At 46.0% G+C, this 54,055-nt stretch overlaps 2 protein-coding genes across 2 annotated transcripts; both read right to left on the bottom strand.

The window, feature by feature from the left end:
• Nucleotides 1-8,759: 8,759 nt before the first annotated feature.
• LOC144167499 (uncharacterized) lies at nt 8,760-19,705 on the bottom strand. The gene is made up of 4 exons (XM_077696751.1): nt 19,655-19,705; nt 15,370-15,432; nt 12,909-13,060; nt 8,760-9,167 (listed from the first exon to the last, which is right to left on the bottom strand). Exons 2-4 carry the CDS (start codon nt 15,419-15,421, stop codon nt 8,847-8,849), a joined length of 525 nt encoding a protein of 174 aa, XP_077552877.1. The 5' UTR covers nt 15,422-15,432; nt 19,655-19,705; the 3' UTR covers nt 8,760-8,846.
• A 25,489-nt stretch (nt 19,706-45,194) lies between these two features.
• On the bottom strand, nt 45,195-49,321 carry LOC144167498 (uncharacterized). Its single transcript, XM_077696750.1, has 3 exons — nt 49,263-49,321; nt 47,079-47,230; nt 45,195-45,789 (listed from the first exon to the last, which is right to left on the bottom strand). The coding sequence occupies exons 1-3, from the start codon at nt 49,312-49,314 to the stop codon at nt 45,436-45,438; spliced, it is 558 nt and encodes a 185-aa protein (XP_077552876.1). The 5' UTR covers nt 49,315-49,321; the 3' UTR covers nt 45,195-45,435.
• Between the last annotated feature and the right edge of the window lie 4,734 nt (nt 49,322-54,055).

The following is a 54,055-nucleotide window of genomic DNA, read 5'->3' as shown; positions in this document are numbered from 1 at the left end:
TGAGGACTGGATGCGTCTACTGAGACTTTTCGAATTTCTGGTGTTCATAATACACTGCTGCTGCTGCTGCTGGGAGCGATATGATTGTATTCACGACGTACTAGTCTACCGTTAATGCCTGCTTTCTTCTGAACTTTAGTGTCCTTTTAAAGCAACGTGTAATATACGCGTTCATAGTGAAAACAACGAGAACACGACAGCGCTCACTGCTGCGCCAGGCATTAAGCACATCCAAGAGGTGATGGGCTGACTGGACAAATAGAAGAGCAAGCTCTGAGTGCTTCAAATGGTATGCTTCGGCAATAAAGCAGCCGAAGTCATCCGCCCCAACATTCCAGCGATTGAGCAGTATAAGTGGGCTGTCCTGGAAGACCTCCTTAAATTAGCTTATCATGCACTTATACAACATAAAAACTCTATCTATGCCTTCGTAAAATTCCTCGGAAAAGGAAGTGCACAGGTTCGCACCTCAGAAAATAAGTACTGACGAACGTTGCACGTACTGGGAATATTTCCCCTGATAAGCCCAAAAATACGCACAAGGTGGGGAACCCAATCACCATTTACATAGCACTTGAGTGCAGATACGGTACAAAGAATTGTTTTATCTGAGTAAGCGATACACACGCAATTGGGGGTAAGTGCTGTGATTTTAGTCCCCGTGCAGCAGTACTTGCAAGTCAGCTACTTGAGCTGTTTCAGTCGCAGTATAACAGCTTTAAGCTAAGGCTTCACCCGGATTTTCTGGGTTAAGAAAGAGAGGATCCGAGCAGGTGCATTCTAGTCAGAAGCATTTTAATTATGCTGGAGTAACTCAGGCCGCAAGCATCACGTCGACTCACTTCCGTCGACTTGTAGCACTCCAGGGAACGTGAAACGAAGAAAACTTCTCGCTTAACAGCGATTTTTTTCAGTGGAGCTGTACATGCCTCCGTTTCCACGTATAGTGGGCACGGGCAAATCTTCTTAGAACAGAAAATTTTAAAACACAAGAGCTATATGTTTAGTGTTCCCTTCTTCAAATGCTCCTGGTGTAACGTTTTGACCGACGTTTTCCCGTACAGCCCGAAGGGCTTCAGGAGCGACATTTTGGCCGTTGCGTCTTTCGCGCCCAAGCCCAGTCACATCACTAGTCGCTCTTTATGCGTGCGCGGGTGGGAGAGGGTGGAGGGGACGAGTGCACACGCAGCCAGGCTTCATGCGCTCAGTGAAGGCATGTTCGCTGTGCTGGTGGGAGAATTCAACCTGGTCGTCTCACTGTTGGATGCGACCTGACGGCCGTCTTTCATAGTCTAGCGGTTTAGGTTGGTTTGTTACACAGATAGTAACATGCCTACGACGCGGGATGGAAACGGAGAGCCCACGCTGTCCGCTAAAATAAAACTCTAGTCTTTGCAAGTTTCGGTCAGCTGATTGTCTACGTAGCATGCTCCACCACAAAACAAATTTGGTTCACACGAAACAAAAGAAATGTGTTTTGTTTCGTGAATTTCTTGGGCTTTACCCAGCTCTTCTGGTCATCCTTCTTGACTTAGTGACAGAGCACGGCATTTTTAGTACAGTTTTGTGTCTACAAACACTTTTGGGCTAGCCAGTTCACACGCGCTACCTGTAATAAAAATGATTAGCTTCGTTGTGTACTTTATTATGACAATCAAGCAAGAACCGCAGGCATTCCTGTGTTTCGCTTAGCTTTAAAGGAGCCATGAAGAGAAAATGCAACTTCGTTTAATTTGAAGGAACTAGGATTCAGTATCTCACTCAGCTCCATTACAGCCACAAAAGATGTTTTTTAACGAAGAAAAAGCAAGAAGTATTTAAAAACCTTCAAATTTTGCGCCAGAGTGAGGCCCCATTACAGACGTCCAGTCATGTGTCGTCGCTACAGGTCAGTTAGGCGGCCGCCAATCGCACAAACAAGGTTCCGTGACGTCATAGAAAAGGTGCGGGAAATTGGCTAGGGGGTCGCACCTGCTTCGCACGTTTTCTTTATTATCTCCGTTATTTGTTCGAAGATTGCGATGATATTGGTATCATTGTTATCGGGACTAAGCAGTCTTTCTATGAAATCCAACTTGTATTTTGTCTTCATGGCTCCGTTAATTGACGTCGCTGATGTAAATCTTTGCTTCGGTGCGTTGGAGTGCCCATTAATGCCCTTTGGTTCAGCCAAAAGTGAAATGAAGTAACAGAAATGTACAAACAACAGACTTTGCCTGCCTGCTAGAATAGAGGCTAAGAACATAAAACATACCAAGTATAAAAACACGGCAAATTGGAGAACGGCAACCGAATGGTAGAATGAACTGTATTCTCTGGCAGCGCAAGTTATGTGGGTCATCAGCCGGGTTACTTTGGAAGGCGCATCATGGTGACAAAATACCCTGCCCCACCCCATTTGAACACGGCAAAGGGGGCACGTCCGTTTTCTGTTTTTCGACACCCTTTAATTTGCGCATTTTATTGCGGAAGCATAGAATGGTTCATTGAGGAAAAAGTCCAGCGTTTGGCGTCCGGTGTCCGGCATCCGTAGCAGCTAAACGACTCCACAATTTCCGATGGGATGCGACACGTTTGAGATATCGAAAAAGGGTAGTGGCCACAGCTTGCGAAAGCAGTGACAGGCCCCTTTGAGTGAAAAAGCAATCCTCTAGAGTAGGTCGTGTGTCGCTGCGAAACGACTCCCAAACATACAGAGAGACCAATATTTTTATCGGGGATGTTGCGGTCACGTCGGTTTTGCAGTTGAAGCATCGGACTCGTCTGCGTAACGCGAATGCAGAACCACCGTTGGGGAGGGTGCCATCGTGAGATGTCGGTTGGTGCGGGTAATTTCATTGTCGAGCAACCACGTCGTCTGTGTAAGCGTGCTCCGGCCGCGCCCACAGTTGCGGAAAACCTGAGCAACGTGGGGTACAATATAGGGGGTGTCGGGTCGTCGCATGGTGGAATGGTAGTTGATAATTCCTGCCTCCGTTGATTACGTCGATGGTGGCGCTCTACATCGGCATCAGTGGGGAGCGTAATTGGTCTCACAGGGATCACGAACTGAGAGCGGTGTAATGAAGTCTCGCTCGTCATTCCATGAGCCTTCTCGTTTCCTGGGTGTCCCTGATGTCCAGGAATCCAGCATACCGTTACCAGTGCCCCAGAGTCCGCACTGAGTGTCTCGCATGTCTGTTTCATAGTGTGGGCGGTGTTTTTGCGCCTCAGTAGAACAATGAGACATTTGAGTGCCTCATAACAGTCAGTCAACATGTGCTCTTGATCGTAGCCCCGTCCAGGATGACAGTATATATGCGCTTGGTCATAGCCGCATTCAGGGTGACAGGAGACAACCTGGCGTGCAAAGTGAAGACTTTCCTTTGTAGCACAAAGTTCAAGTTCTGTACAATGGGGGTAGCCGCCCAGAGAAAGAAGTTGAATGCTCTGGTGGTCGTCTGAATTGGGCACTGCAGCCAGTACCTCTATACAGGACTCGACCCACGAGATCGCGGCCACAGAATTCTCAAGTGTTGAATTTTGCCATGAAGTAGCACTGGTTGCAACCAGTGAGGTCCGTTGTTGGTGCGTGCCTCCAAAGCTGAGTTTTAGAGGCTGCCGGTTGTTGCGGCGTAATAAGCGTGTCCTCCCATGGTGGTATGGGCTTCTGTATAAGCGGCGCGTCCGGCGGTAGAATGTGGCCATCAGCGGTTACTAGTCGGCACCCTTACGGTGTGAATTCGTGGCGATGGGGGACCTCTCTGGGTCCTGCAAGGACTGTTTCTACAAGGGTGGGAAGCCCAGCACAGCGGTACAGCTCAGTGACCTTCGTGTGTCTTGGAAGCCCGTGAGAACACGAAGAGCTGCCCTGTAGAGCGCTCTAGCTGTTCCGTCTCACGAAACGTGAGACAGGAGCATAGGGCCCCGTAGTAGGCTTTGCTCAACAGGATGGCTTGAAATAGTCGGAATGTGATGATTTGGAACACTCCACCGAAGGTATTAAAAATACTGCGTATTGGGCTTATCAGAGGAGTCCATTTCGCTTTATCATGAACCTCGTTTTGGCCCGTTTGGAGGTCGTGCATCCTACTAGCCACGTGCTAGGGGTCAACTACGCAGTTATACCCCTACCAACGACTACCATTTATTTCCAGGTCTGCCCCGCGGACTCCCGGTTGTTACCGGGGCGGCGCTGACCGAAGACATTCTTTACAAGCAGCGATTTTCATTCCAAAGAAAGGGCGCCCAGTCATTCCAATTACCGGAAATACCACTAATAATTCATCTCCGACTGCAATGACACCCCTTCACCCCACGCGCGTGAACTGCTCTACAGGAACCACACCAAACATTCACCCTCTACTCTGTACGTGCATGGTACTGCACGCAGAGCGTACCTCTTACAAGGCAAGCTGCGTCACGTCTTTGCACGATGGACTCTACCCACCCGCAGCCACAGGATAGCAACTGTTCACCTCATTGTGGGACTTCGCTCCAGCCACCCGCGTCCATTTGCCCATGTAATTGTTTCGACTTCTTTGACAACACCCCATACCACCCGCACACACTTAGGCCGGGTCGCCATCCTTGCGTTAACAAAGTTCCTTCCTTAAATATTTAATATTGCAGCTAGTTATATCACCTTTTTAGCCTAAAGAGACACTGCAACACTTTCGATGAGCGCTTTCACTCTTTACTTCGCGTCTGAAACCGCTGCGAAAGCTATAGGCATCCCCAGCACGGAGCGGCACTGCGTGGTTTGCTCGTCGCACCTGATACGCCTTCCATTTCTGCTTTGTTTTTGTGGCTTTTTTTTTCAGCTGCTATCGAAAAGCGTTCATTGCTTCAGCTGTAGGAAAACCTGCCAACAGTCACTACACGGCCTTAGTGACATAATTCGATCCGCCGAAGAACATCAAAGCCGGGAAAGAGAGAAAAATCTTTTGAGAGAGTGTACAAGTTATCTGATGGGCACAGAGCAGTAATTTTTGGGTGAGGTACTTTGCGACCCCCTAATCTAAGTAGCGGGTGTGTTAAGTGAATACGTTTTGCACGCATTTAAGATTTCAAAAAAAGTTTTGAGGAGTGTTGCAGGTCCCTTTAATTCTTTTTAATGTATTCTTACTTTTCTAGTTTTTTTTCCTTTTTTTACGTTTTCTTTACATTTCTCATTTGTTTGCGCTCACGAGCGCGTGCCCACGTGACCCCCTGCTCTTTGGCCGAACGCATTACCCGTGCCCTGATAACGTGATAACCTGATAACCTGATAACGTGATCACGCAGCCGAACGCTTGCGCGCGCGTACGCTACTGTATTACGGGCGCTTTTAGAATTAACACGAGTTTCACGTTCCTCACATCAAATCGATCACTTATTTTCTCGCAGTGTACGCGGGATACCGGTCGCGCTTGACATTTTCAAATGTTTACCGTTTAGAGTATTATAATTACCTGCTGATAACTGACAAGTAAATATGAGCTGATACTCCCTGCTCCGATTTACTGTTAGGAAGGGAAGTACAGCAGTTTAATGTCGAAGTTCGTTTGTGATTCCACTGCTGGCACCCCCGGTACCTTTGACGCCCTCTGAGGTACCACACCAGACTTTTTCTTTCATTTTGGGGATAGAGGGTTTCAAGGTTTCAAGCATGCCATGAATCTGAAACTTTCATTCCTGGTGATGTACATTTTAGAACAGAGGTGCATACTATGACTGGGAGATTCATACTTGGTGCACGCGTGTAGAAGAAAGGTGATGAACAATAAACGGCGAAAAACCGCTTTGAACAAGAAGAGCAGCAGGAGCCGTTATGTACAATATACACAACATAAATATGAATAGTTTCGGGAGTGGATAGCTCTTCCAGGCTTTCCTCGAGTCGTACATTTTCGTTTCCCGAACCGTCATCTTAGCAAGCTGCTTTTGACACTGTTCGAGTCGTCGATTTGTGCCGCAAGCTGTGCCCTCAGCTCCTGCAACTGAGAAAACGTACACACTGCTCTTTCCATGTGACAAGATGTATCGCTGGCTGCTACATGTGGAAATAAACCTACAACTCTGTTCAAGGGCACCTAACTCACGGCAGCCGCTATAACACAATACCACTAAAGAACAAATTGACGCCGCAAACCAAATCGGCGCAAGAACTTGCCATCACTAGACGCTCCAGATGTGCCAGTATAATCACACTCTGGCCTTCTAATAGTCCTCATCCAAGTGACAATTCGCACGGACGCTTCGCTGGTTGCCTATAAATCACTGACCCGAAGCGCATACGCCGGGAGGCCTCCGAAAACCCTCGGAATGACACCGATCCTGGGAATCGCTCTCTCTCGCTGTAGCGGTAGAACGTCTCCGTTCCCAACATCATTTAAGTTCTGATAATGTCGATAAAAATGCTATTCGCTAGTACGCATATTCTCAAAGTCAAAGCCAAATCAGCCCGCTTAAAACGGCGGTGTAATCTTTTTCACTTCTTTCGAAGCTCGACGCTGTTGGGGAAACAAAAGAGCCGCACTATTTCTCGAGCGGCAGCCAGTCATACAGCACTTCTAAGGCAAAGTTCACCTCAAGTTTCATGTCGTCGGCCTTGTACAGGGTGTACATCGAGTAAATAGAGCTTTCAATAGCCCCCCAGTACCACCGTAGTACAACCGGTTATACCGAATGGCAACAGTACAAAAACGGGCCAACCGGCAAAGAGAATTTTGTTCACCCAAAGGTGGACAGAAATTAACGGCAAAAGCTACCTTGCGACCCACCGCCAGGGGGACGGGCCTGGGGGGACCCTCTCTTGACCCCTAGGAAGAAGCCGGATGAGGTGGGTTGCTGGGAACGGGAACTTGGGCATCGGGATGGGTTACGGGAAAAAGGATGTGTACACTGATTCATGAAGTTTTCGTCACATTGGCGATAGAAACTTGCGCGAAATGACACGCGCAGCCTTTACACAGTACCTCGGGCTCCCGCCACGCTGCGGCTGGCCCGGAGGCAGTGACGGCCCCCTTAGCAGCGCCCGCGTAGCGTAGCGCCCGATCTTGCAGCACACCAAGTTCTCCCATAGGGAAATGCAGACGTTTTGTGACCAGAACAGAATTGGAAGACCCATGTAAAGTTTTGATTTAATAGCTTCGTGTTAGGAGTTAGCAGTTCCGTTGAAACGGTTCGGCGCTGTAGGTGGGTAGTGCGGCACGCGAGTGCGGCCAGCGGGGAAACTACCGGTTGCACGATGGTGCCGCAGCCTGACATACTGCAGTCCCGGCCAGGTCACCGTCAGATGCAGCACGTTGGCGTCTTGTACAGCTGATTCGCGAAATGGTTGGGTGGAGCTGCATGGGCCTCGGTACTTTGATGATTAGGTATCAGTCCGCCGCGTATGACTACACTGGCAACATCGTGCAGCCGAGATGCAGATTCGCCATTAAATCTACATGTAATTTGGCACATCCGAGTTCCTTAAAAACTACCTCAGTAGTGTAAAATATTACTTCACCTCTGGGTTTTTTTTCTGAACACTGTTCGCTAGTGTCAGATATACCACTCGTCTTAGTAGTCTTGGGAAAGACGAGGAAAAACGAGGTGGGAAAAAATGAGGAGGGAAAGAACGGGGAATAAGAGGTGACCTGCTATCTTGAAGTATGTTCATGGCGTCTCACACTGGTTAAAAAAAAAGTCGCCGGGAAACATGACATCCCTGTAGTTTTTACGGCAGCATTAAAACTTGGTGTCACGTGTAGGGCTGTCGACCCAAAAACAGAAAGCGGTGCGTCCAAAACAACATTAAAGTCAGACACACGCGCAAATATGTCAGTTGTGTGCGAGATGTCGTCTATAAGATCTTGCTATATTGCAGTCGTTATTACATCGGCCAAACAGGCCGATGTATCGAAGAAAGACCAAGAGAACACAGGTATGCGTGCCAGCTGCAGGTAGCTGCCGCAGGGAATTCGGCCGCGCACTGTGCGAGGTGCAAATGCGAAGCCCAGTTCGATAAAACCGCCATTTTGTTAAGATCAAAAAATGCCCTCAGACGAGAGATCTTCGAGGTGTTTGCAGTGTTGTCCGGGCCCGAGGGACCATGTGTCAGCTCCCCTTCTATTACAGTTACCAAGCCTGAAATGATATTTTGGGAGCAAACATTGTGAACCCGCACGTGCCACCGCTAAATGTTTATTCCTACTCATCGTCACTTCCCCTCCCTTCTTTGGCATCTCGTAAGTTTTTTCCATTACATTTTGTTTGATTTTCTTGTATATAAGTGTTGCATTTCAATTTCAATAAACAGTTATCAGTGCTCAGTCTATAAGTAAACTGTATGTCCTTTTTAGTCCATCGTGTGTTTTAACCAGCGCAGTCGAACCAACGATGTATAAGCAACTAGCCCGCCACCAGACGTTACTCAAGCTTAGTCTCGAAAGTTGTTGCCAATGCGTACTTCTTGTTCATCGTATTTTGAAACGCCAAAAAAACCTTTCTAAGACGCTACACGGTCCTCAAGAGATTACAAAGGCTTCGAAAAGCGACGCTAGATCGAAGAACAATTTCATAATAGTGACGTCTCATAAGCAACGCCGCAACGTTGATGCCCAAAATCCCCAAGATCGCAGGTACAAAGACAAGCAGATTTATTTTCTTTCCCACAGATACAGTCAATATTGCGATTGTACATTCAACGCCCAGTAACAGTAGCGATTGTATAGAAATAACAAATATTATATCGCACTAATTGCAATGTGTGAACAAAAAGTACGGCGTAATGCCACTAATGGCAATCCTTTGACGACACCCTAATGCTGTCGTGTTGCTAAAGCTGAGCATACGTGATTTCTGCTATTCGACCCAGCGGGGAACCTCATTGGCTGGCATCATGGCCAAACACTATTTATGTACGCTGTTCGATATTTAGTGCATAGGCGTTTCAGAAGCTCAGGGTTAGCTTCGGAGTCTTCCGGAACAGAGCTGGACTTGGCATCACCCATAATTTTGGAGAGAACTTTAAACGCTTTTTTAGTCAGCCTCCTCTGAGCCTCTCTGCCAAGCACAGCAGAAAGCTTCTTGGCGGTCACCTTGATGACGTGTTTGGTTTTCTTTGCGTATTTCTTGACCACTTTTTTTGCCTTCCCACCTATTTTTTGGGCGACCTTCTTGGCGTTCTTCCATAACCCACCTATGAAGTATTCGTCCGTCTGAAAAAAAAAATGGGGGGGTTGAAAAAGAACCCCAGGCCATCTCCCCTACGTGAAACCTGGGAAGGGGCGAAGCATGCAATGTATAAGTCTATTCAAAGATTGTAAGTCTCTCTTTTGCCACAGGCGAGCGTTAATTGGGCGCCGGAGAAGCGCTTGTGGGAGGAGAAATTGCGCACTTGCTGAGGCTGTGGCGCCCTCTCTTTACGCTGAACCTGATTTAAACAATTAAATGAGAAGCAGACTGGCCGCAAGTTGTCTTCGTGTCACACGCCGCAGCATGCGTTCTAGCGCGAGGTGTTGGAGAACGAGTGTCACTGCAAGTTCTTTTAGTACGCGTTTTTGCCCATGGAGATGAAATGTTAAGCGCGAGGCTTGGGAAAACGAGTGTCCCTGTGTTGCAGTACGGGACTACATAAGACGACAAGAGACGCCGACATCCCGAGCCCTTAAGGTGCTTCGCCCCTAAAAGGAACCAATCTGAGCGAGAACTCAGTCCGTTACTGCCAAATGTTTCAGTTCAGTCTTCTACTTAATTTTTTTACTGTGCGCTTATGTAATGTGTTCTTTTTATGATTGATTGATTGATTGATTGATTGATTGATTGATTGATTGATTGATTGATTGATTGATTGATTGATTGATTGATTGATTGATTGATTGATTGATTGATCGATTGATTGATTGATTGATTGATTGATTGATTGATTGATTGATTGATTGATTGATTGATTGTAAGGATTAACTCGCCGACGCAACGCAGACGATGAGGCGCACCGTAGTGGAGGGCTACGGATTAGTTTTGACCACCTAGGAATCTTTAACATGCGCCAAAATTTCGAACACACAGGCGTTTTTGCTTTTCGCCTTCCTCAGTAAAGCGGCCACCGCGGCAGGGAATCCAACCCGCGTCCTCGTGCTTAGCAGCACAACGCCCTAGCCAGTGGGCCACAACAGCGGGTGTGTTCTTTTTATGAAGCGAAATTAAACTACGCGGTGTTTTACGAAGGAACTGATTTTGTATTAAAGTAGACGGGGTCCGCTGGCTCATTTAATTTGGTTTTCAAATGCAATGCCGCTTTCTTTGAAGGCTTGGCTGTATACAGGCGCGTATCTAACCCCTTTATTTACATCCAGGCGCCAGTGGGGTCGAACAGGTTTCAAATAAATTCTACGAGTAAATGGCAACAGCCGAAGCCCACGGAGAAGTCAAAACCCCAATACCAAAAGATGGGCGGTATGCGCGAAAAATGGAACAAGCATTACGCGGGTTACAGTAAGCGATCAGTCCTGAGATGTATGATACCCGGTGTCAACGTTTTGCAAACCATGGTTAACCCTCGGAAGCTTCTGCAGCTTTTCAATGGGTATCATACGGTGCCTAGCCGCCGGAAATGAGTAAAGATATGCCATCGTGGGAATCGACTATGAGGATTTTTGTAGCCAGCCATGGCTTTGAGGACCAACATAGCTCTAACTTCACGAACATTCAATTTGTTCCGCACCCGTCGAACATTTTAAAAGCGCGACGACAAGGCATCTCAGAAGCCTGGGCTCTGCCCACCTTATTTCTGCCCCCGACTGGACTGCACAACAAAAAACACAGCTTACTTAAGCTCTGTGCTTCTAGTACTGTATACAGGGTGTTGGATTGATAAATGAACGTCATTAAAGTTTTTTTCCCGGTTGAACCGCTGCTCCGTTCACGCTCACGATTCACACCAAGGTCGCATTTCGAGGTAAATTTTGTTTCACACCGGGAACAGTGACGGTGTTTACTTGTTTATTCAAAAAAGAAACAAAAGCGATTGTTGCCCACGGGGAAACGGCGGCTAATCGGACATGCAAGCTAATCTTGAAACGAGCGCCACCTGAGGAGTGCAGAACGAAACGGGCGATGGTGGTTCACGGTAGAAATGAGCCAAATGAGGCCGCAGACGATCAGAAAACCTTATTTGTCACTAGTTTATGATGACGACAAGTAGGTGCATAAGAGGTCATACAAATCATAATAAATATTCCAAGGGTTTATCGTTCTCAATACCAACAAGCGTTGGATTTTTTTTATCGGCTTGCGCATCGTCTTTCGCCTGCTGTGCCAGATTACCCAGCTTTCAGGTATCGGGCTCACGGCTCTTAAATTGCTCTCTTCTTATCTTTTGTGTACGTCTGTGTCTGTGCTCATGACGTGCCTAAATGAGATTGCCCGCTGCAGACGGAAAGGCAGCCCATTCATCTGCAATGAATGACCGCAGAACGGCACATCCCGAACACAGGCACGCACGCACAGAATAATAAATGTAAAAAGAGAACAAACCAGCAAACGTGGACAAAGAATCGTAAGCCCAATTTCGGAACGCTGGATAATCTGGCACAGCAGATGACAGACGATCCTAACGCCGATGAAAAAAAAACAAAAAAACCCTGTTTATTGGTATTGGCAACGATGAACCATGGGATTTCTTATTATGATTCGTATAAATTCTTACGCATCTATTGCACATCATCGAAAGCTAGGAATGAAAATGGTTTTATGATCATCTACGGCCTCATTTGGCTCTTTCCTACCCATAAGCGCCATTACGCGTTTCGTTCTGCACACTCTAGGTGGCGGCGTCGTTCCAAGACATCCCAATTTGCAGACAATTTTGTATAGCCAAAAATCGCTTTTATTTATTTTACGCAGGTCTTATCGCGAACAAAACACATCACAAAATGAGACCTTCGTTTGAAGTTTGAGCGTGTACTGAGCAGGGGTTCGCTCAGAAAACAATTTTAAAGACCTTCATTTATCGATGTAACACCCTGTAACACCCTGTTCACGTTTGTCTCGTCTACTCTGTTTATTCGTCCGTGGTTTTTTGTTGCACTTCAAATCATGGCAACAATTCACCAACTAACCCAGCAAGAAGTTCTTTTCAGCTACAACCTGCATATGTTCCGCCGACATTTGGCTTGCCACATTTGTTCCTCTGCATGCAATACACTTCAGTGATCGACACATTTTCAAAGTTTTTATGTGTACAACCTCTGATAACGGGCTTTTCGTATGAGGCTCGAAGATAGTTTGTAGCATCCTTGCTTTGTTAATATTAGCTGCTTCTGAAGTTAATGTGCATAGCTATGTGGCTTTATAAACCCTAAAACAGGGAAATACGGTGCGCACCATACAGTTCATGGTTTTTTTCTGCCAGTTTAAACGCATGTTCTGCAGGAGAGGTGTGCATTCAAGTCAACGACGCTGGCCTGTTTGGCGATGTATGCTTTGACGAAACACTCCCAGGTATTTATGGCGACGTCTGATGTATGATGAGCACTTAGCCGACACATGCTGTTCTTCAACAAATAATATGCACTATGTGTATTTAGCTAAAATAAATAAACGACGTTATTAATATTATAGCATCAACCTACATCGAACACCAGTGGGGCGTCATTTACGTTGCACAGGGAGGAGGTTCCGTTTTTTAAACAATCGAGTTCCTTAATTCATCCAAACACGCTACTCCCTCGCTCACTTACTCCCTCCCTCCCTCACTCACTCACTCACTCACTCACTAACTCACTCACTCACTCACTCACTCACTCACTCACTCACTCACTCACTCACTCACTCACTCACTCACTCACTCACTCACTCACTCACTCACTCACTCACTCACTCACTCACTCACTCACTCACTCACTCACTCACTCCCCTACTCACTAACAGCTGCTATCGGCATTTTCCTGATTTCTTACCTTGCTTCTTCGCTCATCGTCTAAATCAAGGTCGTCTGCTGCTTCGCACAAGATCTTCACCAATTGAAGTGCCTCCTCATCAGAGAGTTTGTCATTCACTCCAACTTCCTCGTCATTATTTCTCAGCAGATCAGGAAGGCCGTACGCCGAAGCTGAAATTAATCAGTAATAGTGAAATGCAAACTTTATTCGTGTCATGGCAAGCGAGGCGAAAATCCGGCATGCCAGTAATGACGTGAAAGTGATTTTATTTGCCAGTATCCAGTGCGACGATATGCAGGCCACAGACGAAAACATTTTAAGAAGATAACTGCTTATAATGACATGTGGACGCGATCCATAATTAATGCCATGATCCCTGACGATCGTGATGAAGATGCACCTCACCAGAGAGTTGTTCTTTAATATGGGTGGTCATCGGTCTTCAATGTAGATTGGTCAATATTGCCAGTGCGTCAGTGTAATAAGCATGGCAATGGCACGGAACACCAGGTTGGGAATGAATGTTAAGGCCTGCGTCGTGATAGCGCAATTATACTGGTGGCTCTGCCGGCATCGCGGTAACTCCCAGTACCACTCTCGTTACAAGATGGGAGGCAGGGGGGGGGGGGTGGCTCTCGCAGACTGGACACCGTAGGGGTTTAGCTTTAATGATCGAGCTTAACGCGGGCAAACAAAATTGTGTTTCAATATCGAGTCACCTTCCCAAAATACTAGCGGACGTAACGGTATTCTACGGCTGAGGAATCTGCGTCAGAGTCACTCTCCCTCGACTGCACTGGCCCAACCTCTATTAAGGCATAGTTGATCCCTCTCATTACTAAAAAGGCACAAGGATAACCTAAATATTATTGTACTAATATGGACGCCAGGTCCCGCAGGGCTCGACGGAAACGAGCGAGCGCACGCTACAGCCCGAGCAAGCAGCCTCCGGGCACCGCACCAGTAGCTCCGTCACCCAGAGCCTACCCACCAGCAGTACCGTGCACTTCCGCAACACCACCGCCTTGCCAGATGTGCCTACCCACCCCCGTACCAGAAGCTCACCCCTGAGGAGGCTGTAGCCTGGCGGCAACTGCAGACCAACCCATACCCCCCCTTAGCTTCCTGCACATCATACACGCCACAATATATCCACCAACATGCCCACACTGCCGCGAACATGCAACGCTGTACCACATCACGTGGGCTTGCCAGAACACACCAGCAGCCCCCATTATTCGCACCCCCACCCTCGAGCAGTGGGAGGCCGCGCTATGCAGTTCGGACCGTGAGGACAAGCGACAGTTGATGGACCGGACCCACAGGACTGCAGCCGCCGTAGGGGGCCTGGACTGAGGGATTCTCCCGGTTTCAAGCGCGAACCTCTTGAATAAATGTTTCACCACCACCACGACCACCACCACCACCACCACCACTACCAAAGTCTCACTCCGCCGAGAAGGAAAATTGGTTTGGTCGAACGTGGCCTTATTGGGTTTTGTCGAACTTGGCCTACACAAGGACGCTTCGTTGATCAGCTTCGGTTTATCTTGTTTCTTCATAAGGTTTCAATTCATATGGCTCTATGATATATGATTTATTGTCTAATTGGTCATTTAATTTTTCTATCTAGACATACGGAGTCTACTTACTGTGTCAAGTTTCGTGTCCTGAAAAGAGTCCTGCGAATAGTTTATGCTACAGCAGTGTACGCCGCAGCGGCGTTCAGGTCCGAAATTTTGTATTTCCCTGTACTGCCGGATGCAAACACCAACTCTGGTAACGATGCCTGACCACTTGAACCTGGGAGAACTCAACCTGGGATAACTCAAAATTTGAAGCTCTTAGCTAGAATGAAACTACATTAAAAACTAGTTTGACGTTCTTGCGTTAGTTGCACAGCAGACGCGAGACATTCCAGATAAACTGAGACTAAGCTTCCACTCCATAGTCAAACAATTGATTAAGTGGGTTAAACTTCATCATGTTTATACTAATAATTAAATTCAATTCAGTTTATTTCTTGAGAATCTAGATCGATTTGTAAAGAAAAAGCTGTAAGGGCAGCTAGACTGGGCCCCAGGAACAGTTGCATGGCGTGGAACATATTGTTTAAACATACAGGGTCGAAATAGTGGAATAAACATAAATACTACACGAATGACAAATTTCCTTCAGGGCAAGTTTCACCATTTCATTTACTTAGAATGTACTGCAAGAGGAACCCCGTTATATTTTATCCGCAACAGCAACATTACTTATGGAGTACATTGCAGATATAAATATCCCCACACCCACATAATAAAAAGTTACGATTACAAAGCTGAAAACTGGAAAATGGAAGGCTCATGCAACAATTCCAAAATTTGATGAGAATAACGTGTTTTTCCAGGACACAATCCTTGAACTCCGCGAGTTCTTGTCAAGAGAAACTTTGGTTCCATAAGTGCACTTAGTGCAGTCTATTTGGTTAGCTTACCTGTTAGAGCGACAAATCCCAAGATGCAAGCAGCGATTGCAATCCTTCCCATAGCGCTTCCACCTGTATACGAAACAACGTTCTTGAGATGGGGAGTTTATGTTATAACGCGACAGTAGTAGACATCAGCAGATATCGCCACTGCTGCTTATCTTGCCATGCGGTCGATTTCACAAATGTTTCGTATAAAGCACGGCTGATTTGGAAAGTTTAAAACTATTATGTGGTACAGTTCTTTCTCGATCTGAACTGTGCACCGTTTGAAAAAAAGTGAGAAAAACAAAAGTGGCTGCAAATAAACGTAAATAAAATCAACCAATGACCAGTTCCACAAAGTCTTCTTTAACTCGTGATTTGTAGTAGCATGCAGGCCGAATGGCCGATTCAACACGGGACATTTTTGAGGAACATACAAGCACTTGTGAAAAGAGTGCAGCGAAAGGGTGAGAGGGAGGAAATGTGGAGCAGAGGTTGAGAATGAAGAGTAGGGAATGTATTGAAGGGAAGGAGTGTGGCAGAGGTAGTGTAAACAAGTGACTAGAGAAGAGAGGGCGGCGGGGTGTCGAGGGGGATGAGTGAGGAGGAAAGGAAGGTGTAGTGGTGCGAGGTGAGTCTGCGTGAAAAGAGCGAGTGGGGAAAGGGTGTGATAGCGGACGGGAGGAAAGAAAATGGGAGTGGTGGAAGAGGGAGGGATAATTTCAAAATATACAAAACTTATGGTGTTTTTACTCGCCCAAACTACTCCTAGGAAATCAGGCGGCCGAAAAATTCAGACAACCTAGGGGCTGACCTCTTACACTGCCTCCGCTACAAGACACCGCTACCAGGCAGGGCGGCAGAATAGTTTCCGTCTCCCAACGCTAATTTCAGCCCAATAAGATACGCGTACAATTTTATTTCCCGATTGCTTCACTCATGAATTATGAAGCGTTCAATATTTCCTGCCTTAATAATGCTAACGGAGTATATTCCGCATTGAGCGGATTGGAGTTCCCCCAGTGTTGCCGTTCGTAGCAGCGAAATGCCTCCAAAAATGGCAGACGGACAATGATTAAAGGGATCAAGTTGAGTGGAAAAAAATTACTCAAATTTAGGCTTTGATTGGAAGTGAGCACAGGACAACTGGCTACGAGTCTAGCACATATCCCTCCCCCCCTCAGTTCCACCACATCCTCCTAGCTCACTAACGAATGACGTAGTACTTCCGTTATGGACTTGAACTATAAAAAATCCGACATCCGGGTTACGCAGCCTGAAATACAATTTGTTCTTATTACGGGAACGACACATTACGGCAACCACACGTTGGTAATCAACTCTCGTCAGCAGTTAAAAAACCGAGAGAGGTCCATCATGAAAAGATTACGTGGACTGCACCGCTAAGTTGGCGCTCGGCTGCTGTGAGTCGAGACTCACTAATGACCGCGGCTGGCTGTGAAGAAGACGCAAACATGAATTGGTGTCTTGCCAAAGCAACTAACCATTCGAGGCTCACAACAGCTCTAGAGATCCTTAGCGGACACCTAGCAGGGACCTGCTAAAAAACGACTTCGGCTTCCCACCTCCCCTAATGTTCTCGAGGACCCACATCGACATTTACGGCGCCAAGCATTGACATAAACATAAAGCCCCTGTGTCAACGACAGAACCTAATACGAAATGATCTTAGCGCAGTAATAGAATATATTTAATCACAGATGAATACCGTGTCCCCATCCGTGGTAAGCTGATTTCACTTATGAGAAGCCCAATAGAAAAAAATGTAAACTTTTGGAGAACGCTGCGCTGCGGAGCACGAGGTCGCGGGTTCGATTCCCGGCTGCGGCGGCCACTTTTCTTATGAGGCGAAAAGCATAAACGCCCGTGTGTACGAGATATCGGCGCACGTTAACGATCACCAGGTGCTCAAAATTAATCCGGAGCCCTCCACAACGGCGCGCCTCATCGCCTGCGTTGCGTCGGCGCGTTAAACCCTACAATCAATCAAAACTTTTGAAGAAGCTGTACTGCAAAAACAGAGAGATTGCTTACCTTGACCTTTTAACGGAAGAATATGAAAGCGTAGGTACAATCGAAACTTCTATCACGCTTAGCAAATTCGAAATTCGCATTGTTTTCAGACTTGCAAGAACTTTTTTGCAATGGAATCGTAACAATAGCCGCGGAAGAACACACAGGGTTCTTGAACAAAAAGAAATAAGCAGTGAAGAGCAGTAGCCCCCTGAACAAAAGTAGTGATTTTGTGGCACCTCTGGAAGAAGCTGTTCAGGAAGCTCAAGACAACGAAGAAGCAGCTTCCATCAAACGAGGGAATAAATAATCAATAAACAAAGTGAATGGCGCCATTTTTGCTTTCACCGACATGAATTGGCAATAGCTTTTACCCCACCAGACGCTTTGAACGATAAATCTCCAATAAAGATGAGAAGTCATCAAAATAAAGGTAATGCATGGGGGGCACACTGAAGAGTGGCCTAGTTCCCACGGCTTTTGTGGGGCAAAAAACTTCTGGTGCGCAGTGAAGAGCGCTATGGAGACCAGCACGTTTTTATAAAGGTAAACAAATAACCTCGTCAGACGCAAGTAGTCATCGACCAAATCTCAGACTTGCCCACGGAGCCGTCATGTATATGTCGCCATCACAGTCACTCAGGTTAGTATGAGACTTTCGTGACAAAGACAAAACGTGGAGAAAATCTGAAGGCCCCGATTCCCAAAGTGGAACTGAAAAGACCAATGAAATGAAGGCACAACAAGCAAGACTATGCTGAAGCCCATGGCCAACTTCAAACTGATAGAAAAAAGAAGGTTAAACGGGAAGGCTAGACGAATGACAGGCATTACATAACTCGTAAGAGCCAACCAGTACCTGAATTCACCCAAGGCCTGACACTCGAACCGATGCCCATTATCCACGAAGGAATGTGGCTCAAAGCAACTGCTTACACTGGTCCGATTACGCAGAGCGTGCATGTCACCTTCACTGGACGCAACGATGGAAGTAGAACTGTGGACTACATGAGGTGATTAACAAAGACATGACACCGGCTGTGGTCGTAATGAAATGCTTGTAAGACATTCAATACAGTGTTCTTGTTGTTGTCACAACGCAGGCCAGTCGCTGGATGACTGCTGAAAACCATAACTTTTCAACTCAGCCAGCACTTTCCCCTGTGTGTCGTGTGGGCAGGATCTATTTGAAACTATTACAAAAGAATAGGAAATAGCTATTAGCATCTTCCTCCTAATATCAGCATAATTATTTTACGACACGAGCATCAGCCCACCGTTAAAAATATCCTTAATGTCTCGCGACGCGCCCTTCGATGTTTTAATTTGGTACCGTATTCGTGTTGAAAGAACCTTTAAAGGAGCCATGAAGAAAAAACACGCTTGTGTTATTCGAAATATTTCGTGTTTTATAGTGCCCCCAGTGCTTGTCCGAATGCCAACGATGCTTTATTAACTGAGAAATTATTTATTTGGGTTAAAATTTTGATTTTTCCGCTAAATGTGTGTATTCGTAGTCTGCAATGACATCGCAGGGCCTTGTTTACCATTAGTGAACCTAGATCGCGCCACCACACCGCGGCAAGCCGTTTTCTGCCCTTAGATATTTGGGAAAGTCTTTGTACCTGGCTTGTTTTCTTCACGGAGACATTCATTTCCTGAAACGTGGTGCTCGCTCGACAATTACGGTCACGTAAGACATCGTCGTTTGCGTCAATCGGCCAATGTCGGCTGAAGCAACCCCAAAGCCCCGCAGTTCTGTGCAGCTAAACCAAGCATAGTGCGCGCAGTACCAACAGCAGTACGCATCGGTTCTTCTATGTTTACGTGTGCTTGTGCTTTCGTAACGTCGACTTTTTGTCCCACCGTTCTTAGGGTTTTAAAAAGAATGTGCCCTAAATTAAAGCGCAAATAGTTCGTTCGGCATGCTTAAAAGCTATGCCTAATTTGCCTTTGCTTTTGCCGCCCTCCGCCAATTGCCCAGCTGTCTGGTGTGACGTCATAGGTTCTGTTGCTGGAAATTAGCTAGTGGGTCACATGGCCATTCGCGTTTTTCCTAATTATGTAGCTTATTTGAGGGAAGTTCACGTTAAAAGTGGGTCAGTATGATTCTAACGAGACAATCTTCTGATTGAACCAAACTTGTGTTTTCTCTTTATGGCTCCTTTAAGTTCAAGAAGGGACAGCCGCAAAATAAGGGTGTATGACACAGATTACAAAGCTTGGATCTGAAGATATGGCATAGTATAAAAAGTACTTGAATCCAGTACATCACCTCGTCAGCCCTGCTGGCGGTTGCAGATGTCCTGATCCCTTTGATACCGATGTACTGCGCCCTTCGGAGGGGTACTCCCTTTTAAAAGGAGAAACATTACAGTGGTGCTGCATTTTCCTTGTGCAATGACAATCAGAGGCCTATCAATGAGGAACTAGCTGGAAATAGGTACAGAAAAAGCATGTCGGTCATATTGCCAATATTGTGAAAATTATCTGGTACGTTGAAGAACAAAGGACAGCGTTAATTATTCAGGCATGTTCAACATTTTCGGTCATCACAGAGGCCTGCTCTTTCATTCATGATTCATTGCCAGGCCATGTCAATCCCATGGCAGCGAACAGCTGTTTTCAATATAACACTAATGACCTCACTAAAAAAACAAGTCCTTTGTCACTTTATGCAAAGTTTATGCATTATGCGTTTCGTCATTTTGTGGTTTTTGTGAAAATCGAGTAACTGTCCAGTTTCGCTTGCCTTAATCTCTGGTATGGTACCAGAAAACCAAAAAGAATTGACCATGTTATAATTTATGAGTGCCAGGACTTACTTTGGCTCTGCTTTTCTTGTCGACCTCTCTCACCAGAGGAAGTTGTGGCGAAAGTAAAATATAAAGCGTTCATTTTTATGGTAGCTTGGGTATAAATAGAACTGAAAGTAACTGTAGGCTTATCGAAATCATGTAGGCTCAATAATGTGCCCACTCCGTGCCCCCAACGGACAAGGCAGTCGCGGCCTATTAATATAACAAACCATTGAGCATGATGATTGTTGTGTTTTAATGACACCACACTACATATCTTAGGGGAAATATCGCCGATAAGGGGAAGAAATCGAGCATAATAATTTATGCTTTATTAATGACGGCACACCTATATAATACAGGAGTATGTTACAGCAGTGTGCTCAATTTTATATTCTGCTCTTCGGACATTGCATCTGCAGTGTCCTGGGGTGTCGCTCTTTATGCTCACGGTACGGATTTCAACAGCAAACTTGTACGTGCAGAAGCCAAGAGTAGCACGCATTCCGAATAGAGTGTTATGTTTTCATAGTTGGTATAGCTTATTTAAAGAGTGAGACAAAGAAGCAACAATGACGAACAAAAAGGACACACAAGGACGGGCGCTGTGTCGTCGTGCGTCCTTCCTGGCCGTCGTCTTTGGCTGCGCCATCCTAATTGCAATTATAATTGTGGTCATTTCTATTTCCATATGTATAATACAGCAGATAACGCTCACAACATCGGCAATTCGTGCAAGTTGTCAAAAAGCAATTATACAGGTTATCAAATAGGTTCCGGTTCCGCCCGCAAAAGTTGGTGCTTGCTCTGCGTATGCATGCATCCGTGATAGTGTCGTGGTGCCAGGCTGGAGTTTCCGCTAATCAGGAAAGGTGACAGATTATGACCTCGTACAATGTAATAATTGCGTCGTGCGCAACTTCAAAATTTCGGACAACAAATATTGACCTCCTTCTGCGCGACTTTGTGCTCGCTGATGTCAACGAGAAAACAGCTCATTCCCATGCGTCCTCTTTGGTCAAAGGTTATTCCTCTTCAGGCACTAGCGCTGGGTAGAGGATTTTCGAAGCAGCTGTTACTAGCGAGTTCCGTAACTAGATGACATTTAAGACATAGAAGGTATCGTGCACTGTAAGATTGACATTGCGTTATCGTTGACTCAGCTCGAAGAGCCACTACAAAGGAGTCGGCGCAGCACTTCAGGTCACTTTACGCGCTGTTACAGTCACTTGCCTGCTGCTTTATAATCCTCATGCCAGTATTACATTACGTCTACGACGTTTGTTGAGGAAGATATGGGGCACTAAGAAGATATCTGGTCCTGGAAGTTATCGAAGATTGGGCTTCTCTCTGAGCCAGTAAAATGATCACCCAAGATTGACTCATTTCGGCCTGTCCGCCTTGCTTGTGGGGTAGCCAGGGTGCATGAAGAGCTCATCTTTCTTGCGTTAAGTTAGTTTTTAGAAACATCTCTTGCCTTCCCACCAAGGATACGGGGTTCAGGTCACCGCAGTGCAGTATAGATGGTTTCCTAAACCTAGTGACATTCATTGAAAGGGACCATTCCCAAGCAAACAAGACAAAAGTTTTTTTTTTTTTTTTTAATACTAGTGGAGCGTTCGATACAGCACATCATTTCCATCTTCTGCAGGTCTTGGTGAAGCGGCCATTCTCAGAAAACTTCTTCGTTGTATTAAGAACTTCCTGAAGAACTGAAGGTTCTGCATGTACCATAGCCGTGGTAGTAAACACCAAGCACTTGAACAACAGGTTTCTCAGAGTAATGGGCCAATTCCACTATTAAATATTGTAATGGTAAAGTTGCCGTTCCGTGCAGGTGCATCTGACCTCACTTTCAGAGAAATTGGCGTTTGATGGAGCGGCAGTTGTCCATATCAATTGAAGCTGAGCTCCAAGCCGGCTTTGACAGCATTGAAATGTTTCCCCCTCGTCGAGGAATAGATCTCTCACCAGCCATTTCAGCTGCTCTTGCTTTTGGGCAAAATACTCTGCCTTTGCTAAACGTCACGAAGATTTGTGAGCAGATATCTTTAAAAAAATGCCTCAAGTGTTCGGTCCACGTGTGTTTATTCACGTTTTTAATCCAAGCGTGTAGTCCACGTTTTGCGCTACCTGACATCCCCTAGGTGCAGTTGTTCATCCAATGCTATACTTAATCGTATGATGCACTTGTTTGAAAGGCCGTAGCGTATTCCACTCCTGTTCTTCAAGGTGTGTCAAGTTGACAAGAATAGTGGCTACAAGCATTGGTTGCCAGAGTTCCCCATCCCGTCATCGTCGGGCCCCGGCCAACAAACATCGCCTTCACGAAAGAAGGACAAACAGCGTACAGCATCAAAGTTTTATGCGGCAGTCTTCGGTGGTATCGCGCCGCTGCCGTTGATGTCTGAATAACAGCACAGCCCTGGGTTACCTACATGGACTGTTCTTTCCATTGACACACGTGGCTACATTCCTGAAATCTCCGAAAGAAATCTATAATAGCGCTTGAAGTACTGCACATAAATCTTGCTCCCACTGATGAGTACTATAGTGATTATAAATGTGACATACTGCAAATAAATCTTGCTCCTCATGGTGATTATTATATTGATCATAAATATAAAATACTACACATAATATTGCTCCTATTGATGAGTATTATATTGATTATAAATATGAAGCACTGCACATAAATGTGCTAGTATCGATGGGTATTACATTGATTGTAAATAATAATAAGCATTCCCAAATCGTCAACAATATACTCGTCGTCTTCAGTTTACCCGAAACCCACCTTCCAAATTGATCATTGTTTTTACGCCCCCTCTCAGACGCATCGTCAAAGGCTGCCGAGCTTTGTGCTATATACGCTGTCGTAACCTTTATCGCTACTACGACTTTCTTGACTATGGGCAATCTTCACAGACTCAAAGATGGCTGTTGAAGCCATAAATATATACCTGCGGCTTACGCTTGCATCACTGTTTTAGTTAGGAACATCTGTGATGTAATGACAACTGAAATAGACTGCTATCAGAGAATAATGTTTCAGTGGATTCTAGGGACACATTGAAATGCGTGGAAATTCCGGAGCCGACCATTTTGCTTCAATACCTCATTCTGACTCCACTTTTAGCATCGTTCGTTCTGAGAAAGCTGAGGTGAAGAGTTATTTGAGACAACTATGAACACAATTATCACAAAATACTCAGCTCACAGGCTAACATTGCTCATCGCTATTGTAGTCAGCACGCGCGATGGTTGGACGTGCATGTACATCTCTTTTCAGTCGTTTGGTCGACCCACTATTACATCGCCTTATTCTTCATCATGTATACGCCAAGATATTCTTACATCGTATCCGATTCGCTGACATCTGCTGCACTTGTGGATATCAAACTGAAGACGTGCTTCGAGTGCCCATATTTTTCCAAATTTGCGAGTGGCAAATTTTCCAAATTTCCATATTCCAAATTTGCGAGGGGCCATATTTTTTGGCTCCAGTTGGCCCCTTGGTCATTCTTTAACATTCTTATTTTTCTCCGTCTGATCGTTTTGCTGCTCTCTTCATGAGTACCGTTCTCTGAATAAGGACTAACAGAAGTTAAGTGCCACGTAACCTGTGTAGTGAAAAAATAGTACGTGGACAATAAGGTCCACAGCGTTACTGGGTGCGCTCCGGGAAAAAGCATGGAACATAAAAGAATAATCAAGATGCCTTTCTCGCTTTACATTATAGATCCTGCCAACGTAAGCCACGGTTGCGAAATTGCACAATTCGTTGCAAAAACAAAGATTAGCTCACCCGGGAAGGTATCAACAAGGAAAAGGTACGCAAACTAGGGTCCGCTTGTGTAAGCATCCTCATCAGGTGCAGTATCCGATAACGAGCCTACTTTCCTGCGGTAGTAAACACGTCCCGGCATGGCAACAGTGCTGCAGTTATATTATTGTGCTTTTAAGTGCAGAACCATTTGGGTGCTGGCCTTAACGCCGTAGCTCGCTAAGTCGGTTATACAGGAGACAGTGGCTGGACCCAAGTAGAGCCCCACGGCGCACCGCCGCAGCGGGGTCCCGTCGTTGCGGCGTCGCACAGTTCGTTCGAAAACCAAGCGGTTTATATAGTAATAACCATTCGAAACTCGCGAACCTCTGGCGCTTGTCATACATCTTCCTGTTGTTCAGCGCAAAGAAGACTTCAGCTACCTTTGAAGCAAAATATCCGTAATTACCCGGCAGCATCCGCGTTCATTAAGTTAGTAACGCTCGTTGGGTTGGTGTTTACCATATAAGCGAAAAAAGTGGCAGTGCAAAAGTGGCAGCGCGGGCGACAGCAGACGACGGCGGAGTGAATTCTTTTTCTGCAGTTGATGAAGTATTTAATTTCGCAAAAGTCAAGCATGTTTGATTTTTTTATAAAGGAACACTGCAAATATCACTTCTGTATTGATTTGTTGCCTCATATTTGCGTAATGTCGTGTTCTTCTTCAACAATGTTGACAAGTATGAACATTACACCGGACATAGACAGGCAGATTTAGCTGTGACTATATAAGACTATTCCGCAGGCATTGTTTTGCTTTGGCCGGGTGGCTGAATCGAGTCACAGACAGACAGACAGACAGACAGACAGACAGACCAAAATTTCTGGGTTTAAGTAGCCCAAGAAAGACTATCGTCTTTAAAAAGAACAGAACTACCACTGGCGCAGTGTCAGGCAGGAGGCGCGCGAGCACTACGAAGGCGGGAAATTTGAATAGGATTTGACAAACCTACGTTTCATTCATCAAGAGAGGAGTGAGACAGGGACGCGAAGGGCATGTTTTTTATTATGTATTTATGTTCTTTGGCCCTCACAATTTCGTAGTGTGTACTCTGAAATCAATACTGTTAGGAGTTGCCTCTCGTGATACGGCATTTGTGTAGTCAGTTCTTTTTTTTGCACTGTGAAATAGAAGACGGAATCGTGGGGGATGTACGGGCGAGATTGTGTCTCTTGATATACGCTACTTGGGGCAAACATTTTGTATACCACTTAAGCTTTCATTTAGGAGTGCAACGCTACAACCCAGCTGGAGACGACGTAAATGAACCATCCGCTCTCGTAGCAGAAAGTGGCTCCGTAAAGCGCCCCACACTGACAGGTGCCATCGCGTCCATTGCGCAAGCGTTTTCTCACAGCGTCAGAAGGCAGCAAGAGAGATCAGGGCCGCTGTTCTCGAGTTTTAGTCGGTGCTACCCTACCAATGTGGCATCCTGAAAGCCCTTACTTATTAGCTTTTCGCTTTTATGACTCTTTCGCAGGGACGATGACGCTTACGTAAACGCGAGACTATGGGCCAGTTGGATATTGAGCCTGGCATCTCGCTAAGCGCTCCCGTATGCTGCGGGTGCCTGTGGGAAAATTTAGAACTAAACACTCCCGCAAATGTCCGTCACTAAAGTTAATGGACGCCCCGGAAGAGTAGCCGATTGCATTCGTAAGGTCAAAGGTTTGTCGCTGGCGGTTGTACAAAAGTGTATATTCACCAAGCTTCAGTACATACGGTATGTACTCGCATTCACCTACACAAAGCTTTCTTCTCGGCTAATACCCCAAGAAAAAAACGTTTCCACTAAATCTCAGCTGAAACTAAGCTTACCGACTCAGGTGCGGTAGCCTATTTAATTAGGTTTACTAACGCAGGCTTGGGTTATTGGGTTATTGAAAACGCGTATCCAGGGGAAATTGCAAGATATATTTATTCCACGTTTAGATGCCTTGCTTGCTTCCCATTGCTTGTTAGACGAAGCCCCTTAGGGGCTGGGGCTGTTGGCTTCTCCTGTCGTCGTCGTCGTCGTAATCGTCATCGTAATCATCGTCTCATATAGTCACGGTATTAAAACACCGGGAAATTCATTTAAGCCTCACGCTAGCACGTCACGCGTACTAAAAAAACACCGGGACACTCGTTTACGCCTCGCGCTAGAGTACTTCGTGCTTCAAATACAAGAGACTTTTACAGAGAGGCTGAATACCTCTACCCCCCAACGGTTTCATCTACGCTGGCAAAAACGCCAAGGCGCAAAGAATACACTTACACATTGCACGCTTCACCCATCCCCAGGTTTCACGTTAGTGAAGATGTCCCAGGATTTTTTTTTTCATAAAAACGCGTGCACACGATCCACCCATCCCGTTATTGCGTGTGCATCAAAAATCGTAGCGCGAAGAATCAGACGGGGCGGCGATACCGGTGCAATCTTGTTTCGCGTTACAGCGGTAATGAACAACTGCTGTCGTGTCCAGCAATGTAATTATACGTATGCATGGCATGGCGATCTACCGATACAAGCTAAATTGCCTGAACACTTCAGTGTACTTTTGAAGCGTGGCAGGCCATGCTCCATAAATTGTTTGGAATATGGAATAAGCCTCTAAAGGGAAACTATTACGTCGAGGAAGGCTAAACACATACAGTAAATGCAACATACGCCCATCATTAACCAAGCGCGTAGACGCATTTAAAGAAATCAGCCACCGTGGGGCTTGCGCTCTGTCATTGGGATCGTGTAAACAAACCGAAGTCCCGATATGGTGGAAGGAAAACTTTATATTTGGCTGCCTACAGCCTGCCAGCTCTCTGAAGAATTTGCAAAAATTCAAATAATCGTCTGTTAATGCGCAGCATTAACAGACGATTACATTGTGAGTTCTTTACATCCACATTTGGTTATGAGTATCCAAAAAACGTTGGGTTGTTTTATTGTATATAAGTTTTCTTTCGTTCCTTTTCTGCTTTGATGTTAATATTTACTTTTATAACGATAAAAGTGCCTTCACTTCGCCAATTGTGTATTATCCCGCAGACCCGAGGTGCTGCGCAGGGTAGGTTTGTTTTTCTTAGTATTTACAAGGTCCTTTCTTGAGCCTTTGGGTTTAGTCGTCGTTTTTTAGGAGTTGTGCGAGATGCATATTTGCGATTGCATCAGTTCTTTTTTTTTTTTCGTAAGCTTTTCTGTTTTCTCTAATTTCTGGTTTCTCAAAATTTTGTTTGGCCAATTATCTCCATTCCCCCTATTATAAGGAAAAATACGTTATTTCCGCCAATTGCGCATTTTCGTGCGAATGCAGGGCGTTGCACGGTTCGCCTATTCTCACTATTTTTATAAGTATTTGCAAGGTTCTTTCGGCGCTTTTTCAGCTTAGTCCTAGTTTCTTAGGAAACGTAGAAGTTGCACATTTTTAATTTAACAATTGGCTTTGCGAAATCTTTATTTCTTGTACGTTTTGTGTTTTCTATTTCAATACTGTGTTTGACCGATTATCTCCATTTACGGTATTATAACGAATGAATTTGTCACTTCAGCCAATTCTGCTTCTTTTAGAGAAGCAGGGCGTAATACGTTTCGCGAATTTTCTTTTTGTTTATGCGTGTTTGCAACGTTCTTTTCCGGCCTTTGAGTTTAGTCTATGTTTCGGAAATGTATGTTGGGTAATATTTATTTTGTCATTTCATTTTTTTTTTTCTGTTTTTTGTATTTTCTAGTTTTTGTAAACTCTTTTCAACCATTTATCTCCGTTTCCGCTATTATAATGATAAAACGTGTTACTTGTGCCAATTCTCCATTTTTATGGAAATGCAGGGCGTTATGGTTTGCCAATTTTCTCTATTTTTGAGTCATACTTGCAACTTTCTTTGGCGCTCTTTTTTTCAATTGAGTCCTGTTTTTTTTCTCTTTTTTTGAGGATATGCACGGCATGCCTATTTCATAATTAGGCGGTTCATTTTGCTTCTGAGCACGAGGATGCGAAAGTGATTCCCGGCCGCCGCGGCCATTATTTTTATGACGGAGGCTCAATGTGTTGTTTACGCCAATTCGGCATCTTTGCGCAAATTCAGGGTATTGCACGGTCGTGGCTGAGGGGGCACTTGGGAAAGAATGCTAAGCATTAAAATGACCGGGAGCCTGGAGCCCCACAATGCACAGAGAAGGCCGCCCACTGGAAAGGAAGTACTGCACCCGACAGTGATCTCGGGTGTCGCGCCGATCGACCGGCATCCTAACAGGACTTTCCTACACCACAAGACATGCCAACGCCGCTGAGTTTCCATAGACGCTCGTGGTATCACAATGATTCAGATATTGTCCGGACTTCTACTGTAACAAAACATCCAATGTGCCTGTATAAAACTAAAACGCAAAACACGTGAAGCTTTTTGGTCAGTGCGCGATTCACAATGACAACTGACGCTTAGCTTTATCTAACGCTCCTTATAGGTATAGTTAAAAAAATGAATCGCGAGCAGAAATATATGAACGCGAACACTCAAAAATGGGAAATACTGTTGATGGAGGTCCACTAACGGCCCGCCATTGGTATATTTGGAAACCAACATTTCCCAACTTTATTACTGTAACGAAGCCACGAGTCATTATGACCTCCATGGGAAAAGATCGCGCCATCTGTATGTTTTTGTTCATACTTTTGTGTTCTTGTTACAATTCTCCATGACTCTATATCTGTGCTTAATGTTGCTTCTATTTATATAACCGATGTTTTTAAAGACGAATATCTGTCTGTCTGTCTGTCTGTCTGTCTGTCTGTCTGTCTGTCTGTCTGTCTGTCTGTCTGTCTGTCTGTCTGTCTGTCTGTCTGTCTGTCTGTCTGTCTGTCTGTCTGTCTGTCTGTCTGTCTGTCTGTCTGTCTGGTTCTGGATTGAGGCTTGCGGCCCAATATAAACAAATACTGGAACGCGAGCTTTATGAAGGGTAAACTTTTCCAGACCACCCAATCTGTAAACACACTTCATACTTGTCCTCATTGTTCAGAAAAATACAAAAAAAAACATTAGGCATATTTGAATGAAAATAAAATAAAATTAACGTTTGAAGGAAAGTAAAATAAAGCACGTATCTGATTTATTTTCGCTGAATCAAATAAAAAGTACGCATGGAAAAATATTTTGTCCCAAGATAAATAACAGAGCATGCTACGAGTTTGCAACTAGTGAGGGCGTTCTAAATTCAACAGTAAAGAGAGGTTCCATATGGCACGCGATCAGTGAAACTAACATCCCCCGTCTTTATCGCAGGAGGAGCAAAACGAAAGGGAAGAGAGCGGGAAATATTGTCGGGAAAGAGAAGACAGGAATTTACGTGGCAGGGGTGGCAGAAGAATATCGTCTCTCGACGACATTTTGCAGTGAAGTGAGCAGGTATGCGGCCAGATTTAAAGCAAAGCTTTCTAGCTCTACCAGTCAACGGTTCTTTCGTGGCATGCGGGACAACAAACTCCCAACGCGAGGGCGGCGGGAGGGGGGGGGGGGGGGGGGCAGGGTTTCACTAACGGAGCACACTGTAGATGGCGCGGCGAATTTACCCAGAATTCCCCGTGCGGAAGTGCCTGCTCGCCGGCGGTGGCATGGGCGGTACGGCTTTGTCGTCTGCTTTAGCGACGGTTATTTTGGGCCTGTTTTGTAGGAGCTTCGCGTCCATTGCGCGCTGCTTTCGTACGGCTTGATTAACTTGTTCGACAGCACCTCCAGGGTAACCCGCACCAGACCGAATTACGTGGTCGTACGGAAAAGTTACGTTAAGGATTGGTTTGCAGGGCGGGAAAACAAAATCTACAAACCACACAGACATCTGGCTGCTAGAGAAACGCTACCTTTTGCGCACTGCTTGCCAAAAATGGGACTCCGCTTTCTAAATTGGTGAATACCAATTCGGTTGGGCTTTAAGAGGTGTTACAAAAGGTGAAAGTAGCAGCTGGTTCTGACAAATAGCAATTATAAAATTTCCCTCAGCTTTCTCAAAGTTCTCAAACTTGCTAAGCTAGTGCACATCGGTATGATTGGGAATCACTAAGCTGACATGCCGAATTGTTTCCGTGTCTGAGCTTGTGTCGTTCACTGGTGTAGCCCCAATCTAGCACATCAGGATAGCTAGGTTCCGCTGCCTCACCCTTCGAAAGACGCTCCTCTCAGTTTTCTTTCTCCCGACTTACGGACGGGCTACAGCGGCTGCGTCCGCCGCTAGAGCCCGGCCGTGGCCGACGCTGCTGCTGCGTTCGGGACACCGCCCCCCCCCCCCCCCGAATTCCAGGTAACGGCTGGAAAAATCTCTGGTTTCACTGTTTGTAGAGTCACGTGTGTGAATTCAAGTGACGTCTCTTGGGCAATTGTTCTGGGTGTCGTTGAAAGCTTTGTTTTCAAACCACCTTTCAGCGTGGATTGGAGCCATTTCTTTAATTTTGAAAACTAAAAGGTATGTTCATTTTATTTTTATTTGAAACATAAATTCAACTTTAATATTTATGCTTTTCACGGCACCGCCTAAACACTACTCCCACCCTGACGTTCTTCAATGAAACCGCCGTTCCCTTCGATGTAGTGCCGTAGAGCTTCCAAGGAGAACTTTTTCGGACAACCGGTCAGCCTCGCACTCTCCTTCGTCAGAAAACAATAGGTACAACACCAGAAAGTCGAGGTTAGCAGGGCTGCTATGTAACATATATACACCATAAATTTAATGGAGACTAACTCAAAGCGAAAGCACAGGCCGCCATATTCATCAGGAAAGATATCCTTCACACTCAAGTTGACACCTCTTGTTATTTTACGTACATACAGGAAAAAGGTGATGTCCGCTGCACAATTAAGAAGAGGAGATACGTCTTAGCGTCTCCTTACGCTCGCCTTAATACAACTGATAAAACTCCTCCGGGTATCGATTTCTCTTGCCTACCTGGTTTACGATAGCAATACCCGCCCGACAATCTTCTCCTCGTTGGAGATTTTAATGTCAAACACCTGGCTTGGCACCAAAACACAACAAAATTTCGCGGCCAACAACTCGTCGATAACGCTACGAGAGCAGGAGTGAAACTTCAAAACGACCTCGACCACCGCACCCTTCTATGGCTTCATGCAAATAAAATGCACACTATACTCGATCTTAAGTGGGCCACAAAAAGGGAAGTTTGGGAATGGAGCTGTGGTGGCGACCCTACGGGCTTGGATCCCCACCTTGTATAGATCAATTTAGCTGACTCGGCTTCTTGCTGAAAATTACAACGCACAACGGTTGGCTGCCAGTGCTTTCGCTCCCTTATTGCGGAATATGAGCACACGTTACCGCTAACCACTAAGATAGCTTTGGCGGTCAAGCATGCGAGCGAGATTTTGAGGTCCCGGAGGACACTTTGACAGCTGAGAAACACTTGCTCAACCTCTGAGCTACCTGCGAAAACATCAACCTTCAATATCTCCGCAATACCGAACAATTTATAGACTGAAAGTTCGCAAGAAAACCGCGTACCGTAAAAGTGACATCAAGTAACTCAGGAGAACTTGCTGGCTTGACCCCTGAGCAATCTTCAACAAGTGTACCAGTTCCCACAAGCTGTGGTGCACATACGAAGCTCTCTTTGGTAAATATAAATCCCATAACACCACGGAAAGACTTCTGGCTTGCTCATTCTATAGAAGAATAAGATATTGAATGAACTGCTGCTCAAACATTCTTTCCCCAGACAAGTCTTACGACTCGACCGTCTACGCCCCAATCGAAGGGAGGGGGGACCTTCATTATTCAACAAATGTACAGGGCACTTGAGTTCTTGAGGCCGTTAACCTCGAAAGCTCGCCCGGTAAAAACAAAATTACCTGGCAAATGTTCCGGTACCTTCATTTATTTATTCACATACCTACATTTCTTCCAGAGGGCATTACAGTCGGGGGGGGGGGGGGGTAAGAACGCATTTCACACACGAAATGCACCAACAAAGTGAAAGGTATAAAGAATAACAAGGAACAAGGAAACAAATAACCGACAGTAGGGGGTAAAAACTCATTTTTCACACACGAAATGCGCCAACAAAGTGAAAGCTATAACGAATAACAAGGAACAGGGAAACAAATAACCGACAGTAGGGGGTAAAAACTCATTTTTCACACACGAAATGCGCCAACAAAGTGAAAGCTATAACGAATAACAAGGAACAGGGAAACAAATAACAGACAGTAGGGGGTAAAAACTTATTTTTCACACACGAAATGCGCCAACAAAGTGAAAGCTATAAAGAATAACAAGGAACAGGGAAACAGATAGCAGACAGTAGGGGGGTAACAAACCTATTCTCATACACGAAATGCGCCAACAGAATGAGAGATACAAATAATACAAAGGAACAGGGAGACAAATAACCGACAAAAATTAACAAATGACAGCATGAAAAGTAGCATAAAAAGTAACATTGCCCAGCGTTCAAAGTAAAACAAGTATGCAGAAACGTATGAAATAACTAACGTATAAAAGAAAATAAGTATGCAAAAACAGAATTGCCACTACAAAGAATAGCACTCAAATTTTAGCATTGAAGATGACTGCGTAAAGTCACCAGGAATTCATTGTCGCTTGCAACTAGGATGATGTTCCGGGGAAGCTGGTTCAAGGATAAGTGACCCAAGGAATAGTTGTTAACGGAAATTTAAGAAAAGGGGGGATGTGGCATCCTCTCGATCGAATGGAAGTACTCCGGGTTCATCCAATTCCGAAACCTAATACGTAGCTCCCTAGTGGAGTTCCCAATCTTCGCCACATTTCCCTAAAATCTACTCCTTGAAAGCTGATGGAGTGCATGATACCTACCCGTCTCACCTATCTATTTCAGATTGAATTTACAACCCTTGAAAAACCGGTTTTCTCCCGCTCTCACCGCTCATGACAGTCGGCACTTATTAAGACCAATGATAGGAAAGAGGTCGAGAAAAAACATTAGGTGAGCTCCGAGAGTCATCCTTACTATTGACCTCAAGAAAGCTTTCGACACTGTTTCGTATGCTTTCCCTAATGCGACCTTGAACAAGCTTAACATCGATCACAGACTCACCAATTATGTCAAAGTTTTATATGTAACCGGGCTTTGGAAAGCCATACTAGTGAGGAGCACCCCCAGATTTTTCACAACCACAGAGTTGTACCGCAGGGCGTTAGTCTCTCTCCAACTCGGTTCAATTTTGTCACGCAAAAAACTGCCAAGGAATTTTGACAGTTGTCTCGCATTCAAAGCACTATTTATTCCGACGTTATTGCCATTTGGTTCGACCCTCACAAGGCGGATATAATCCAACAGCAAGTTCAGGAACATACACAAGCCGCCCTCGATATTCTCGCCAACACCCTCCAACTTACTGGGATGCACCCTTCGCCTCACAAAACCACGTAAGTGGTGTTTGGCGCCCACAACAACAGAAGAACGACTACACTTTTGAGTTTGCAAGTTCTCAGCTAGAGCTGTCCCCGGATAAGTGGGTTAAAATGTTGGGCACTCCTGTCTTTTATCATGGAGGATGCCATGTGCGGCTTGACCACACCAAACAAAACATGTAACCAACAGCTTCGCACCATACAACGCATAAGTAACCATGTGGGAGGGGCTGGAACGGCACACTCAAAATTTTTACGCAGGCTGTTCTCCCGAGAAGAACGACGTATGGGGTAGTATACTCTGACTTCACTACGACGAAGTTGCAGGAGCTCGACATGTTCTATCGCGAAAGCCTTTGATTCTTCACTGGCCTTCCCAGAAATACAAAGCTTGAGGAGCTATCAAATAGCCGAACTCCCTTTCACTCTCGAAATCATACGAACCCGTGAGGAAGGCCACGACATCTGACGAGCACCTGCTGCTGCTGGCCGTGCGCTACTTGCACTTCTGCCATATATCAGTGCACCGCAACATTCCATTCTTTTGCTGCTTCCACGATGGGACGGCTTCATCGTCCTCAACCCAATAACATTTCCCGAAAAGTTTGCGAAACCTTAACATACTGAGGAACACAGCGAACGACGCTAGTTACTGAGTGGAACGTTCCAAGCGCAGTTTATACCGATGCCACTTGAGAACCAAACTCGAGTATCGCGGGATTAGCGCCCATTCGCTGGACATTCCGCGCTGCCTTTCATGAGGAATCCGCAGCAGCGCCATCGTCTACCCACATCCAACTCGAAGCAATATTACTGGCTCTCCGTAAGCTTGAATGTGGTGGCTCATCTTTCCACCAGCCTTACGCAGCTGTTTTTACAGGAAGTAACCGGAGAGGAGTCCGCGCAGTAACACAGGTGCCTTGTCAGAATTTCATCTGGGCCTCCATCAAGATACTCATGAGGAAGCTACATCATACTAGAAAAGTTCAAATTTCGGTAGACTGGCATTGCAACCAGGACACTCCACTCGCAAAGAGGCCGCGAGCGCTCTTGCGAGCGATGTTATTAGTACCGACTCCCACCCCGTTTCACCTTATCACGAACCAGGTTTTGACCCGTCTGGAGCCCGGGCCTCTTACAAGCAATGTCTTAACTACGCAGCCATACCCCTACCAACGACTATCATTTACCTTCAGGACTGCCCCGCGGACTCCAGGTTGTTACTGGGGCGGCGCTGACCAAAGATATTCTTTTACAAACGGCGATTTCACATCCCAGGGAAAGGACACCCAGCCATTCCCGTTACCGGAAATACCACTAATATTTCATCCCCGCTGCAATGACATCCCCCCCTACTACGCGCCTGACGTGCTTTACAGGCGTTACACCAAACATTCATCATCTACTCTTGACATGTACGGGACTGCATGCAGAGCGTACCTCTTACAAGGCAAGCTGCGCCACGTCTTTGTACGACTGGCTCTACCCACCCGTAGCCACAGGCAAGCAACTGTTCTCCTGGTTGTGGGACTTCGATCTAGCCTCCCGCGTCCATTTGTGCATGTAAACTTGTTTCAACTTCTCTGACCCCACCCCATACCACCCATTCCATCCTCACCTCCCCCTCACTTAGCCCGAGTCACCATGCTTGCGTAATAAAGTTCATCCCTTAAATATTTAACGTCGGTACTAGTTTTATCAATTGTTAAATATTATTCTTCTTTTTAATTTTAAAGGGTTTTGTAGTTTTGATTTGTTACGTTTTCTCCACACTCATAATTTGTTTTCGCTCACGAGCACTTGCCCCGTAACCACCTGCTCGTCGGCCGAACGAATCATTCGTGCCCTGTCCATAGGACTGAGAACGTGAATTCAGGTCGTTGTCGCCGTCACCATCATCATCATCATCATAGCTCCTTAAGGTGGGCGTTACTGTGTGGCATTTAGCATAAACATATCTAACGTTTACTAATTTTAAGTTAAGCCTGAAATAACTCAATGTAAAATAATTGAATTTGAAATGACGTTCCACCAAAGCTGTGAAGCCAGTAACATCTCCCGCAGCATAGTTCCAGAAATTGGGTTCTTCAAGAATACCATCATTTTCATTCTGATGAACACGGGTACGAGGTATCAAGTTGTTCACATACATATCCTTTTCTTCCCAACTGTTCCTTGTTGCACAGCACAAGTTGAGCGGCCCTTGCTGAAGATGGTGATAGGCCTCATATAAAGTCAAAAGTGTTAAATGTTCCGTTGTGCGAAAACATGGCGGTGATGTGGTTGTTGTCGTCGTCCGGTACAGAAAATGGCTTTGGCAATCATTGTTAAATAAGAAATCGGCTGCGTATTTGCTTCCTTCGCTGGAAATATCGCCGAAAGGTATTGTGTGGAAATATCGCTGGAAATATCGTCTTCTGCAGCTTTGGCAACGTAAATGCCTCTCTTCTGTCTCTCGCCCACCTTTCATGCTGTTCCCCTCCTTTTCAACTCCCTCCCCCACTCGATAAACACGGAGGAGCTCGTCCAAAGTCAATTCAACTTTCCCGGGTTCCACTGATCCCGTCATCTACTAGAACCTTTCGTTGCTGTTCAGCCTGCGACACTGCTACGACATTCAAAAAACGAAAAGAAGCAAACCCGTGGTAGCAGTATGGTAGTTTTTGATCAGTATCGCCAGCGGAAGCCGTAATGCTTCTACTAGCCACCATACTTCTACCATGAAATTACCTAAGCATAGTCAAGTGCGCCGAGTAAGGTGGCGACATCTGTTGTGCGCTCAACCAAGTCCCTCTCGTACAATTTACTCTGTCAGGGTGCTGACTGCTGCAGCTGCTCCATCACGTGCAACTTCAGCGAACAGCCACGGGACAGATTTGGCTTATCATTTTCCTCGAAAACCTATTGCTGGGGTGCGTAAAACTTGCGTCCAAAACGGAGAGAGAAGAGAAAGAGAGAGAAGCTCTCAAGGAAATGCAGAGAGGTTTGCCTACATGCGTACGTCGACATGCTACTCTGCAGGAAGGGGAATGGGGAAAAGATAGATGAGTACTAAAAAGAGGAGTAGTAGGTGAAAGGATAAAAAAACTCCCACCTCCCCTCGCGGGAACCCCTGTGTAGATGCGACGCATAGGCGGAGCGGCGAAGGGACCCCGTTTTATAGCGTGCATAACGTTGAGGGGACTGCGTAAGCCGGCCCCAGTCGATGACGACGTTGGCGTACTTGTAAAACGGCGTGGACTCTAGGTGTTTGAGCCAAGCGTGGATGTTGCTTCGCCGGAGAACGGCACACCGGTTGTATGCGCAGCGCGCCCGAAGGAGAGGAAACAGCGGAAGAGAGAGTACTGCACATGCGCCGGCCCCAGCGCGTCTGCCGCGGCTATGACGCAACGTGCCGCGGCTATGACGCAACACAATCCAACACAATCCACTTTAATCCAATCCAATCCAAATCAAATCCAATCCAAGCCAAGCCAAGCCAAGCCAATCCAATCCAATCCAATCCAATCCAATAGAATCCAATCCAATGCCCCTCGCCAGAGAGTGTTCGCTATCGGAGAGGAGAGGGGGTGAACGGCGGAGAGCGCAGCTGGCACGGCGGGGAGAATGGGGGAGGGGTGGACAACGCCGCCGACGACGACGACGATGACGCCGGAGGGACAAGGCGAGTGAATCAGATGCTCTGCATCTAAAAAAGGTATGTTCATATAGAGGGACATGTGATGTAGCGAAGACTGTCCGCATAAGGGGGGCTATTCGCCGCGAGCTCGACATGTAGGTGGCGACAGCGTCGCGCCGCTAGTTTGTATGCTCCGTTGAGCAGCCCGGTAGAATGCACACTGTGGGCGCGCTTCGTGCTCTTTTCCCGCCGTATGTGAGCATAAAAGGCGCAGACAAGAGTGGTGTGCGGTAGTTCGGTTCCTCAACGTCCAATGTATTGCATGGAGGCGGCAATAAGTTTATATTGCTACGCCAAAAAAGCGCGGCGACCCATTGGGAATCTCAGAACGGCCGAAACAATGACAATGAACTTGGACACCGCGGCTCGTAGCAAGCTCGATCTTTCCCGAGTATGTTTTTGAACCTTCAGTAAAAGCATAAATAGAAACAAATCATGGAGCCTCGATCTATGGAATTAAGTTGACAATAGAAGTTTCAATCGCTTTCATTGGTAGCATGACGCATTTGCATTTGTGGCATTCCTGAAGAGGTAAAACCACTTTACTGCCCCGACATGTTTTTTAAGAGCTTAAGACATTTTTGTGTGTTCGAAAGGCAACATAAAATTACGAAATTTTAAACAGCGCAGAGACATAAATGAAGCTGTTCAAACCTGTCCTTTGCGCGCATGCAGCTTTAGTTAAATGAAATTTTAGCGACTCTGAAGGCAGGTTTGATGAATAATAATGTCCGGTCACTGATCGCAAGTTAATTTGCGAAATAAATAGATAACGCGCAGTACAATCAACATCACATGTTTAGCTAGATTTTTACAAAGTGACTAGTAGGTCTACAATGTGTAAACAAAGCTTCCAGGACCTCACACTGAGCACACATTTTCTGTTACGGCTGCACTTTTGAGCATTTGCGTTGTACCTAGAGCAAGAATGTGTTTGCATTCGCTTACAAACCATGTCGCTTACGAACCATAAAGATGGCAAATGAAGTTGCCCCCTTGGAGATGTAGTAAGACGCTCCTCTTTATTTCTCGTTACGAAATAGCGCAACGGGTTTCCGGTAACTGCTTAGTGTTGCAAACTGAACTTTGTATCTGCATTCATTCTTGAGGATTGGGTAAAAAAGGCGCACTGATGATATTTGTGTGCTTTTCGTTGTTTTTTCTTGGGGGGGAGGGAGGGGGGTTCTGCCAACGTTCCAAGCGCAGCGAGAAGAGAACACATGTAACGAGAAAAGCCAATAAACGTTGGTTATTAGTAAAATACGCTAGGCGTCGTGTTTCGTAGCGGTGACAAAGCATTACTTCAACAAGTCGACGCCAGTATTTTCAAAACTGATTAACCCCCCTTTCGGCCGGAGATTGTCCACGAATTGTGGCTCGCCTTTCTCAAAATTGTATTGAAAGCGAGCGTTGTGGAAAAGATAAAAAAAAATCCAGCGAGTCATGGCCACCCTCCATACATGTGGTCAACAATGTGCGTTATCTTAAGCAATTTTTCATCCTTATTTAGCGTTGCGCTGCTGAGCACGAGGTCGTGGGTTCGGTTCCCGGCCGCGGCAGCCGCTTTTCTGGTGGAAGCGAAAAGAAAAAACGCCCGTGTGTACGAGATTTCGGCGCACGTTAAAGATCACCAGGTGGTCAAAATGAATCCGGAGCCCTCCACTACGGCGCGCCTCATCGCCTGCGTTGCGTCGGCGCGTTATACCCTACAATCAATCAATAAATCATCCTTCTTTAAACTTAGGTCCACCTTAAGAGGTTAAGACGTGACCGTATTAGTCATTTGGTTATGTTGAGTGAAACACATTTCTGGATAAGGCGATTCATGTGGGGATTTGAAAATGGGCCGGATATATAAAAATGACACACGAAATGCCTCAGGACAGGCGCAAACTCACAACTGCTTAGTTTTACATAGACATCCCCCCAAAATGCTCTTGCGCATCCACAGAAACGTATTTTAAATAACACGTAAAATTAGCCACACAGTATAAGGAACGACTGTCCAAAAAGGGTATTTATTTTCGAAAAGGTACGGGAAGAATTCGATCACACCGGCGCTTGCGTGGGTAAAATACGTCCCCATTAATGTATGGGCGATAGCGCACGGGTCGTGTGCAGTGTAATTGTTTTTTTTGTTTCTTCTTTCCATAACTACACAGCGCAATTTTACAAGGGTGTGACAAATGCACGGGTATGCACAGGTCTTGTCACTTCTTACCCGTTTCGTGTATTAAACTTTTATCCTTTAAATAACCACCACGCCACCTTCAAAAAGCACCCCTTGACGTTCCCGAAACGGAAGACGACTGCACTCATCAATAAGAAAAGTGCAATGTGTCGTAGAAATGTTGATAACACGTGTCACACTCAAGCGGTGACCCTGGCAAAGATGTTTTGTGGAATTAAACCAGCGCATTAACCCGCAACGGCCGCTGAATATTGCGTCTCTAGAGGAAATGCGCAAGCAGAGGCAACTATGTCGTTGCTTTCTGCCAAACAAGTACACATATTGGTTGTTTTATTGTGTGCAGCACGTGTCTTGCGCCACGTGCAACGTGGAAGAGCAGACGACGCGAGAGCACCATCCACACTTAGAGCGGTTCGTCCTCCCGCCGCCAGTGGCCGACTGTGTTCGATCTCGGGGCCAATAAAATATCGGCGGCGCCAATATCGTTAAAATAGCCAAATAACACATCCAGCACTTTCCACTAGGATGATGGAGAATGCCCTGGTCCAAGTAGCAGGCTCAGCGTGATTAGTCCAGGGTGAAGACATGTCATCTTCTGCTGTAACCGGCTCCTTGCGTCCGGGTAGGCGGAACACTCTAGGAGGACATCTCAATGGTTTCGGAGACGCCACAGTTGTCGCGACATGTGCTTCTACTTTGGCCTATGCGATGTAAGTACGCAATAGTGAACGCCGCATTGAGCCGTAGTCTATGAAATAGCGTTTGCCGCTGGCGAGGAAGTCGTTCTGGCAACCTCGGTCTTATCTGTGGGTCAATCAAGTATAGAAAATCATGATGATGTTCTGGAAGGCACAATAAGCGTTTTTTTTCTAATAGAGCTAGTGCCTTGGTCATAGTTGAGGCAACAATTTTTGTGAAGAAGATCTTTCGTTTGTTTTTCATTTCTAGGCCCCTGCATGCAGACTCATCTGCTCTCTGATTTCTTAGGACATCACAGTGTCCAGGGAGCTATTGAAGAATTACGCGATTGCCAGCAGCGTAAGCGAGATGGTGAAGGTATCTTACTTCGTGCTGGATTTGGTCGTGGATGCTGAAGCAGCTAGCATATCGCAGGCTTTGTAGGGCGGCTTTGGAGTCTGTGAATGTGGTCCATTGTGTCTGTGGCCGACGAAGTATGTACCGGATAGCGTCTTTGATTGCATAAAGTTCAGCTAGCATGGACGATGTCGCTCAGGCAAGCCGGCAGGACAGTGATTTGTTAGCTGACGGAATAAAACCTCCCGAAGGACTGCGCTCAGATGTTGGCGATCCATCTCTAAAAATATGGATCGTTTCGGAGTAACATTTTTGAATATGGGGAAGTGTAACCTGAAGTAGGGCAGTTTGGGATATGCTCTTTGTTAATCAATTCGAGGTATAGAATGATTTTTATGGTAACAGGTGGCAAAATCCGTAGTAGAAAACGCAATGGACTTTGCCTGCGGAAAACCCAATGGGGAAAACCCAATGGCCTGCGGTGCTTTATTTGGCACGAAAGCATCAATTGCCTTTATTGTTCGTCCAAAGCTGGAAGCGTCTTGATCAGCACTACGAGCCAGGAAATGTGTTGTGGCATGTAGCATGTACCTCAAATAATTTCATAGCGTCTCTTTAAGCCGTAACACATCCATGGGCAGGCAGCCAGCTTCTGCAAGAGTCCCACAATATGACGAGCCTGCAGGAAGGCCAAGGCACTTGCTCAGACAGTTGTTCCATGCCGCTTCCAGATGTTTTCTGCTTGTGGGGACAGTTGCTGCAGGACGTGAAGGCTGTAGCGCAAGACACGATCAACATATGCCTTGAAGAGAATCAGTGCCACAGCGAATGCCACAAAAATATCCAATAATTTGAGCTGTTGCTGAAATTTGCGTACGTATTTTTTTTTACTTCTGGGGGCCAGGAGAGGTTTCTGTCTTTTACAATGCCAAGGTATCTTTGGGTTCGTACGTAATGCAGAGGCCATCCACTGAGAATTAGAGGGTATCGGTCCATGTTCTTGCGAGTGAACGCCATTGGGGCATTTTTTCGGAAGAAAGATTGAGACCTTTGGCCCATAGGTATGCCGCTATTCTTTCAAGAGCCTTCTGCAGCTTCTGCTGTGTGATCTGACGCGATCTCGATGAATTCCAAACACAGATATCATCCGCGTACAGTGAGACTTGGACACCCAGGGAAGAACGCGTTTTAGGTGAATAAGAGTAAGATTAAGGAGCAGCGGGCTTAAGACTGCTCCTTGAGGGACGCCTCTATTTACATCGTAGCATGGTGCTGGGCCTTCTTCTGTGCACATGAAAAATTTCTGTCCTTCGAGATAGTTTGTAATCCATGCAAATAATCTCCCTACTAAGCCGAGTGCAATAAGAGATGCTAGGACTGCCTCATGGTAAACGTAGTCAAATGCTGACTTGATGTCTAAGAACACTGCAGTTGGGATGTGGCCCGAATTTAGTTCTTCTAAAGATGATACGAGTGCAATTATGTTGTCAATGCTGCATCTATTCTGTCGAAAGCTGTTCATTTAAGGTAGGTTAAGTTTTCTGGTTTCGACATACCAATTTATCAGTTTTCCCAATGATTTTCCAACGCAACTGAGTAAGGCAATCGGTCGAAAAGATTCATATCGTGTCGGTGGCTTTCCAGGCTTCAGAACGGAAGTAATCTTAGCTAGCTTCCATTCAGGAGGAACGATTCCATGTAGCCACGTAGCGTTATTGTACCGCAAGAGACGCAAGCGAGAGCGGTGTGATAAATGCGAAATAGCCTCATAAGTAATTTCACCGTAACCAGGAGAAAAGCGTTTCTTGACATCGGAAATGGCCGTCTTAGGTTCTTGTATCGAGAACGGATGGTCTAACGCAGGCACAGCGGCTGGAGCTGAAAACAAATAATTTAACTGTGGGCACGTCCTTGCGGATGTGGTGGCGGATGGCAGCTTGCAATATCCTTCAGTGGCTTCTTTCTGAGAAATATTCTCATACAATCACAGCGCAATGAATGGGCGTAGTTGCGAGATGTTGTTACGCATACCCTTTACTACACGCCAGATGTGCGACAAAGGCTTGCGAACTTCCACTTTTGCGCAAAACTCTTGCCATCACTGCCTGTTCAACTTCTCTAAATGGCGCCTCACATGTCTCTGCGCCCTACATGCGTGCTGCATGTCTTCCAAAGTCTTGATACGCCGAGCCTTGCGTCTGCACGCTTGCGCATGGCTCCTAGCATCTGATACTCCTCATCACTTCTGATATTTGTAGGCCTTTTTATAACACGCCACGATTCCCGCAGGCAGCGAGCAATAATAGCAATTAGGTCGTCATCGCTAGTTCATGCTGTAATCCTATGACCCACGCTCTCTTCATAGGCCTCCCAGTTAGTGAACTTGACCTTCGCTCTTTCTCGGAACGCATCTTTGTCAAGGTAAGAAACCAAAACTGGGTAGTGGTCGCTTCCTCTTGTTTTCAGGTCTGTGCCCCTGGAAAAGTGCAGAGCCCAGAGGTTTGAGATAAAGGAGACGTCAATGCAGCTGCTTACTTTCACATTTTTCATGTAAGTGATGCCGCCGTCGTTAAAGGGCTAAATAGAGTACTTGATCAACAGCTCGGCTAGCCTCGTTGTACGGAATTTTCTATGTGCGCTGCCCCAGATCTCATGGTGCGCATTAAAGTCACCGCACATTTGGTAAGGCGGGGACGGTCCAGTGATGATATTTCCTATCCGCGAGGCGTCAAAGCGGTTGCGTGGCTCTATGTAAGCAGCAATTAAAGGGAAGCACAGGGTGCCAATTTTGGTTTTATCGCAACCGTATTCTTTGGATTCGTGAGCAGCCACGGCAACTCTTGTTACTGGCACATCATGACGGACGGCAGTACAACGTCGTCTTGGGGGGTTTAAGCGGTGCGAATGGAGCAAATAGTACTGTTTAACTTAAAATGCTCTTCAACTCGAGATTAAGATATAATAATCAACGGAAATTGATATGACCGCACAAGCTAGCGAAAGTCAGCTACTTTCGAGCGTAGGCCACGTGCATTCCATTGAAAAATGGTACAACTCTTTAGACTTGCGTTAATAGCGATTCCAGGCTGTTGGTCTCTGATGCCATCAACTTTGTAGTGCTCCGGAACGATGCCGCGAAACTGATGATGTGGAGGCCACGAAACGTTCCAAAGACAATACTGCTTCTACCTCAGGGATATGGCCATAGTAGGGGTTGGCCCGCAGCAGTGGCCTGATTACCGCAAAAAGCATGGGGACGAGTATACCAGTAATGTCGTGCTGCGTGGCCTGAGCTGCCATCTCTCTATGTTCTCTGCGGGGACGTCGAGTTGAGTGGGAGTCTGCATCCTGTGAGCGGACAGCAGGTGCGGCATGATCATTAGTGGTTGTTGGATGATCCCGTGTGGCCTGCGCGTAGGACTTGCTTGCGGGAGCTTCACCCTGAAGCGGAGGGTTATTTGAAGGCACAATCACAGGTGAAAACACAACTTCTGCGTTTGATGGCGGCTCACGTCAGGAAGAAGCTTTCCCTTATCCTTGGTCAACACTGCGTGCAAGAGTAGCTGCCTTTTTCTTCGGGCAAGCTCCATACGACGCGGGATGCGGGCCGCCACAGTATGCGCATCGGGGTGGTTGCGCTAGGTACAGTCCGTGTGGGCGTAGTCCCCAGAGCATATTTTGCAGCGAAGTTTTCCCCTTCAGTTCCTGGCGATGTGGCCGCGTTTCTGGCACTTGAAGCACTCTGTAGCAGATCCAGTGTACTCTTCTACGGTGAAGCTGTTAAAACCAACATACACCCGAGCTGGTAGAGGTTAGCCTAGCATGATCTCCAAGACGACTGAGCGTGAGGAAGTCTTAGCAATGACTTGATTCTCATCGCGTATATAGGTGACTTGCCGACGGGCCGCGATGACACCTTGGTCTTTAAGGTAGTTCGCTAGTATCTCATTAGTGTAATAAAGGGGCGCACCTAGGATTTCCCCATACGTTGCCATGTACGATCGTGACACGCGCATCTCGACTGGTACACCAGCAAGGGTATCGACTTGTAGAAAACGGTTCGCTGCCGCTAGGGACGACATGGTCACAATACGCCTACCATCCTTGGTGAGGCGATGTGTTAAAACTTTTTCTTGTGCCGACGCCGCGACTTCTGGCGTCAATACGTTGGGGTTGGCTTTCCACAAACTATAACCTTCAGCTGGTTCGAAGACAACGGGAATCCCGGCGGCTCGCTCTTTCTTGTAAGGGGCAAGGGTAGAGTCACCTTCGTTTACTTCCATGTGAGTAGCGTCAGATAAAACGTTTCGATCTGCGGTCCCTTGGTCAGTACCATGCTTTTTAAGAGCTGACAGGCTTTCCAGGGGGTCATCTGGAGTGGCTTCATGGGAAACTGCTGGAGTAACTTGGTAGGGCCAGCTTCGAGCGGCCAGGCCTGGTTGGTTCCATCCATTTTGGCAGCATAAAGCGCAGGCGATGACGGCACATTTCTGAGCTGCACGGACCGCACGCAGCTTCGCTGCAGCCGTTTGACACTGGGCGTCCGCCCTTGTGAAGTCGCTGGGTGCTTGTAAGAAGGCAGCGCGAAGGGTTTCAGACACAGCAAAAAGGTACAAGTACAAAACGCAAAAAAACTCCTGAGCAGCAAGAACAATCAGCTGGTTGAGCCGATCTTCGTCTTCCTTTTTTCGTCCAAAACGGATTTTATCATGAACAATGTTCACCTGTATGAGCCGTACCATCACTTTCAGTAGTTTGTAAAGGCACTGCCGTACCTACTTCTTTTCTGTGGTGTTTGTTAAAGTTGAAACGATTTTCAAAACAGTCTACGGCCTCCGGGAGTTTTAAACGGCTACAAATAAATAAGTTCCGTAAAAGCAACGCCAAAATATCGACACCGAAAGTTTGCAGAAGATATGCTTCGCATATAACAAGACAGGTCATATTTATTGGGCTTTTGACAAGTACAGTTCAAAACTGGCACTTGAACGACCAACGTGCGGATAAATAACATTGGCGTATCCTTCGGAAATATCTGGGTTCTCTCGTCGTGATCTCCTGTATTAACGCAATTATACTGCCTAATTTCACAACCCTGGACGTAATTTTGACTTCCTATACTGTCAGGCTGCGAAGTCTTAATAAAGAAGGAAACGTCATCGGCTTGCGCCATGGCTACGCCGCTCTTTGCTGCGCTCAATTAGCGCGAGTCCGGTGTGGCGGATTCGAGCGCTCAGGTGTTTCACAACGTCTACGTTTGTTTCAGAGTCCTCTACGGCGTAGCTAGCTTCCGCATTCTTAAGGATATCTACCAGAATCTTATACGCTTTTTGTTTTACTCTTTGCTTGGCTTCGTTGGCAAGTTCCACCGCAAGCTCCTTGGCGGCCACCTTAACGGCGCTCGCCGTTTTGTTTACGTAGTTTTTAAGCTTCTCTTTCAGCCCCCCAGCAAAGTTCCTTGTGGCATTCTTGGATTTCCCAAAAATCTTCTTCAAGAAGTATTCATCCGTCTGAAAAGAAAGAGTGCATTAAGAACACGAACCACTCTTCGCAAGAATTCACCAGCAGTGTCACGTATTTGAGCTCGGTCTTTTGTAACTTTTGTTCAAAAAGGTGTTTTGACGTGTTTTACTCACCATGTTGTACACAACAAAAAAAGAGTTCGTTATAATGCACTTGGTGGCGAACTTTTTTATTTAATTTGATTTTTAAAAGCGATACCTCTCACTTGTATTAGAGTCATAGTTTGCTTGGGTCCCCGTGGATACTTTGCTACTGCAGCATCGTTCCTTTGCATAAACTGACCAGCGAAAGACAAGGTCAAGGATAACAGGCAACAACAGAAGTCAGTCCTTAGAAAATCCTTGGGAAGGAGGGGAGCCCCATGACTATGGGCGATAGGTCTCTGCTGTGTACAGGTGTCAGTAAACAGTGTGGTGTAATGTGGACCGGCACGGTGCTTGTATTTCAGTGATGAAATGGGGATAAAAGCGAGTGTGAATATTGCGGTGTCTTGTTTCACGAACGAATGTTTCTGTTTGCCTGTTCTCGTTTCGTGTACACATAAGCGTGTTTTCTTGTTTTTATGGCATATACCTAGGTGAAGCCTAGCATGTGTTTTGCACTTCTTTTCTTCGTGCAGTGTCACATTCGCTGTCACTATGAATTCATCAGTGTATAGTACACCCGCCTCTCTGGTTATTTCTTACTCTCAGGTGTCCCCGGCTGTCCCTAATATAATTGGTTCCTACACAAAAGTAACGCCGATTACAGCTTTATTGAGAAGAAACTGAATACCAAACTTCCAAGAATGAGATAGCACCAAAACTTCGAGGCCCTTAAAGCGTCATTTCAAAATTGATGAGGTTTCTTTTAGATTTCTTCTTTCCAACTACCAAAATACACCAAGTTGCTAAGCCTCCGCTAAGCAAGAGAGGAATATATACTTCGAAGGGAGCTACACGCAATGGGGTCACAAATAACAACACACAAAGTTTCTTGCATATATGCAAAAGTGTCAATCGGTGATCATTTTTCCGCAAACATCGTAGTATGTTCCAAGGGTTGATGAAATAACCCCCTTTGCGGAGGCCAGGTTTTGTCAATTTGTCGTAGCATGTCACTCACTCACTCACTCACTCACTCACTCACTCACTCACTCACTCACTCACTCACTCACTCACTCACTCACTCACTCACTCACTCACTCACTCACTCACTCACTCACTCACTCACTCACTCACTCACTCACTCACTCACTTACTTCTAGCCAATATCGGCATTCCTCTTTATTTCTCACCACGCTCTTAGGCTCGTCCTCTTGTTCAACGTCGTGTGCAACATCCAGCAGCATCCAGCCCACTTGGAATGCTTCCTCCGCGGACAATTCCGCCTCAAGTTCAGTTTTCCCGCCCGAAGCACTCAAAGGCTTTTGAGGTGTGTGCGCAGAGGCTGAAATAGAGCAGTGTTCATGACATTATAATTTTATTCTTCGAAGCGCGACAGTGGCAAAACTGCTCCATGGCAGTGGTGGTTGGCCGTGAATGTGTTTTTATGTATGTTTTGTGTGGTGACATCAAGTCCGCGGAAGAGAATAACTCATAAAAGTAATTATTTGTAATTGCTACCAGATATGGCTCGTAATCAGTCGGGAACTGTAAAAAATCATGATACAGGCTCAATATTACCAGATATATTTTCTTGATTTTCTGCGAATTTGCTACTTATTTATGGTTTCATCGTTCACAATTTATTGCATGATCGGTGATTTTATATTTTTTCTTACTAATGCGGGGTCTTCCTTGTGTAGCTGGTTTCGTGTCCTGACAAAGGTCCACCGAGAAGCTCTCTTTACAGCGTTGCTTATTAGGGTGGCGTTCTGGTAAGAAATTTCTTTTCCACCTACATTGATGTGTACAAAGAAGCCTGCAAACCGTTAATGAGTGTTCCAGTGGACAAGCCGGTATAACTTGTTGATTGTGATAGGCGAAAACAGCGTGTTTACGGGATTTTTATGAGTGCACAGTTGTTTAAAGAAAACCTTTTTAGTTTTTTTTATGTACGCGTTTAACTACAAAAGAAACTTAATTAAATTCTGCTGCTTTATTAACCCACTTTTGATTGCCATTGTGGCAAACATATCGGGCTCATTATTAGGGAGGATGCAGTAGGAGCATTAAAGGCATCTGCGCAAAGTGGAATGCACTAATATATATATATTTTTGAAAAGCACCAAATAGTGTAAGATCGCTGTTCTTGGCACGTAGGCAACGACCTTTTCTCTAAAATACATCATTTTATTCTGTAAAGTAGAGGTAACATTTATTGTAAGAGATACCGAGGACATCTGGTTGCAATTTTATTTGCAGACGGAAATTTCGGTAAATAAGCAGGTGTGCGAGCAGTAAGCCCTACGACGGTGTTCCTGAACTTGGAATGGCGGGGGCTGCATATTATACAAGCCGTTTGCGCAGTCGACAAAGGCTAAATACGCGCACGTGTATTTTTAGCCACACTGACCACATTTATCATTTAGGCCGTCTGTTAAGGGCGTCGTGTTGTTTTTTAGGTCTGACATTTTATCCGCTGCTTTTATGCCTTTCGACATCTGGAGTTCCTTAACTGTGCATTTGCTACAACTAACATTCCGAAAATTCTGTAAATATTTATCCTTGTTAAACAAACTAAATAATACCCCCCGCTGTATAAATTCAGTATTTCTATGCCGATTTTCAGGCAATACTAACGCAGAAAAGCGAGTTCTGAAGAGTACATTTCAACTCACCATCCCAGTAACCCCCCCCCCCCCCCCCCCCCCCCGCTGCATGGGATATCGCGACACGCAGGCGAGCCAGTACGTCTTAATTTAACTGATTGCTAACCTGTTTCACCCCCACATTTTGCGCCTGTTAATCAAAGAGACCGATATCAGTCCCTAAGTCAATAAATTAAAAATTGGAAGAATTATATACAAAGAACCAATATTGAAAAGCAGGGTCACATAGAGTACTTGTGTAGTGTGGGCTCGAACGGCGCATGGGTACTTCTATTACGTTCGCATTACAGATAAACGGGTACTCTATACTTCCACTCGATAGTCCCAGAACGAATTACTTAGGATAAACTCTTAAGTGTTGCTACAAATAAGACTCCGAAAAATTTTTACTGATTATTTATGTGCGGTAGGAACCTGATTTTTTATCCAGCAGAACAGACGTTGCATTTGTAGTGAATTGCAGCAAAATATATCGCTACAACCACCCAATAAAATAGCCCATCAGGCCTTTATAAAAATGAACATAAAATAACGACTGGATCATGTGGACAATGATGGTGACAAAGAGAAAAATCGGCGCCATATTTCGAAAGATTATAACCTGAGAATAAGGCGTTTTCGTGGTTCACAGTGCTTAAAGTTTGCCACTTGTGAAAATTGACTTTGTTTTGACTCCGTTACATGTTAAATTCATTGCCAATAGCTTACCTGCGACAGCGAGAAAGCCCAAGATGCAAGCAGCGACTGTAATTCTTCCCATATTTCTTGCTCCTGTGGAAATTAACAGGTTTTGAGTGGGTTGAGCAGGTGAGTATAATATTCTGACGCATAGCACAATAGACATCAATAGAGATCGCGACCTTTGCTTTTCTTCTGTGAGGTGGCTCATGTGACAAATAGTTTGGATGAAACACGAAAAATCTATCGAATCCGGAGTCACTACTGCGGTAATTTTAGTATTCTATGTCACAACTGCATGTCTTCAAGCGAAAAAAACAAAATAGGATGCAATAAAATGCAAGTACAGTGGAACCCCGCTGATACGTCCCCAGGACTTACGACGACCCGCTTCTTCCGGTGGATTCAGCGTGGTCGTGGCAAACTCCCCATAGAAAAAATGCATTAAAAGCCCCGCTGATATGGGCCCTGCGGTGTACGTGGTCCGCTTCCTACGACGGACACTGGCGCTGATAAACCGGCGTTTTCCCTATGTTTTACTGTGCTTCGCCGCCTCGTCCTGCGATTTCTTTATGCTGAACACCCGTTTTGCGCTGATTGATGTGCAAAGGTCCGCATGCGCGCCAGACCACTCGCTGAACAGGCGCAAGGAAGCAGGCAGGCACTCGTAAGCGGGAGTTAACCTTCGATGGCCCATGCGGCAGCAGTACGCCAACTCGTCAACCGCAAGAAGTCCAAGTTCAAGTGGCAGGCGGACCGTTAATTTGAAGCTCCTATAGAGCCGCCGACGAATGCGTAGACACATACTACGCAACCCCACGGCGATGAGCGAACACCCGCTCCCCCCCCCCCCCACCCCCCCGCTCGATCCAAGATTCTTCCTTTAACGACGATCTCTCCCTATATCTATGCCCTTTGCTTGTCAGTGTCTTACAAAGCCGCGTTGTCACCCCGCTGCTTTCTTTGCTAGGGCGCCCCGATTCACGCACGTGCCGCGAAAGTGGAGATACCATTTTGGGTCACTCGCTGGCCGCCGCAGCAAGTCACTGTAGCAGGAACGCGCTATAATTTTTCTCACCGCAACATGGTTTAGTAGCGAAGCTAGAATCATCTTATCTATGTTGAATTGCTGGGTCTTGTGCGAAAAGAAACCTATGCGTTGAGCACTTTGACCCAATTTCGACGGCACGGGACCGCTCAAAGGGTGTCTCACCCTGTACGGGAATCCCGTTTTTTTTTTTTTTTTTCATTTCCACCTCGTACTATAGTTCGTTGCGCTTAGCCTTGGCATTTTCACACTCGCGGTGTCCCCTCTCAATGTGCTCGACCACGTCGGCCTTATTGACCTTATCTCGCTCGCGCAAGGTGCGGGGCTGGCAGGCTATAAAAAGCACGGACGGCACGGGTGTCACGTAGCGCCCGGCACTTGGCTGGCGGGCTAGCTCGGACGTCGTGGAGGAGAGGGAGCACAACATAGGCGTTTCTCTTTTTTAAATTGGAATATTAGCTAAAGGTTTGCAAATCACGCGAAAACGCACTAAATTTAGTAGTGTAAATAGGTTCTTAGCCCACCTGTCCCGTGTGACCATCTACTACGCCGGCACTAACCCACTTCCCGGTCGTACGACCCCCCGATCATACGACGCTTTCTCGCGGTCCCTTGAGAGTCGTATTATCGGGGTTTCACTGTAAATTGAATGGCTGGTGCCATAAATTATTCTATAGGAGATTATTTGAGTACCATAGGAAGACATCGGAGCGCACTTTCAAAGTTTTCGTAACGAAATAAAACCGCTTAGCAGTTCAAAACGCGGTGCTCTCGAGTAAACTATAACGCTTGGTGGAACAGGACAGACGGAGGGGCAGGGGAGTGAGAAGCGGATGACGCAGTAATGGTGCGAATGCTGAGTAGTGGAAGGTGCTGAGGATGGCAGTAGGGTAAAGGGCACATAAGTAAAGCAGAGCAGATACAGAAGTGGCGTCGTAGGACCAGGGAATATAAAGCGATGGAAAAGACAGTGTTTTGGAAGGGGTAGAAAGGTAATGACAATGAGTACGGATAGTCGACGTAAGGGATGCGGAAAGGGGAAAGCTACAGTTTAGGTACGAAACTACGAATAAAAATAAAGTTAAGCTGGTTTGAGAAATTCGAACCAGAAAAGTTTCTACCGGTGGGGTAAAATCTCTTAAAGTTGTAGCTAAGATCGAAAAGAGAGATCTGCCACCTCCAGTTGAGCCGTGCATGGCAAGACGTATTTATGAATGTACACCGTATGGAGTACAAAGTAACAGCTTAAAAACGGGGCTACTGAAAACGTCTCCATGCAGTAGCGCACGCACACAAAGTCTAGTATTTTTATAGAGTACTCTGCGCCTAATCCGAGAATCCGAAGCAGGTTTATAGTATCCGAAAATATAGGTATAACAGTACTATTGATGGAGGGCTTAATTATGATGTTTTGAGACCACGCAAGACTGTACGTCCTCCGTGTGCTATGATAGTCAAGATGATGATGATTGAATCCAGCACATTACCTCGCCTCCTGCGGTCCCGCTTGCAGATGCCTTGATGTCCTGCTCGTCAAAGCAGTTGATTGCGCTTGCCGAAGTTTTTTCACCTTTTATGCGTGGATACCTGCAAGGGTTGGTATGATTTCTGTGAGAACTGATAAGTATAGGCCTATCATCAGAAATACTATCTGGAAATGCGCGCAAGAAGTATTGCAGCCCCAATAACAGCACATTATGAGCATTATCTGCTGCGCCAACGAATAGAGTAGGGCATAAAGCTTTGAGCCGTTTTGTCAGGCAAGTGACCTGATTCTGCAGAAATATTATCGCGTGGTCAAACTCAAAGTAAATTTATCTGGTTCTGCTATGACGCAACCTCCTAGCTCAGCCACTTCTGGAGATCCATGCGAGCGCAGATAACCCGTAAGCACTCCAAGCACAAAGAGCTGACAACGCGGCCAAGGGGAATGCTCTGGCTGTTAGCTTAAAAGTGATTAATGCTTATGAATACAAATTCTAAACCAGCATATTTGAGTTCCATACGGTAATGAAAACGATATTTTGGTGCTTGAACTTCCCTTGTGGCGTGGTGCTACCTACCAGACCATTACGTAGAAAGCTTTACAAGGTGAAGAGAGGTTCTGCGTCGGAAATATAGGCCATTGTATTTGCTGGCTCAAATACATAATGAAGTTCCTTGTTCTGTCTGATAGCTGAGAGCCTGGTTGGGATTGAGCTACAAGCTTTCGTCGATGCATGCATAAAAGCTTTCGGGGCTTATTTCGTTAGCGAAGGGGAAATATGAATGTGACTCGTGGCTAGCAATCTACTTTTATTCAAGCTATCGATAGCCCAACTCAAAGCGCTATATTTCCCGCGCTTAACGAAATGGGTGAGTTAACTGGAAGCAGGCTGTCCAAATATATAGCGGAAACTTGCGACAATCTCAAGCCAAGAGCACCATTTTTTCTTGGAGATGACTCGACTTCTGCGCTTGCCTTGTAACATCGATCCCCTTCGACAGCATACGCCTTCGTGGAGAACGGCGTCTAAACCTCTGTCCCCACACTTGAGCAAATAGCCGGAACCCTGTGAAAATTTTGACCCGAGACGTCTGCTTAGATGCCCTGGCTTCCAACGTGGGGTAATGGCAAGGAGAAGCCTGGCTGAGTAATAACTCCCAAAAGTGGACAGTTCTAAAATATTGTCAGACACAACTTGATGACATTGCCGTATAGCATGGACAACGCGAAAGGCGCTTCATGATGCATTAAACAATTATTTGGCACCGCTGTTAAACCACGCGAAGTCAGATCACCACGGAAGCTCCACTGTGTCACCAGATAGGGGCACACGTTGTCTCCAACGTATAGCACGAGTAAACCACCCCGAAACACCTCTACTGTAGAAATGTGTGCCGCCAGATGATATTTGCTCGAAAAGATCAAGTTGCAGCACTTTCCGAAGAGTCAAATGTGCTGAGAAGATTTCCCTTAAGAGATAAAGTTCAGTTGCAATTTGTTAAACTCGATCGCGGTTTCGGTGAAGAAACCCTGGCAGCAGCGCCGCGTCAAGCGAAGGCGAGCTGAGTCATGTAAATAAGTTGATTTTCAGTCACTCCCAATGGCTAAATAGGCGGAAAATGGCCCAGTGCTAGAGGTTTGAAAGGTGCTCCCGCACGCAACGGCACCAACGGGAGCGCGTGAAAGAAAAAAAAACACGGACTAGCAACCTAAACAGCAACAAGAAATGACAAACAAGGGGGAAGTAATTGGTTTTTCTTTTCCTATGAGCAGTTACATAAAATTGGGACGTTCATGCCGACTTATGAAATAAGTTAACTTTTTCGTTTTCCGTCGATGTTTTCTATACGGAGTTCACCTTTTTTTGGGCTGCAACGTTCATTGCTTCACGAACTAGTTCACAGAACGCGCGCAGGCTGGCACTGGCGCGCTAGCGAGTTCTCGTTGGCGTGCTGTTGCCATAAGCACCGACTGCTTGCGGGAAGTGGGCACAGGCCAGAATCAACAGACCCTTGGCCTGGTGCGAACACGCTTTTTCCGATACAGGCATGAGTGAGGCAAGCTCCAAATATGGTGGAAAAGCGCATGGCATTTCAGCGTCTGCGGGGACGCGGAGGGCGTTCATGCACTGCGTAGGCCTCGGCTAGTGAATGCTACGATTCCAAGCCGTCCTGGGCGACTTATCTTATGCATTTTACAGTCGACAACATGGCAGAAGCGCGGTACTATGATTACTGAGATATTGAGAATACCCATTCAAAAACGCCATAAGTTGTGTTTTACAGAACC

The sequence above is a fragment of the Haemaphysalis longicornis genome, unplaced genomic scaffold (assembly GCF_048455015.1).
Source record: "Haemaphysalis longicornis isolate Haplotype H1 unplaced genomic scaffold, Haemaphysalis longicornis Haplotype H1 scaffold_2, whole genome shotgun sequence".
Classification (NCBI taxonomy): domain Eukaryota; kingdom Metazoa; phylum Arthropoda; class Arachnida; order Ixodida; family Ixodidae; genus Haemaphysalis; species Haemaphysalis longicornis.
The sequence above is the reverse complement of the archived record's forward strand: the minus strand, read 5'-3'. Positions and strand labels throughout refer to the sequence as shown.

Excerpts from the sequence above, each read along its gene's own strand:
- LOC144167499 (XM_077696751.1), bottom strand. The coding sequence starts at position 15,421 with ATGGGAAGGATTGCAATCGCTGCTTGCATCTTGGGATTTGTCGCTCTA. Across the intron at positions 13,061-15,369 it reads GGGATTTGTCGCTCTAACAG|CTTCGGCGTACGGCCTTCCT; the intron begins GTAAGCTAACCA and ends GATTAATTTCAG. Across the intron at positions 9,168-12,908 it reads ACGATGAGCGAAGAAGCAAG|ACGGACGAATACTTCATAGG; the intron begins GTAAGAAATCAG and ends TTTTTTTTTCAG.
- LOC144167498 (XM_077696750.1), bottom strand. The coding sequence starts at position 49,314 with ATGGGAAGAATTACAGTCGCTGCTTGCATCTTGGGCTTTCTCGCTGTC. Across the intron at positions 47,231-49,262 it reads GGGCTTTCTCGCTGTCGCAG|CCTCTGCGCACACACCTCAA; the intron begins GTAAGCTATTGG and ends GCTCTATTTCAG. Across the intron at positions 45,790-47,078 it reads AGGACGAGCCTAAGAGCGTG|ACGGATGAATACTTCTTGAA; the intron begins GTGAGAAATAAA and ends CTTTCTTTTCAG.